General features: G+C 32.2%; 7 protein-coding genes and 1 long non-coding RNA gene across 12 annotated transcripts; 5 read left to right on the top strand and 3 right to left on the bottom strand.

Moving 5' to 3' along the window:
* The first annotated feature begins 13,234 nt into the window (after nucleotides 1–13,234).
* Nucleotides 13,235–15,628, top strand: LOC107413223 (uncharacterized). The gene has a single exon (XM_016021118.4). The coding sequence runs from the start codon at nucleotides 13,604–13,606 to the stop codon at nucleotides 15,374–15,376; it is 1,773 nt and encodes a 590-aa protein (XP_015876604.3). The 5' UTR covers nucleotides 13,235–13,603; the 3' UTR covers nucleotides 15,377–15,628.
* Nucleotides 15,629–21,138: 5,510 nt separating this feature from the next.
* On the top strand, nucleotides 21,139–30,631 carry LOC107413229 (protein RNA-directed DNA methylation 3). 2 transcript variants are annotated; one of them, XM_016021123.4, is made up of 18 exons: nucleotides 21,139–21,493; nucleotides 22,055–22,308; nucleotides 22,405–22,560; nucleotides 22,678–22,836; nucleotides 22,914–22,997; nucleotides 23,547–23,611; nucleotides 23,689–24,027; nucleotides 24,133–24,184; nucleotides 24,257–24,412; nucleotides 24,528–24,671; nucleotides 24,753–24,843; nucleotides 24,944–25,093; nucleotides 25,201–25,255; nucleotides 25,352–25,416; nucleotides 25,547–25,616; nucleotides 26,635–26,671; nucleotides 26,801–26,861; nucleotides 26,997–30,631. In XM_016021123.4, exons 1-18 carry the CDS (start codon nucleotides 21,286–21,288, stop codon nucleotides 30,344–30,346), a joined length of 5,496 nt encoding a protein of 1,831 aa, XP_015876609.3. In that variant the 5' UTR covers nucleotides 21,139–21,285; the 3' UTR covers nucleotides 30,347–30,631. The 2 variants fall into 2 exon arrangements, with proteins under 2 accessions (XP_015876609.3, XP_015876608.3); XM_016021122.4 differs by having other exon boundaries at nucleotides 24,753–24,855.
* Nucleotides 30,632–33,077: 2,446 nt separating this feature from the next.
* LOC107413231 (serine/threonine protein phosphatase 2A 57 kDa regulatory subunit B' beta isoform) lies at nucleotides 33,078–37,699 on the top strand. Its single transcript, XM_016021127.4, has 2 exons — nucleotides 33,078–34,647; nucleotides 37,132–37,699. The coding sequence occupies exons 1-2, from the start codon at nucleotides 33,490–33,492 to the stop codon at nucleotides 37,456–37,458; spliced, it is 1,485 nt and encodes a 494-aa protein (XP_015876613.2). The 5' UTR covers nucleotides 33,078–33,489; the 3' UTR covers nucleotides 37,459–37,699.
* A 1,519-nt stretch (nucleotides 37,700–39,218) lies between these two features.
* Nucleotides 39,219–44,876, bottom strand: LOC107413230 (probable pectate lyase 18). Of its 2 annotated transcripts, none has more exons than XM_016021125.3 (5): nucleotides 44,857–44,876; nucleotides 44,002–44,217; nucleotides 42,670–43,561; nucleotides 41,809–42,014; nucleotides 39,219–39,540 (listed from the first exon to the last, which is right to left on the bottom strand). In XM_016021125.3, exons 1-5 carry the CDS (start codon nucleotides 44,859–44,861, stop codon nucleotides 39,297–39,299), a joined length of 1,563 nt encoding a protein of 520 aa, XP_015876611.1. In that variant the 5' UTR covers nucleotides 44,862–44,876; the 3' UTR covers nucleotides 39,219–39,296. The 2 variants fall into 2 exon arrangements, with proteins under 2 accessions (XP_015876611.1, XP_060675594.1); XM_060819611.1 differs by lacking the exon at nucleotides 44,857–44,876 and adding an exon at nucleotides 44,494–44,799.
* Nucleotides 44,877–54,537: 9,661 nt separating this feature from the next.
* Nucleotides 54,538–56,770, top strand: LOC112491097 (uncharacterized). 3 transcript variants are annotated; one of them, XM_060819399.1, is made up of 4 exons: nucleotides 54,538–54,938; nucleotides 55,175–55,416; nucleotides 56,061–56,116; nucleotides 56,632–56,770. In XM_060819399.1, exons 1-3 carry the CDS (start codon nucleotides 54,841–54,843, stop codon nucleotides 56,069–56,071), a joined length of 351 nt encoding a protein of 116 aa, XP_060675382.1. In that variant the 5' UTR covers nucleotides 54,538–54,840; the 3' UTR covers nucleotides 56,072–56,116; nucleotides 56,632–56,770. The 3 variants fall into 3 exon arrangements, with proteins under 3 accessions (XP_060675382.1, XP_060675381.1, XP_060675380.1); XM_060819398.1 differs by having other exon boundaries at nucleotides 55,943–56,116; XM_060819397.1 differs by having other exon boundaries at nucleotides 54,555–54,938; nucleotides 55,957–56,116.
* On the top strand, nucleotides 56,636–58,518 carry LOC112491093 (probable pectin methylesterase CGR3; the record flags this gene model as incomplete). The annotated part of the gene is made up of 3 exons (XM_048471011.2): nucleotides 56,636–57,005; nucleotides 57,692–57,744; nucleotides 58,138–58,518. Coding segments are annotated over 3 exons (576 nt in total), but the record flags the coding sequence as incomplete, so codon positions are not given.
* Nucleotides 58,519–64,324: 5,806 nt separating this feature from the next.
* Nucleotides 64,325–66,870, bottom strand: LOC125421667 (uncharacterized). Its single transcript, XR_007239958.2, has 2 exons — nucleotides 66,064–66,870; nucleotides 64,325–64,811 (listed from the first exon to the last, which is right to left on the bottom strand). It is a non-coding gene; the product is annotated as an uncharacterized LOC125421667 (long non-coding RNA).
* A 1,020-nt stretch (nucleotides 66,871–67,890) lies between these two features.
* On the bottom strand, nucleotides 67,891–70,770 carry LOC107413222 (disease resistance protein RPP8-like). Its single transcript, XM_025071491.3, has one exon. The coding sequence runs from the start codon at nucleotides 70,768–70,770 to the stop codon at nucleotides 67,891–67,893; it is 2,880 nt and encodes a 959-aa protein (XP_024927259.3).
* Between the last annotated feature and the right edge of the window lie 427 nt (nucleotides 70,771–71,197).

Below are 71,197 nucleotides of genomic sequence, written 5' to 3'. Positions count from 1 at the left end.
TGGCCATATGGTTGTTGCCTTTTTAGGGACAGAACTTAAAAAAGAACATAAAGAGAAAATTAATTACCATTGAGGAATAATATATAGCCTGGTCATTGATGACCCACGTGGAGGAATCCGCAATATTAAGCAGAATACGTTGTCTCCGAGCCAATGGATAACGATGACCACACTTGGCCTTTTGTCCTTTGGAGCTTTCTGTGAAGTTGAACATTTTTTTTTTTCTTGTCTTTTTTGGTAAACTTCCGTGAAGTTGAACGTTTTGTATTTTTGGTAAACTTCTGTGTAGTTGAACATTTACATATGTAAACTGCTGGCATTGCATATAAAAGCAGCGGCAGTTAGGAAGGGACAGTAGCATTCCAAATTCAACACGTGCTTTAGTCAAAGGACACAACTATATCTTACAATATACTAACATCATAAAAGTACCAAAGTATATGTCAGTTCAAGTGGGAATTCATTTTACCCTCCGCTTGGAACAAAGATCCAGAACTAAACGATGCTCACAACGACAAAATCCAATTAGATACCTCAAAGAACTTGATTAAAAATTGATGTAGAATACTAAAAGATCCTTAAATATTCCTCAAGCTGAGCTGAGGTGTAAGGGACATAATAAAAGGCTTTACAATTAATATTGTAGCTAACTAGGGTTAATTTTGGGACGTAAGAATATTTTAAATGATTGTACGGTCCTCCATAGGTCCAGAATTAAACGACACTCACAACGACAAAATCCAATTAGACACCTAAAAGAGATTCATTAAAAAATTGATATAGAATCCTAAAAGATCCTTAAGTATTCCTCAAGCAGAGCTGAGTTGCAGGTGACATGGTAAAAGGCTTTAGAAATATTATTGTAGCTATCTAGGCTTAATTTTGGAACATAAGAATATTTTAAATGATTGTACAGTCCTCCACAGATCCAGAATTAAACGACACTCACAACGACAAAATCCAGTAAGACACCTACAAGAAATTGATTAAAAAATTGATGTAGAATCCTGAAAAATCCTTAAATATTCCTCAAGCAGAGCTGAGGTGTAAGTGACATATTAAAAGGCTTAGAATTAATATTGTAACCAGCTAGGTTTAATTTTGGGACATAAGAATATTTTAAATGATTGTACAATCCATGGATTTTGTATGCATATCCGGGTTATAATTATTCCTATGTTTTTCATTATAGCGCTGGTAAAAGAAGGATCAAGCCACCGTTGCAAGACCTGGTAAAATTATACAAGATAGGACAATATAATTCAATCCCTCACGACATTATCATTAATTAAGTTTTTTTTTTTTTCCTTGTGAAAAATATATAATTTTTTTTGTTACTAATGATTAATTAAGTATAATTTTGTATTGATTAATATTTATTTAAATATTTTTATTAAAATATATATATATATATATATATATATATATTTATAATTGACATGTTGGTCAATTGTGTTCAATTTCTGTTTTTTTTATTTGTTTTTTTGTTTATTTACGATTAAATTGCTTATAGTTTGCTTACTTAAGATATTTACTAACGGTAGTTGTTAAACATATCAATTGACTATAAATGTGGGGAAAACAAAAAACTAAAACTAAAACTAAAAACCAAAAAACAATTTCAAATTGCTTTTCATTTAGTGTTTATATTTTTTTTAATCATTAAATGTGTTGTTAATTGAAATATATGACAAACAAACTCTTACTATTGTACTACTAACTAATACTAATAAACAATTGAAATAAACAAATTACGCATAATTTAGTAGGAAAAAACCAAAAATAAAAAACAAAAACTTAATATGTTAACAAAAGTCATCCTTAATATATGGGTTTTGGTTTACATATTCTAACACAAGAGCTTAATTGGTCTTTGATAAACAAATATTAACACAAATACATAATACAATACCTTCACAAGTCTAAAAATTGCAATGTAGCTTTCAGCATATTAACAAGATCATTGAGGAAGCAAATGTGTTTGATTAAGCTAGCTTTGATTGCTAGGCATATAACATGAATATGAAATTGTTACTGGTAAAAAAAAAATGGTAGCATTAGTTTTCCAGTTGCAATGTTAATCACCTATACATGTATAGATAGTTATTTAATGAAGAAACCAGTATTAGTATTTTCGCTATTTAATTACAAATAAAATTTGAGCGAGGATTTTTCTTTTGCAATCAATATTGTTGCTTGGACCTCAACACAGAAGAATGCCTCTATATATACTAAAAGAAATCTATGTTTGACCATTTGGTTTTAAAATAGTTTTATATTCTATAAAATAGAAAACTGTTTTCAAAACAAAAATAAATCTCGTTTAGCCATAATTTTCAAAAACAGTTTTTGAAAATAAATAAAAAAATTAGAATATATTAAAATGATGTTTCTGTTTTTAGTTTTGAAAACTATTTTCAAATACCACTGGTCAAATACTCTTTGTTTTCATGAACCAAATAAAAATAATTTTTTATTTTTTATTTTTAAAATAATATTTTGAAAATTAAAAACAGAAAACATGGTGGTTTCTTTTTTCTTTTCTTTTTTTTTTTTGCAGCGAAGAATTAGGTTTAAATGTTTCATAAAAACAAAGGGTGGTGTTTGAAAATAGTTTTCAAAACTAAAAAATAAAAAACAAAAAACATGGCCAAACAAGATTTGTAGTTTCTTTTTTTTTTTTTTTTCCCCTCCTGCCGCAAAGAATTAGGTCTCTTTTTTTAAAAAAAAAAAAAAAAAATTGGACGAAACACAAATACTTGTGGTACTAAAAATAAAATTTATCAACCCCATTCAACATTAACTTCCATATGTGGATTGATGAATGACTGTAGTGGACAAGATACAATATAAGACTCTGAGTGTGTCGGTTTGATAATGATTTTTGGAGCTATAGTAAATATTGTCAAAAGAAAACAACGAATAGGAAGTATTTTTTTGAGTAGTTCTAGTTGCATTACTATTTTGACTCTATCTAGTTTTATTATTAATTTATATTTTTATTTTCATTTAAAATTACTATTAAAGACATTTGTTAACTAAATCTATTTAAATAATTTTTTTATATAATCCCATTCTTCCCCTCAAATAATACGTTAAATATATACATCTAATTTATACTATATTAAAAATTAGGATTTCATATACAATAATTATTAAAAAATAATGGAAGTTCAAAAATATGAAGCACTAAGATGAATTTAGCTGTTTCTTTCTTTATTTTTTTTATATTGTGATGTTTGGTTTAGTTTGGATTTTTTTTTCTGTCGCTTACCAACGACTAGGTTGGAACAACACTTTTATACGTAATTTTGGTATATCAAAAAAAAAATTTTATTTGAAAGTTTAAAATTGAACATTTTTTAATTGTTCAGAAGCATTCATCCGAATATTATTAAAATGCTTAGAATTCGTCTTTTAACAAAGTTTAAAACTGAATATTTTTTAATTGTTGAAAAGCATTCATTCGAACATTATTAAGATATTTAGCTTTTATCTATTAAACATTGTATGTATATACAGATATTAAATACCTTATTATGAAATATGCCCCTTTTTTTTTAATCATTAATAATTTATATGCAGTTGAATGTAAAAAAATATACAGGATGAAAAAGATATAAATAATGAAATTATCTTAAAAATGAGATGGAAAAATAATAATAAAACTTTTTGTTCTTGAAAAGAGCAATTATCTTGAAAAATGAGATGCTCACGTCAATTCCAATATCCAGTCTCCTGCATTGTTCGTTGGTTTTTTTGCTTTCAAATAAATAACCTTTTATGTCATTAAAAAAAGAGAAAAAAAAAAGATAAATACTAATTTAAAACGAGAAATAACAAAGAAGAGAATAGCAATATTTTAGCGAAATTAAATTTCATGGGAATGTATATAATTATTTTAGAATTGTAAAAGAATTTTTATTTGTAAGAGATATATAATTTTGAAATGGTATAAATTAAGGATATTTCAGGAATAAATAATATTGTATTAAGTAATTTTATATTTTTTATATATTTGAATAGTAATGTATAGAGAATAGAACTGTAAAGAATCATTTTAAAATTGTAAAAAAAACCATTTATTTTTTTTTCTAGTGGTCCTTCGATTTTTAACATGTTTTGCACACTTAATCCTTTTTTTTTTTTGGGGGGGGCATTTTTGACCTATAAGTTCAGATTTCTTTGTACCGTTAGTTCTTTTTCTATTTTTAATCCAAAATTACGTTAAATAAAAGGGATCAAAATGTAAATTTGACATGCAACAACTAATTTTTGAAGATAATTTATTTTCATTTAATAATTATTTAAAAATATAATAAATTTTATATCTTTTTAAATAATTATTAAATGAAAATAAATTATCTTCAAAAATTAGTTGTTACATGTCAAATTTATTAATATATTTTATATATTTTCAAATAATTATTAAATGAAAATAAATTATCTTAAAAAAATATTTGTTACATGTCAAATTTATTTATTTATTTATAAAATTAAAAAATATAAAATCATTAAAAAATGTTGAAAGATTGTTTTTCCAAAGATAATTTAAAATTTTTAAGATCTTACAACTTATGAAATTTAAAACAATTACATCTTTTCATACATAACTATATTTAAAAAAATTATTTTTTGGACAGAATATTAAAAATTTTGAAATTTATTGGTGAGAGTATAAATTAGGACACTAGATATAAAAATGATATAATTTTTATTGTCGTTTTGAAAAATAATATTTTACAATAAATAAAAAAGAAGTAAAGAGAAAATCAATTATATTTTTCATAAAAACCATGTTTTAAATTTTGAATTGGGTATTAAAGCTTTGAAATTATTTTAAGAGAATATAAATTAAAAAAACCAAATTTAAAATTTCAAAAATATTATAATCTTTTGTTGAAATAAAAAATAAGTCTTGTTATAATAAAATAAACGAAGGAAATTCAAAAAAAAAAATGATTAGGTGATAAATGGTTTTAAGGATAAAATTTTTAGAATTTTGTTTATATATATTCTTAAAAACTTTTATCTCTCTTTTTAGTTTTAAAAAAAAATTCAAAAATTTTAGGAATTATTAAACTTTTTTTGCATACTTTTCTATAAAATAATATAATTTATCATACTTTCACATAGTCATTAGTTTTGAAGAATAATTTCTCTTTGAAAATATTTTTTTCTTTTTTTTTTAATGCTTTTTGCATTTTATGCCAAATTTGCACTTTGCTCTCTCTCTTATAAAATTTTGGATGAAAGATGAGAAAAGGACTAGTGGTGCAAAACAAATCGAATTTATGGAATAAAAATTTCACCAAAAAAATGTCTAAATATTTGTGCAAAGCATGCTAAAGATAGAGTCTTCTTATTTACCATTGGTGATAAGATTACTATTTTATGAAGTAAATTTTTAAATAGAGCATACAATTCTATTATTTTTCTTTTAAAATTCTAAAATTAAATATTTTAATAGTAATAATTTAAATTATTATCATAGAGATAATAAATAACATTTTTCATAAAAATAAAATATCATCAATGCAAAAAATCATCTTTTAAAAAATAAAGTACTCTGTTAAGTGTCTCGAAACCCTTAGTCAACTGGTATTATAATGTAAAAAGAACTAGAAAAATAGTGCCTGCCAGGAATGAAGCAAAGATACCTAATAAAAATAAATAAAATTAAACATAAAAGGACTTTTCTTATGATCTAGAACAATGGAAATTAATTTCACTGATGAATTGATTTAAGAGAACTGAACATATGTTTTTTGGGTTCTTATGGATGTTACAACTGGTTGGAGGGAATTTTGTTGGGTTCTTCTATAATACTGTGGAATGTGGCTAACTCCTTTTGGAATATGGTTGTTAAAGTCATTGCATTACTTAAAAAAAAAAATAAATAAATAAATGCGAAGGAAACCAATTATCAAAAATTTGTTCAAATTTCGACGAAGAAGAGTGTGAACTTGTTCATATTACCCAAAAACACAAAAAAAAAAAAAAAAAAAAAAGTCACGTGCTTAAATGTAGTGTGATGTATGTAAAATTAGCATGTAATGGGGAAAAAAAAAATTTGATATTTGTGTCATAACAAAAGTATTGTTAGTTTCTTAACACTATAACCAACATACAATTTAGTTATTAATAAATTGGGAAACAATGTTTTGCACTATTTTACAATTTCAATCTTCATTCTATACACATTGATTTAATTTTTCATTTTTCTTTTAAACCTTTATGAACAATTCGCTATTTGTGAATAATTTGACAGCTGTCAAGTGCCAAACTACTGGATAGACATGCACCGAGGCTGCATCGGAATTAGGAAACTAGCCAATATTCCAAGCCGACGCAGAAGCCAAGGAGCCCCATCGTTTAGGAGCTCGGGAGTGAGTCGAGTCGGCCTTTGAACCTGAAAAGCCCAAGAAGATTTTTCCCTTGAACTTAAGGCCCATATTTGAACTGACCCAGCTTTAGCCAAGGATTTTTTCAATAAATAGCCACTTTACTCTATTTTAGAAAAATAGCAAAAAAAAATTTTTTTAAAAAAAAACTAGCCATCTTGGGACAAAAATACCCTTGATAAAATTGAAAATTACGCAAAAGGTTTTTTTTTTACCCTTTCTTTTCTTCCTCTACACAGCCGTTCGTGGGGTTTCTACACAGCCGTTCGTGGGGTTTCTCTAAGATCACTCTTTGCATCTCATCGCCTTTCACTCTCATTTTTTTGTATTTTCTCATATCTCAAACTAAACTCAGGTAAAAATTTTATCTTTTTTCTTATTAGATGAAAGTAAGGAAATATGTGTTTTTTTTGTTTTTTCTTTTTCTCTTTTTTCTTGTATTTTTTATTAGTTTAGGATTTTTTAAGCTTTTTTATTTAATATGGGTATGCAAGAAATTAATTTATGAGCTGTTATATGTGATTTTAAAGATACTTAGGTGGCATATGGTTTGAAAATGGGAAAAATTTTGTGTAAAACTGAAAAATTGCGAAAAACAGTAAAAACGGAGGAAATTTGGCGAAAAAGATGAACTTCCGCCAATTTCCTCCAGTTTGTCAGTTTTCGCAAAATTTCCGCCAATTTTTCGCCAATTTTCCTCCATTTTCCGCCAATTTTCTGCCAATTTTCCGCCAGTTTTCTGCCAATTTTTCGCCATTTTTCTTCTTCGGCAAACTAACTGACGAAAATGTGGACCTTCTATAGAAATTTGCAAGCTAATTTTGATTTTCCAGAAACTTGTCTCTCTGCTCAAAGATGAAAATCAAACAACATCGCATCGCATGGGCATGGGGAGGGAGAACAATTTTCCAAAAACTGGTTCTTCTATGACAGCGGCGAATGGGAGAACAATTTTGCTTGAAGTGAAAATGGCGCTGGTGTGTTTCTAAAGGGAAAGGGAAAGCTTAGCTTTGTTTTTATGCGCTAGTTCTGTTTCGAAAGGAAAAGGGAATGGAGGAAAAAAAAAAAAAAAACCAAAAACAACAAACTAAAAAAAAGTTGCATTTCGGTAGAGAAAATAGATCCCAAAAAAAAAAATACAAAGGGTATTTTGGTCCTGTTGTACTAAAAGTTGGCTATTTTAAAAAAAAAAAAAAATTTGCTATTTTTCTAAAATGGAGTTGTAATGTGGTTATTTTTCGAAAAAACCCTTTAGCCAACCTTTAAGCCTAGTCCGCCATTGAAATTATTCTAATGACAGCTTGGAGGGACAAAAAAAAAAAAAAGGAGCTTTTTTTGTTGGAAAAATAAATAATAAACAAAGTTCTTTCTTTAGAAAATAAATGATAAACATTTTTTTTCTTTTTTAATAAATACTAAGATACAAAGTTGAATAAATACTCCACGTCAAAAAATAAGCATGCATAAATCTATGACTCTTTCTTTTAGTGTAAATCAATGTTCTAAAAAATAAGAAAAGATGCCATCTAGGTGAGCCTAGATGTGATGGTTTTAGATAATGTTTCGCATAATAGAAAGATTTAGAAAAAAATGGTCAACACTATATTGATCGTCTAATGCGCACCTAGGCGCTAACAAGCGCGAGGCTTTTTTTTCAAATTTTTTTTTTCCTAAGATTATTTTTTTAAAAAATATTAAAGAACAATTTATTAGAAATTAAAAAATAAAAATAAAAAAATAAAAAAAATATTGTTAAAAAATGGAAACTTTTTTAAGATTAAGTTTTTTTTCTTAAACTAAAAAAAATGAAAACATAATGTATAAGGATTAAGGAATTAGAGTGAAAATTTAACAAGAAAAGGAAAAAATGAAATTTAAAAAAAAAAAAAAGGAATTAGAGACTCTACTAGTAAGTGATGCTAGTAATGCACAATCATGTATTGTCAAAGGTTGTGATGATGATAAAAATGGTGATGAGATGGAGAATGATATGTTACCACCTTAAAAAAGTGCTAGAAATGCTCAAGTTGAAATTAGAGAGTCCGAAAAAAATGATTTTGTATCGGATGGCACAAAATGAGTTGGTAATAATTAAAATATGTATTAATTTAAAAATTATTAGGTACTTGTAGGCTTTTAATATATATATTTTAAAACTAATCGGTTGTTAAAAATTTGGAAAATATTAATTTCTATAAATTTATTATGATCAATTATATGTTAATTCATATTTATTGCATATACAAAGATAATATAAACTTATATATATTTTGACATTTAAAATATGAATTATTTTATTTATTTAGTAGTCTTATAATAATTAAAATAATAATATAATTGTAAAACGTCTTTCTCACGTCTAGGCTCATAAGACTTGACTTTACTAACTTGCGATGCCTTACATTTTTTAGAACACTGGTCTAAATAACCCTAGGCGAATAGATTCATAGCAGAATCCTGTTTAGGGATTCAGAATAATGTAATGCATGGTAATTACCCAGACCTTCCCATTTTGATTGGAAGGGATAAAATTAAAGTTTTTCAAAGTTTGAAAGGTAGAGTTTGGGCCAACTTAGTACGATGGAAAAGTAAGTTTCTTCCAAGGGCAGGGAAAGAATTTCTTAGCACAATCAATTCCAACCTATGCGATGGGGTGTTTTGGGTTACTTAAGAAGCTTATTAATCATTTGCATTCTTTAATGGCTTGGTTTTGATGGAGTGGTGGAGTGGTGGAGGTGACCATAGGGGCATTCACTAGAAGAAATGGAAGTTTATTTGTCAACCTAAAGAATCTGGAGGGTCGGGTTTTCGCTCTTTAGAAGAATTCAATAGAGCTTTAGTTGCTAAACAATGTTGGTAATTGATTCAATCTCCTTCTAGTTTCGCTTATAGGGTTCTTAAAGCTAAATATTTCCTGAATTGTTCGTTGATGGAAGCTGGTTTGGGTAGTAAATTATGCTATCTGTGGCGTAGTCTTCAATGGGGCAGAGGTGTATTGGAAAGTGAAAGAATATGGAGAATAGATGATGGAAGTTTAGTTCAAATTTAATGGTGATAATTGGTTGGATGGTTTAAACTCAAGGAAGGTTCTTTCTCCACGGGTCCCAGATGGTGATGCTCGGGTTAGCACTCTTGTTACTTAATCTGGAGGTTGGAATGAGGCTGGCTCTTGTTCACTACAATTCTTTTGATAAAGAAGAGGCTGATTGCATTCTCAATTTACAGATTGGTAAATTAAGTAGAGATGATCGTTTTGCATGATTTCATACAAAGTCTGGTGTATATGCAGTTAAATCTAGTTATTGGGAGGGTTGGAAATTGGGCAAAGGAAATTTGGTCGGAAATTCAAGTGAAAATATGGTACGGCACTGGTAGAAAGTTTTACAGGGTTTAAAAATTCCTAGTAAAGTTAAGATGTTCATATGGAGGGCTTGTATGAAGGTCTTTATATGCTTTATTTAAAAAGAAGCTCAAGCTACATCCACCTGTGAGGTATGTTAAAATGGTTGAAACTATTTCTCATGCTCTTTGGCCTTTGTTCTAATGTCAAAACTATCTCCTTTTTCTTCTTTTAAGGGTTTGTGCTTTAAATGTGTTTATTCCTTCTTTAGCTTCCTTTCATCATCAACGTTTTGTTTTTCTAACACGGCCATATGGAACAGAGGCAATATGTTTTTCTAGCTAGTAGAAACACAAATAGAGTAGATCATGAGCTTGCTTAATATGCTTTTAAGTTTAAATTCTTTTGTTGCTTGGATGAAGAAGGAACCAATTTGGCTTTCTCCTTTCATTAAAGCTGACTTATGTATTACTTCTGCTTCTTAATCAAGTCTTTTTCCTTTAAAATTAATAATAATAATAATAATAATGCAAAGTTGAAAGAGTGAAAATAGAATGTACTCTTACAGCAATATATATATATATATATATACTCGTAATATATTCTCGTAGAGAATTATATAATTGTTTGTACAAGTATGTATCACATGAAAATCAAGATAACTTCCTTTTTCTTTTGAAAAAAAAAAAAACACAAAATAAAACTTTAAGACGTAAACTTTTTGCAGTTCATAGGGTGGTCCATTTGCTGCCGACATATGACAAAATTCCAGTATTTACTGACTTTATGTATCCCGCTAAGGAAAAAGTCAAAACAAACACATATGCTTGAGAGTGGATTAATCATATATTTATTAAAGTGATTCAGTCAAAAAAAAAAAAAAAAAAAGAGTTTATTAAAGTGGGGCCCTTTGCCACCCACACAATACACGAGGAGATATTTTGTCCAAAAAAAAAAAAAAAAAAAAAAAAAAAAAAAAAAAAGCTGCAAGAGGAGATATTTTAATGAAATGGAACGGACATTCTAAGTGCTGTTTGGTAATATATTGGCCTTTTTTTTTTATCATTTTTCTATTTAATTGTTTATAATTTGTTTTACTCAAAAGTTTATTTATATTATTAATTATAGTTAGAATTTATTAGATATTTTAATTAATTAAAAATTTAGAAGATAAAAAACTAAACAAATATAATTTAAAATTGTATTCAATTTGGCATTTATTTTTTTCTTTAATTTTAATAGTTAATTATAATGCATAACAAGATATTTGAAAAAAATAATTACATATAATTAGATATATATATATATATATATATAGATAGATAGGTAGATATATATAATCAACCAAAGGACACATGAACAAAAGAGTTACTCTGGTGTCTGGTGGCTTGTTCAAATATTATACCATCATTGTCTTGGCAGTTCGATATTACACTAAAATTCAATCATAATTATCATAAAAGATTTCATTTTTAAAATATAGGTCCAGCTAAATTAAACAAACTAACCCACTAAAATTTAATTAAAGACCTCAGTATGATATAATATGGATAAAAGACATATATTTTATGGTATTAGCTAGTTGCAATTAGCACCTCATCTTTACAAATAACTTCATTAAACTATATAAAAATCCTTGTATCCTTAGACTTGACCTAATAGTAAAACTAAAGAAAATACACCTCCAAGCAAAACAATGGCAAATTGCTAAGTTTTAATTAACAATAATATAGAATAACCATATTTTCCTTACTCATAAATATGTTAAATATCTTTAAAAGGTAAAACATAAATATTATATGCAATATAAAATAACCATATTAGCCTTACTAATAAATATGTAAAATATTTTGTAAAAAGTAAATCATAAATATAATATGCATTTGCTAGGGTTTCACTTAAAAAATTAATAATAAAATGAAAGAGTTATTATTTGAAAATATATAATTTTGACTTTGTTAATTACTTGTTTGCCAACTCCTGTAATATTTAAATTATTTTAATTCATAATAATTAATATTTTTCTCAACGTGCTTACACAATTTAGAACTATATAATAAACTTTTGTAACGTTTATTTATAAGCTTAATCATATATTATAGTTTAACTAAATCAATCACATCATGTTTTTCATTAATTTCAATTAAACTATTTTTTATTACTTAATTAAATTATTACGACATACCAAAGATAATAAACACTTATTCTTGTCATACGGTAGTATATTATATAGCGGTTATTTGTTAGAGGGTTTTAATTTTTAATCTAATTTTTAATAGTTTCTGGATTTGTAGTATATTTATTGCAAAAAAAAAAAAAGGATTAAAAATCAAGCAATTCTATAATATTTTACTTGGTGTATCAAAAGTCTTACAAATGCTAAAAATAGATTAAAAAAAATTAAAAATAAAAACCAAAAAACCCAACAAATTAAAATTTAGAGACAAAGTGCAAAATATATATATAGATGTTATATACATATATATATATATATATATATATTTGTTTTTTTTACAAACTAATATGGTAATTAATTCTTTGTTATTGACCTAATTTTGGTGTTTTCTTCTTAAATTCTTCTAAGAGCAGCAACCTTTTTCCTGTTCTCCTCTTTGCCTAACTTTTCATCTTTTACCACGTGTTTTTATCTTTTTGAGATAATAACATTTGTCTTTGGGTTGTTTTGTATCTTTGCACTTGTTTTTCTTAGTCCATACACGCGGTATCCAGTTTAGACATTTTGTATTACGCATGTTGTCAAAGGGCAACGAGTTCACACATAGATTTGGGGCCCAAAGGTGGTCCATAATTACCGTGTAATAGTTCAATTGAATTTTTTGAATTTTTTCTTCTTTTTTTTTTTTTTTTTTTTTTTTGCAATTATATGTTTTATTACGTTATAACATTTTTAATAAAAATTGTTGATAATTAATTCATATAGCAGTATGTAAATGGTTATAACCTTTTTGAATTTTTTGTTATAAAAAATGTTATATTATCAATTATATATATATATATATTTGCTGAATAAAAAATATATTATAGTTCTGTGCCACGTTTCATTACAGACAATCCGAAATAATAATAGAACATTTCAATTTTCAAATCTTAATTTTCAAACTCACAAATGTAAAAATTGAAAAAAAAATTTTATTTTTTTTGTTAAGCTATCATCCTTAATGATGTTGAAAATTAACAATTGAAATTAAATAACAAGCACAATCAAAGATGAAAAAAAACAAATAGGGAATCTTAATTCAATCTTTTTTTTTTTAAGACAATTGATGCATAAAGCAATATGTAAATAGTTGATAAATTAATACAATAAAATAAGATGAATAAATAAAGCAATAAAAACTGACTCATCAAACAATATCTAAAATAAAATTTGATACTTATACGCATCAAACAATATCTAAATATATATATATATATATATATTTGATACTCATATAAATTAATGGCCAAAATAATTACCCACAATGTGCTTACGCCTCCCAAAAAAAATAATAATAATAAATAAACTAATTGCCCACCATATGTTTATTTCTCTTTCCTCTCCATTTTCTTTTTAAAAATAATTTTTGTTTTCCTTTCTTTCTTGTCATTATTGAACATATCACTTTTTCCTTTATATTTTTGGAATGAATCGTACACCACCGTTTTGTTTCTATAAAAAAGGCTTAAGGTTCTTCCTAGTTCTCTAAGTAATAATATTATTATTCTCATATCTAAAGCAAGTTTAATCTCTTTCTGCTCCTTCAGGTGCACAAAGTGCAATTTGCAAGAAAGAAACAAAAGAACTCAAAAAAACTCTTTCATCTCATCCTCTTCTATCAAAATCTTCAAAGCTAACGACATGAAGGGGCTTGTCGTTCAGGTCCTCACGGGGCGATGGCTGATGGTATTCGCATCATTTCTCCTCATGGTCACAGCCGGAGCAAGCTATATGTTCGGAATCTACTCAAACGACATCAAGTTCGTCCTCGGATACGACCAAACGACACTCAACCTCATAAGCTTTTCCAAAGACTTAGGAGCCAACATCGGCATACTTTCCGGCCTGATAAACGAGGTCACACCACCGTGGGTCGTCTTGTCGGTGGGAGCGGTCCTGAATTTCTTCGGACACTTCATGATCTGGCTGGCCGTGGCGGAGAAGATCAAGAAGCCTCAGGTATGGCAGATGTGCCTGTACCTCGGAATCGGAGCCAATTCCCACACATTCACCAACACCGGAGCTCTCGTCACCTGCGTCAAGAATTTCCCCGAGAGCCGAGGCGTCGTTTTGGGACTTGTGAAGGGCTACACGGGTCTCAGTGCTGCGGTGATCACTCAGCTGTACCGCGCTTTCTATGGTGAAGAAACCAAGTCTTTCCTTCTCTTCGTCTCCTGGCTTCCTACTGCTCTTTCCTTCGCTTTCATACGAACGATTCGTGTCATAAAAACCAATAACCGTTCCGGAAAAGATGTGAAGGTTTTCTTCAAGTTCCTTTACATCTCGCTCGTACTTGCCGGATTTTTGTTGGTGATCATCATTGTTGAGAAGAAGTTCACCTTCTCGCAGAGCCAGTACGCCGGAAGCGCTGCCGCGGTGCTCTTCTTGCTCTTCCTTCCGCTGATCGTAGTGGTCGCGGAAGAATATAAAGTCTGGAAAACGAATAGTTCGTTGGCCTATCAAACTTCTTCCTCTCCTGCGAAAATAGTAACCAAAATCCAAAACCCTCCTATCCAAAACAAAGTAGAAGAGGAAGATGGGGTTTCTTGTTGGAAAACCGCGTTTAATCCGCCGGAGATAGGAGAGGACTTCACGATTTTGCAAGCGCTTTTCAGCGGCGAGATGATAACTTTATTATCTGCCACTGTATGTGGGTTAGGAGGAACAATGACAATGATGGACAACTTGGGTCAAATTGGTACATCATTGGGATACTCATTGAATAGGATAAGCACTTTTGTTTCCCTAGCAAGCATTTGGAACTATTGTGGGCAAATAACCATTGGGATAGGCTCGGAAATGTTCATCACCAAGTACAAATTGCCACGTCCGCTATTCTTAACTCTAATCCTTTTGTTATCCTGTGTTGGTCACCTTCTCGTGGCTTTCAATGTCCCAAATGGTCTCTACGTGGCTTCGGTAGTAATTGGTTTCTGTTTTGGTGCGTTTTGGCCGTTGATTTTCACCTTGATTTCAGAGCTATTTGGGCTGAAATATTACTCGACTTTGTACAACTTTGGTGGGGTCGCTAGCCCAATTGGGTTGTATTTGCTGAATGTTAGGGTGGCTGGGCACTTCTATGATAAAGAAGCTAAAAGGCAAATGGCAGCTTTGGGTTTGAAAAGAAAACCGGGACAGGCATTGAATTGTATTGGTGGGGACTGCTTTAAGTTGTCGTTTATAATTATTACGGGGGTAACCTTTTTCGGTGCGCTTGTTTCGGTGGTTTTGGTTTGCAGGACCAGGAAATTTTATAAGGGAGATATTTATAAAAGATTTAGAAGGACGATGACTACTACCACTGAGAGTGTTGAAAAGGAATTGTGTGAGTCTAATGGATGTGGACCAATACCAGCACTAGAGAAAAATGGGTCTGAAAAGGAATTTAAGAGGAAAGAAGTTGATCATGTTTAGTTATTTTTTCTATATATATATATATATATATATATATATTTTTTAGCTAGATATGAAATATAGCTTAGTTTTATGTATATTTAAAACACATCAAAATGTGTAATGTATCCTTTTTGGAGATAGTAAGTGGCAAATTATAAAGTTTCTCCCTCAAGGCTAAAAAAGAAATGAAAATGTGATCTGAAAAATATGCTTTTCATTATAAATAAAAATTCAAGTGAGTTTTTTATTTATCAATTAAGAAATGAATAATCATTTGTATCTTGTATACTGTAGCCCCTTATAGGTTTACAAAATATCAATTAGACTCCTGAAATTGCCTGCCGAACATGCTTTCTATAACAATTTTTAAAAAAATTTATATTAATTTTGTCAAAAAAAGAAGATATAAAACTTTTTAAAAGAAAAATATTTTCTATATACAAATATTAAGTATGGGATTTTTTTTGTTCGACTTGAAAAGTATAAAATGTCATCCGGGTACCATATCTGTCGGTGCTAATGACCTTAAATTAAATATGTTAATCGCGATGGGAAATGAAATGGCACGAGACTTGACTTTTAAATGACATGGTGATTTTTTTTGAATTTGTTTTTTGGAAATTAATGACATGGTGATTTTGACAAGGAGGGGACGCGGTAGGAGATGGAAGATTTGGACTTAAAAGCTCAAGTGATGGCTTTCATAAGGGATTGAAATGAACAAAATAGACCCTCTAAAAGAAGATGAACTTTTTGTAAAAGTTGGGATTTTATAACTATTTTCCCGGGATTTTATTTGTTAAATGTGGCAGTTTTTGGCAATCAATTAATTATTCATCGGTTACTTTCCTCTGTTTTTTCCTTTTTGGTATAATAAGGTTACCCTCCAACTGCAATATTTTATACCCACTTTATACCCAAAAGGCCAATATAAATAAATAAAGAAAACTTGTCACTGAACCAATTTTTATTTTATATATCTCAAAACCTAACCCTTTGACACCTAGGGAGGTAGATTAGTAGTAGGAAATCAATTTAATCTATTGCACTTGTTTGTAAAAATTGTGGATTTGAATTTTGACAAGTTCTATTTAAATTTTGATATGAATTTTACCTACTGAATACCGTAAAAGAGGACGATAGAGACACTTATACGGTAAGGGTTGGATAGCTTGTAAACCCTTGTATGGTTACAAAACTATAATTGCTAATGGTTCACAGTTATTTATATATATATATATATATATGTTGTGGTTTAAATAATATGTAAAGAAGTTTCTCACCCAATTACAAGCTCATAGGAACTAACTATATGATTTTTTAAGAGGATTGAAATTGATATAACAAAAAAAAAAAAAAATCTTGTTAGTGTTACAAAATCATATATATTTGATTTCACCCAAAAAAAAAAATTGAAAATCAAAAACAAAGAATTTAGATACCATCAAAAATCAAAACCATTTTTCTGTAATTATAAGTCAGGAATTGTTTTGTCACAACATAGAAAAGATCACAAGACGGATCTCTGTGAGATTTTTCATTTACTGATTTCTACTGGGAAGAGAAGCGGGGTCAGCCAGTGGTGGGTCTACCCATTCTTCATCATAATCATTCATACACCATTATTTTCAACGCCAACCCCGGTTGAATCTCCTGTTTTGAAATGGTGTAAGCCAAGCTCAATATTAGCCACACCATTATGGAAGGAAGTGTTTGTGGTTTTGGAGCATATTTGGTTGATCACTTGGCTTGTTATCTTTCCAGTACTTGGCCTTACATTTGCATACCAATTCAGATCAGCACTACATGATAACACTACTAGAAACAGAGGAAACAGCGAAAAATACTGGACCATTTTTGCTCTTTCGTTTTTTAACTCTTACATTTTTTATTTTTTGTTTTTGGCTGCTTTTGCTATGAATTATTACAATTTCATCCAAAGAAAAAGGGTTATATAAAAGGGAAAATTTTAAAATGTTTAGAAAGGAAAAAATAGTTTTGAGATTGAGACTTTTTATTTTTCTTTCTTTCTTTATTTTTTTTTTTCAGATTTATTCGTTTATATTTTGATTTATGAATGAGATTTGTTTTGTTTTATGTAAGAAATTGGGTGCTTTTATTTTTCCTCTTCTTTAATCGGTGCTTTCCGTAAGCAGGGGTTTGATTATCATGGACTTGAATTAAAGCTTTAAACGAAGAGTTAATTTTTTTTAAAATATAGTTAATTATATATAAAACATGTCATTAATTAGAAAATTTTATTTTAAGAAGGCCAAGTACAGTTTTTCTTGTTATTTTTTTTAAATAAAAAATATTATTGAAAACTAAGAAACAGTACAACCATCAAAACTTGAGAACATTATCAAGCCACTCAGGAGCTTCTTCAAACCAGGACTCAAAACCAGAAGATAAAACAGCATGACAGAATCACCGTTAAGTAAGAAATATAAAAGTATTTAATGTCATCCTTTCAAACCATATTTGTGGGCGTGACAGAATGACCATTGCATATGATTGGAGTATTGCAAAAAAAAATGACCATTGCATATGATTGGGTATTGCAAAAAAATATGAGTTTTAAGAGTTTTGAGACGGGAAATTAAATGTACGAGATTGACTTTTAAATAATTTGGCAATTGACAATTTGAGATAAAAGATTTGGACTTACCAGATAAGGGATTGAAAAAAGAACAAAACATAAAGAGAGGCTGAAAAGGAAGATGAACTTTTTGTAATAATTTGGGATATTATAACCATTTTACCCGGATTCTATTTGTAAAGTATGACGTTTCTACTTTTTGTCAACCAATTAATTACTCATCAATTAACTGTCTCTTTTATTTTTCTTTAAATTTTTTCTTTTATTTATTTATTTATTTTTGTCGGTTATATAGTTACCTTCCACTGAAATGTTCTATTTTGTTACAACTACAAGAGTTCAACTCCGCCACTTCATGCCCCAAAAAAAAAAAAAGAAAAAAAAAGAAAACTTGTCACTTAATTTATTTGTATAATATTCATAGATGGTATTCATAAAATCTAACCATTTGTATGGCAGTTTTCAAATTAATATATATTTGATTTCTCAAATAAAAAAAAAGAAAATCAAAAAGCATAAATGCTACCAAACTATCTCTAAGAATTTCCATCCCGTCAAAACCAAAATCTTTTTTTTTTTTTTTTTTTTTAATCATCCCTACACTCTAAGACATGGTTTGTCACAACATATCAGATAACATAACACTAAATATAAAGTTTTTTACTGGAGAGTTGAGAAGGTTCTTTAGCTCTTTTCTTTTCTTTTTTGCTGCTGCTTCTATGAATTTACATTATTGTAACTGCACGCAAAGAGAGAAGGGTTATATATAGTGGCTGAGAGGGGAAGACTGTTTATAAAGGAAATCATGGATTTGAAATTGAGACTTTTTTTTTTTGGGGGCAGATTTAGTCGTTTACATTTTGATATATGAATGAGATTTGTATTGTGTTTTTTTTTTTGTTTTTTTTGACTGTCCCCTAGACCCACCCCACCCAAATGACTCGAACCCGCGCACCAGAGGCGCGGGCAGCGGCTCTCGACCACGCGAGCTAGCACGCTTCGTCCATTGTTTTATAAAAGAAAATTGGATTTAAAAGGAAATATTTGAAAGGATACAAGTAGCAAAGAAGAAAACGAGATCGATAACATGATCATGGTGAGGACAAGGAATAACAGTATTGGATTACATATTCCAATGTTTTACAATACTTTACAAAAAGTATATAATAATAATAATAATAATAACCCTACTCATTTAGAGGTATGTTTGGCCAGTTTTTATTTGCCAAAAAAATAAAAAAATGTTTGGCCAGTTTTTATTTTATTTTGTTTTCAAAAATTATTTTCAAAGTTGAATACACAAAACATTTTTTAATAGTTTGTGAAAATAATAAAGATTGTCTCGATAAATTATTGAGTTCCATGGCAAAATTAGCATGGGCCTTTCATATAAATATTGTTAATAAATTTTTAAATATCTTCTATTTGAATTTTAATTTTCTTGCATTTTCATGTGGAACAATTACAAATTAAATTTTTGATTCGGATTAGACATAGATCTAATTAATTTTATTCTTTAATGCAAAGCTTCTATAACATCAGAGAATTACTACAATTAGTAATATAAGAAAGAGTGTATTGCATATATATATATATATATATATATTTCAGCAAAATATATATATATATATTTATTTATTTATTTAAGAAATAAAGACGTGTAATCATTGATTATAGATCTTTACCAAAAACGATAGTTGGTTGAAGAAAATCGACACAAGGGATTAATTAAACTTAATGCAAACAAACTAGTGAGAAAGCCAAAAGTCATATGTTCCAAAAGAAAATTAATTTGTTTTATTTAATTAAAAGTTGTATTTTTATAATTTTAAACACATGTACCCTAATATATTTAAAACATTTTATGAAAATAAAAATGACAAAATTGTGTTCGTTAAATGTTAAATATGGTATATATCATACTAAATGTTTATTATTATAAATGATAAAGATTATCTTTATGATATATGTTAACTATGGCTATCTTTATATAAAACAAAATTTCTTTATTCAATTTAAAATGATAAGCATTATTTATATCTTTTATATTTTTGTTTTTAGAAAATGTTTTCAACTTTTCTCAAATTGCATATTTCAAATATAGCTATGGAATGCATTTTTTATTTTTGTATCTGTAAAATCAAAACACTTTTGCAAAAAAGGAATAGGATAACTAGGTATCATAAAACTCTTGTAAAAAATTACATAAAACTGCATTTTATCCTCCTTAAATATATTAACTTTTTGCACATTGCCCCTTTCACTGTAAAACTCCTCGTATTGTTCCTGAGCTATCAATTGTATATTAGCTAAGTTCAATTGTGTATTTTTTACAAATGAATTTGATCAAATTAAAACTACGTAGTTTACGTAATTCTTTTTTTAAAATTATTTTATTATATATATTTTTTATTTGTTTGGATATTTATGCATAATTAAATTTTGCCAAAGTTATTAGAAAAAAATTCATGATTGATAAAGTAGCAGAAAAAATAATACAATAGGAGAGCAATGTGAGGAGTGTTACTAGTTTTTGAAGGTAAAATATAATTATAATTAAATGATATATTTAATTTAAAATTTAATGGATTTAAATGAATTATAAATTTTAAAAAATTTAATGGATTGCTATACAATTTTATAAAAAATTTAAATAAATCTAACGAAATTTTTAAGATTAAAATTGGATTTCATATTTATAATTTTATTTTTGAAATTTTTTTCAAATATATTAAAATCTATTATTTTTTAAAAATATTTTAAAATTAATAAATTTTTGAATATCTATAAAGTTTAAAAAAATTATATAAAATTTTAATTGAATACATTTTAATTTTTATAGATTTTTATAAAATTTATTAAAATTTGAATTAAATATTATTAAATTATATTTTAATAGATTTTTTTAAAATATAAATCAAATATTTTAAAAATTTTTTAAATTCCAAATTAAATATATATTTTTAATTTAAAATTAGGAAGATAAATGTAATTTGCCCCAAATGATTACATTTTCAAACTGATAAAGATAACTAATTATAGACAGCGTTGGAAAAAATAATTGCATTATTTTAAAAAAAAAAGGAGTGGGGGGGGGGGGGGGGGAAGGGGGGGGAATGAGAGGGATAGTGTTGTAAATTCCAGCTATGCATGTCAACTAGTGCAGAGTGCCACTGCCACTGCCACCTGTCACATTTCCGCAAAATCACACCAAAAGCCGCTTCTTTCCTTGTTTGCTCAATCTGAGAGAGATTGAGGGAGTGTGTTTGTTTTGATTCATGCTTCTGCTGTGGCCTCGTTGCTCTCTCAAACCCTCGCTTTTCTCATCATGGCATTGAAGGGCAAACAGGTCGCCGGAAAAGGCTCCTTCGACGCCAAGGACAAAGGCAAGCGGAAGCGCGACTACTCGGGTGAGAAGGAGAAATCCGCTGCCGCTGCTCGGAAAAGGAAGAACCCCGGCGTCCTCAAGTTCTTCGACGACGTCGCTGCCGACACCAACGAAAGCGATGACAGCGATGAGTTTGACTTCCCCAATCGTATGAGATTGAAACCCTAGTTTTTGTTCATTTCCCACATTCTTGTTTTTCAATTTGCTAGGGTTTTCGGATAATTTCAGTGTTTTGTTTGCATTGTTTTGACGTCTGTGTTAGGTAGTTTGAATGTTTTGGGGGCAATGTGGTTGGTTTTGCTTAAAGGTATGCATGATTTAGTTTAAAGGATTGGAGTTCTCCGAAAGAGGTCGAGTTTTTTATGTAATGTCTGCATATATCTGTGTTTGTGTGTGTAACGTTGTTTTATTTATAGGGACTTTAATGTTTTTGCATGCTATGCTCCAAATTAAGGGTTACTTGACTTGAAGGCTTTTCTAATAGTTTCATTGCTCTAGTATTGCGTAGCCGATCCACTTGCATGCCGTTTCATATCTATTTGCTGCATTCGCTGAATATGCTTTCTTTTACTAGGATTATATATATATATATATATATATCTCATCGGAGGACATTCATCTGATCTAATAGATACATTAGCTGTGCAACATCAGCATGATGATAAGTTAAATGTATTTTGACATTTTTTATTGATATTATTTTGAACAGATTTTATGGATGAAGAATTTGAAACAGAAGCAGAAGTTCGGGAAGAGCCTGGAAAGACCAATAACTTTCCATTTATTCCTAAAGAAGAAGAGATGGATGAGGAAGAATTCGATAGAATGATGGAAGAACGATACAAGAATGGTTCTACATTTGTAACATTTGCCGGAGATGATTATGAGAACAAAAGATGGGCTGACAGAGATTCATCAGTGCATTTGGACAATGATCCAATTATTTGGAAAGTCAAATGCGCGGTATGATGCTGGGCTGTTAGTTGCAATAATTTCCTGCTTTCAAATTTTGAGTAGCTTCTTACAACATAATTTCCCTTTCGACCATTTTGACTGTAGGTTGGACGTGAAAGGTTTTCGGCTTTCTGTCTTATGCAGAAGTTTGTTGATTTGAAACCGCTAGGAACCAAACTGCAGATAATTTCTGCATTTGCCGTTGACCATGTCAAGGGATTTATTTTCATAGAATCTGATAAACAATCTGATGTCAATGAGGTATCTATATTTTGAACACTGGAGAAAGTTGGTTATATTGTTATTATCTGAAGTGAAAGCTTTTGTACAGCCACAATAATTTTTGCTGACAAGTATATTTTTTATTCTTCATTTTAGGCATGTCATGGGCTTTGTAGTATTTATTCTTCTCGAATAATGCCACTTCCAAAGAATGAAGTTTCTCATCTGCTATCTGCCCGGAGCAAGCGCAATGAACTTTTGGAAGGCACTTGGGTCCGTGTAAAGAATGGTGTGTACAAGGGTGACCTGGCACAGGTAGTTGTTCACTTTGTTAAGCTGAATTATTAGCTAATTTTGATGCTTATTTCTTTATCTGAATTTTACTTTTGTAGGTTGTGCATGTGGACAATGCACGTAAAAGAGCAACAGTGAAGCTGATTCCAAGAATTGACCTACAAGCAATGGCTGAAAAATTTGTAATCAGACTTATATATAACATGTTTTCCTCTTTTTTAGTGAAGGATTTTGTTTTGAAATGTCATGATTTGAAATGATACTGGTCTTGTATATTAATGGGGATCTATGTTTAGACATTCTATAGGCAGGATATTGATTCAAATTTTATCGATGATAAATAATGAGTCTCTGTGCTTTAAGAAGAGAGTTTCAAAGTTAAGGTGGTTTCTTGTATGTAGAGTATATATCAGACTTGAGCTGTTGGGGTTGTGTATTTTCCCTTGTATGTTGTCATTGTATAAAATTACAAACCACTAGTGTCAACTCTGAAGATGTAATCACTATTCTATCACATCTAAGTCTTTACCCTTAAGCAGTTGATTTCGAGGATTATACCAGTTATTGTATAATATACTAATATCTGCCAGTGCAACTGTGCAAGTTAAATAAAAGTTACTTATTGAGAGTTTCTGATGCAGCATTGCTATTTGTATATTTCAAGTGTTAATATTATTTCTTTGGACAGTTTTTGTAAATGATTCCTTTTTTTTATTTTTTTATTTTTACAGGGTGGAGTTAAAGCCAAGAAAACAACTCCTCCAGCACCGAGATTGATCAGTTCAAGCGAACTTGAGTAGTTTACATGATCTCTTGTTTTGTAGTTCATGTCAGCTTCCAATATAATTATTGTTATTCATCTCACCTGTGCAGGGAGTTCCGCCCACTCATTCAGTATAGGCAGGATCGTGATTCTGGCATTCTTTTTGAAATCATTGATGGTCTAATGCTCAAGGATGGATTTCTATACAAAAAGATATCTATAGATTCATTAAATTGCTGGGGTGTCGTGCCATTAGAAGCGGAGCTACTAAAATTTGTGTCTTCTGAGAAAAATGAATCTAATGATGTTGAATGGCTTTCACGGCTTTATGGTGAGAAGAGGAAAAAGAAACAGATCCCTAAAAGTGGTAAAGGGGGTGGGAAAGGAGAGAGCACATCAAGCTCCTGTACAGGGAATAGCTTTGAATTGCATGATCTTGTGTGTTTTGGGTGAGTTGCATCCTAGGTGAATATGTGTTACTAGAAGTTCTCTGTGAAATTCTCGTGCCCACCACCCATTCAACTATTTATTTCTTATTTTTATGGCTATTGCAGTCGAGATTTTGGGGTTATCATAGGCGGCATGGAAAAAGATAATAGTTACAAGGTATGTAATTTCATTAGTGTGCCCATAGTCATCCCTTTGTTATGGTTGCTTACCTTCTATTTAACATTCTAGATCTTGAAAGAGGGAAGCGAAGGACCTACTGTGGTTACAGTTCAGGAGCATGAGTTAAAGAATGGGCTGTCTGATGTGAAATTTACCACATTAGATCAACACAAGAAGACCATATGTGTTAATGATACAATCAGGGTTATGGAAGGACCATCTGAGGTTTGATGTCTATAAATAGATTATATAACAATGACAAAACTACAAATGTATTTTACATGTAAGATGAGAATACAAAAGGCTGGAGTTTTTACATCCTTTTGATCTCACTTTGCAGGGTAAGCAGGGTATTGTTAAGCTAATCTACAGAGGGATCATTTTCTTGTATGATGAGAATGAAACGGAGAATGGTGGTTATTTTTGCTGTAAATCTAAAATTTGTGAGAAAATCAAGCAATCTATTGATGCTTTTTGTGAAAAGGTGGGAAGTCTTTTGACACCTTTATTATATCATGCATAACATTATTTTTAACATTTGTGATAATTCTCTTTCATATTCCAGGGCGGGGGTGGAGAATCAGGTGTATTTATTGAAGATTTCCCATCATCCCCTAAGTCCCCACTATCTCCTAAAAAGCCATGGGAAAGGAATGGTAACCGTGATTGTATGTGCATCTGTGCTGTGATTTTTACATTGTTGAGTTGTAGATATTATGGTTCTGCATCTCTGCTGATTAATTGTTTTCAATGCAGTCAATCAGGGAGATAATGGTAATTTGTTCTCTGTTGGACAAACTCTGAGAATACGAGTAGGGCCATTAAAGGGATACCTTTGCCGTGTCTTAGCCGTACGTCGTTCAGATGTTACAGTGAAACTAGATTCTAAACAGCAAGTTTTGACAGGTCCATCAGTTCTAGTGTATAATCTCTTAATTGTACTCTGGTTAATAAATAGATCTACTAGAATATCATTTATTGTCGTAACATTCCATATGGTAATATTCCTGCAGTTAAATGCGAGCATCTTTCTGAGGTTCATGGAATGGGCTCTGCCATGTCAAGGAGGTATTATACTATTGAAACATAGTGTCAGCCTTCTTATTGTTGTCCTATGCAATAACTGTTCTGACTTCTGATATGCATATTTGTTTCTTTTAAAAGTGAGGATCCTGGGTCCGGTTCTTTAAAACCATTTGAGCTGCTTGGAGGTGAAGGATGCTCTGGAGGTGAGGTTCTGCTGGAATGGCTTTTTAACTGTTTATACTTTGCAGTTTGATTTAAGACTTTATCATCCCTGTTTTGGACCTTTGCAAGAGTATTACTTATCAGAATTTAACATGTTAATTATATTTGAAGGTTGGATGGATGGAGCAGGAACATCAGTAGTGGGAGATGGGTGGAATGCAGGAGGGGTATCTGGTGGAAGGTAAAATTTGGTTTTGTCATTTATGTTCTGATTATCCTTGGTCAGCATTTACTTGAAACATATTTTGTCTCATCCTAATAAATTATACCGAGGCTAAAGTTATATAACTCTGAACTTGCAGAACATTTAATGTTTAGAATTAAAATTTTGAAATTTAATTCTCATTTTCCACATTGTTCGAAATTTGTATTGGTTGTGTATGATATGTCATGTTTTGGACTGAATTGGTTTATATTAAGTTACTGATATTTTGGTGGCAAGTGTTATATTTTAAAACTCTGAAAATGGGAATTCATTCAATTTTACTTTCATGTTTAGAAGTGGGTCCAACTTTATCGAGATAACACAATCATGCACTTAAAGCTTCTCTCATGCAAGCTTGTCCAATAACTAGAGAAATGGGCATCACATGTAAAGAACAGAAATATGATTCAAACACGAGACTAACAACAAGAAGAGCTCTTAGGCCATGTTAAGTAAACTATCAATCCCAAATATTTAAGATGTTAAGAAGTAGGTTTGTCCATGCATTAAGCTTAGACACACAGTTAATGTATGAAAGTGGCTGATTCAATAATCTTTCAAAGTTATGATGTAATTTATTTTGTTATACATACCTTTATAATTCTAAGAACATAGCTTTTAGATGTTTAGACGTATTTGTCACCGGGAATTACCAGAAAATTTAACTCTAATGTTGATGTAATCAATGTATACTGTACGTAGTCAAACATGTGCAACTGGAGTTTTGGTCGTTTTGTTTTACTGCTTTGAATTTGTGGTTGTCACATCTAATATTCATTGGTTAAGTATTTCTGGTTATTACATGGAATATTCATTGTTTATTTATTTCTGGGATTGTCATAACACATCTATTATGCCATTAATATGCTTGACCTAATTTCTCTATCACTCATCCTGCTTGACTAATATTTTTTAGTTTATTTATTTTTTGTTATTTTATCTGTTTTTTTAATGTGCCTTTATCTAATTTGATGATGGTGAGACATATTTTTAGGAGCTCCTGGTCTAGCTTGCCTGCCAACAGCTTTCCGGTTGGTTCTGAACTTGCACTTTATTCTTTCAGCCTCTCTCTCTGGCAATCTCCGCCAGCACGACTCTATACATGAATATTTAACGGTCTTACATTTTTTTTTTTTTAATTTTGTTTTTTAACGTTGCAGCTTCAACCTGAATCGGACTCTGCAAATCCTTTCAGTTCTGAGGGTAATGATGCCAAGAAAGGTATCCACATTTCCAAAGAAATAAGCATTTTATGTTGAAGTTATTACTATGTACCCACATTTCCAAAGAAATAAGCATTTTATGTTGAAGTTATTACTATGTACAGCTGCTTCATTGTTCTATTTTTAAGTTTAGATGTGGAAGATACCGCTTGGGACAGTGCAGTGGCTACAAAAAATAATTCATCATGGGGTGCTTCAACAGCTAACAATGATCAAGTTGCTGGCTCAGGAAAAAGTGTTGAAACTTGGGAAAAAGCAGCTGCTGGAAGTGGGGGATTTGACAGCTGTGCATCTGGTTCTTGGGGTAGAGCAACTGAACCAAATGGAGCTGGTGGAGGCCACTGGGGAAAGAACGTTAATGTAAATGATGACCAATTATGTCAGAAAACATCTGAGGAACCTTGGAATAAAGGAAAGAATGTTATTGGAAATGCAACTGGCAGTTGGGGTGATGGAACTGCTGAGAAGAATCAACTGAATTCTTGGGGTAAAGGTAAAAGTATAGTTGGAGGATCATGGACAAAAAATAATAGTGGTTCTAGTGCCTGTGAGGAGGGCTTGAACAATGTCAGTTCTGGGTGGAGTCAACAAAATCCTTCGGATAACAGAAATGGTAGAATTGGGAGTGATGCATCTGCTTGGGGCACTAGTGGAGAAATTAAGAATGATTCCTGGGGCAAAGCCACAGGGAACTGGGGCAGTAAAGATGGAATGGATGGGGTTGAGTCAGGTTGTAAAAGTTCAACTCCGGAGACCGAGAATCAGACTAGGGGCTGGGGTAATGCTGGTGCTGGATGGACTCGATCAGAAGTTGGAAATAAAGATGAAGCAGGTGGTTGGACAAAAGCCAAAGTTGTTGGAAGTCAAACTGCAACATGGGGCAACGCAAAAAATTCCAGCGAAGCTGAAAGAGGTTGGAGTAAAGACAAATCAAATAAGCAGGATGAGACTGATGGAGGGTCTTCTTGGGGTCAAGAAGGTGGAGGCTCTGCATGGAACAAGCCAGCTGGAGGATCTTCATGGAGTAAAGAAACCGGTGCAAATTCGAAAGATGAGTCAGGTGGGATGATGGATCAAGATGATGGTTGGAACAAAACAAAAGGTTTTGCTGGAGATAAAGGGTTGGGTAATTGGAACAAAGGTTTAGGAAACCAGGATTCTAGTTCGGGCATGAAAAGCAATTGGAACTCTGGATCTGGTGGTTTCGATCTGAACCAGGATTCTGTTTTGGGCAAGGAAAGCAGTTGGAAATCCAACACTGGTGGCAATCGAGATTTTAATTGGGGAAAGAAAAGCAACGAGGACAATTCTGAATCTGGTGGATTGGATGGGAACCGGGATTCTAGTTGGGGGATGAAAAACAGTTGGAATGCTGGTTCTACTGTTGCTGAGGGCAATCAGGATTCTGCTTGGGAAAAGAAAAGCAGTTCGAATGCTGGTTCTAGTGTAGCTGATGGCAGTCAGGATTCTGATTGGGGAAAGAAAAGCAGTTGGAATGCTGGTTCTGGTGCTACTGATGGCAACCAGGATTCTGCCTGGGGAACGAAAAGCAGTTCGAATGCTGGTTCTAGTGTTGCCGATGCCGATCAGAATTCTGCTTGGGGAAAGAAGAGCAGTTGGAAAGCTGGTTCTAGTATAGCTGATGGCAGTCAGGATACTGCTTGGGGAAAGAAAAGCAGTTGGAATATTGGTTCTGGTGCTACTGATGGCAACCAGGATTCTGCTTGGGGAAAGAGAAGCAGTTCAAATGCTGGTTCTAGTGTCGCCGATGGCAATCAGAATTCTGCTTGGGGAAAGAAAAGCAGTTGGAATGCTGGTTCTAGCGTCGCCGATGGCAGTCAGGACTCCACTTGGGGAAAGAAAAGCAGTTGGAATGCTGGTTCTAGTGTTGCCTATGGCAACCAGGATTCTGCTTGGGGAAAGAAAAGAAATTCAAATCCTGAAAGTGGTGATGCAGACCGGAATTCTAGTTGGTGCAGGAAAAGTAATTGGAACTCAGCAAGTTCCTTCAGTAGCAATCAGTCAGAAGAAGGTGCTGGAAATGAAAACCAAACTGAGGGTTTCAGTACCAGGCCAAGTGGGGGGAATTGGAGAGGGGGTTTCAGAGGTAGAGAAAATTCAGAAAGAGGTGGCTTTAGAGGTCGAGGGGGTTTTGGTGGTAGAGGTGGAGATAGAGGGGGTTATGGTGGTAGAGGTAGATCAGACAGAGAAGGGTATGGAGGCAGGGGTCGTGGAAGGTATCAGAGTGGTGGTTGGAACAACACAAATTCTAGTGAGGATGAGCCGGGAGGAAGTTGGAAGCAAGAAAGTAGATCTGACAGAGGAGGATATGGTGGTAGTCGGGGTCGTGGAGGGGATCAAATTGGTGGTGGGAACAACACGAATTCTGGTGGGAATGAGTCCTCCTCATGGAGCAAAGGGGCAGAAGGATGGAAAAATAATGATGGAGGAGGAAGTTGGAAACAAGAAGGTAGATCAGACAGAGAAGGGTATGGAAGTGGGGGTCATGGAAGGGATCAAAGTGGTGGTTGGAACAACACAAATTCTAGTGGGGATGAACCCTCCTCATGGAGCAAAGGGGCAGAAAGATGGAAGAATAATGATGGAGGAAGTTGGAAGCAAGAAGGTAGATCGGATGAAGGAGGGTTTGGAGGTAGGGATCGTGGCAGGGATCAAAGTGGTGGTTGGAACAACAAAAATTCTGGTGGGGATAAGCCCTCCTCATGGAGTAAAGGAGCAGAAGGATGGAAAAATAATGGAGGAAGTTGGAAGCAAGAAGGTGGTGATAAGTATCAGGGGAAGGGTGAGGATTCAGGAAATGCTGATACTAGCAATGAAACTGGTTGGAACAGCCAAGGGTCAGGTTTGAACCGGGGTGGATCAGACAGAGGATGGTATGGAGGTAGAGGTAGGGGTCGTGGAAGGAGGGATTGGAACCAAGACGGGTCTGATAGAGGAGGGTATGGGGGTAGAGGTAGAGGAAGGAGGGATCAAACTGGTGGTTGGAATAGCTCAAATTCTGATGGGAATGAGCCCTCTTCCTATAACAAAGGGGGGGCAGAGGGATGGAAAAGTAATGATGGTGCAGGAAGTTGGAAGCAAGAAGGTGATGGTGATAAGAAGCAGTGGCAGGGCAGGGATTCAGGAGTTGCAGAAACTAGCAACAGAACTGGTTGGAACAGCCAGGGATCGGGTTGGAACCAACCAGTGGCAGACAAAGAAACTGGTGGTTGGGGCAAAGGATCAAATAATGAAAATGGTCAAAGCCAGAAAAACAACTGGAAATTGCAAGATGATTCTGGTGGGGGACAAGGGTCAAGCTGGAACAAAGGGCCAAATTCAAGCGGTGCAGATTGGGGTCAATCATCTGGCTGGAATCAATCAAGTAATGCAAAAGAAAGAGGTGATGGAGGTGGAGAACCATCTGATTCATGGGGTAAAGCAGCAGCAAGCTCTTGGGGTAAGGCAGACAACAAGTGGTAATGACTTGCAGGTTATGCTCTCTGGGTGCTTACCAGTTCTGTATATAAAGTTTTATTTACTTTTTACCCAGTTAGGAAGTATCTAGTCTGTCTCTTGGACCCTTAATTGCAAATTTTTAATGTATGTAAGCTCTCTTTAAGAACCTGTGTTTGGGTATAGGCAGTGGATTAAACTTTTGGGGAACTTTCTCTTCTGATCATGGAAGAGATGATATATTCCTGCAAGTGGTACTTAGTAAATGAAAGTGGACTCTGTTAATCGTATGATATTACCTTTAGTTTTTAAGATTGCTGTGCATTATACATTTTCCTTGTCGAAGTCATTCTATACCTTCTGTTTTGAGTAAGGTAGCAATGCAAATTTCTGACGTATGAAATTTCCTGCTTCCTGATGAAGAAGCTCCTCGTGGAGCTTATTATATTTACTGAAATTGTCTTATTATTATTATTATTATTAAGGAAATTAGCATAATAATATTGATCAAAGAAATTGTCAATTCAAACTATAATAATATTGATAAAAAATAAAAAACTTAAACATTGCCCCTCGTTATAAAAATAATATATTTTTTAGGGAAATAAACATTATAATAGTCAGAGTTATGGATCGTTCGAAGATTTCAAGCTTATCAGACTCTATTGTAGTCGCGGTGACTATAATTTACGTGCTATTACATATACACGGATCATAGTAGTTTGTGTTTTTATATGGATATCATACTTCCCGAAAGCAAAGATGGGACTCCAGGATGTGCTAAACAAGTTCAATTCCAATCGAAAACTTGTAGTGAAAGACTTTGGACCTAAAAGATATGGAGATTACTGACTATGGATTCCAAAGTGGAAGCTTTCGTATTGTTTGGACAGTGTTGACCTCATGAAAACCCTTTCCATTTCTCGGATGCTGATTTTGCAAAGATATGATGATGATGGATGTTTCCAATCTGAATGGCCTCGACAACAACCTTTTTATTGCGAAAGCGCTTCAGAAATCATGTAATTGAAGTTAATGAGAAAGGGAAGGAAGCAGTCTCTGCTTTGTTTTGTGGCTTCGGGATGTTCAGTGCATGGCCCTCCCAAGGCACAATTTGTTGCTTACCATCCTTCCATGTTCATTATCGGAGAACTAGTTTCTGGAGCTGTGATTTTCACCGAAGCTATTGAAAATTTATAATCTATCAAATTTATGATTATTGATTGAAATATAAATATTTTACCGTTAATATATGTACATATATATTTTTGCTAGATTTAATTTACTGTTAATATGCGAGATACTATTTCATGCATAATACCTATTATGTTTTGTTTATATATATATATATATATATATTATTAGTCAATGGTGTTAACAACTGTTATTAATTTACTGTTATTTGTACTTGGTTTGCAATCCCTTTGTCTCATTGAGAGTGAATTCTTAGAAAATTCTGCAAGTTCCCCAAAAAAAAAAAAAATAAAAAATAAAAAATAAAAATCAAATTAGATTTCAATCAAAAAAATATTACATCAATAAAGCTTCAATAAAATTCAATAGAGCTTTAATTCTATATGTTTTTATAGTATATAATAGATTTGTAAGACATTTTTCGTTTTTATACATTTTTATTGAAACTTTTTATGATGAAAACAAACATATACCCATATAGTTGTTATAGAAAATAAATAAATAAATAAATAAAAATAAACTTGTGATTGATTTTCTTCAAAAAATTTTCATAAACAGCAAAACCACTAGTCACCATAAAAAAAATAAATAAATAAAGAGAAACCACCAACCAAAATTAATCCAAATATGTTTATGCGTCATGACTACACATGCGCTAAGAGGACACAATACACAATTGGATAAAATCTAATGCGGTCTACTATAATAAGGTTTGTAGGGTTTAATTCACTCTTCCAAAATATATACACTCTTTTTCTTTTCTTTTTTCTCTCTTTTATTTTTTATTTTTTATTTTTTTTTTAAATAAATTTGGTGGGTCGTGTATCAAACTAATGCTTCCCAATAATCTAACAACATAACAGAAAACCTAAGTACCTATATAATCAGTCTAACAACCTTAGGATCTTCCTCAAAAATATCAATTAATTTGATGAGAAACCAACTCTTTTTCTCTTGCATTATTCTCGTCATTCACTTGTTCAATTACTTTATTTTCCTTTTATACAACACCAAACTATCTTCCTTTTTCTTTTACCCAAAAAAATTATAAAAAAAAACTATCTTAAAAAAAAAAAAAAAACTATCTTCCTTTTAAGATACTATTAATTAATTTACCTCCATTGCTCATCTAGCACCATTTTAACCCACTACCCTCTAAATTTATATTTTTCCAAACCCAAATTTCCTTTTTACTTTATCCTCATTAATATTTAATTGGGTTAAAAAAAAATACAAAAAATAATTTAGAGCAGTATATATGTATAGCAGAGGTAAAAGTGAAACAAAGAAGAAAAATAAATAATATAAAAATAAGGCTAAGCATTTTGTCTTTTTTATTTTCAAATTTTTGGTTTTTTCAACCTATAAGGCTATAAATTCCAAGCTTTTTTAGGAAAATGTTATATATAAAATGTACTTGACATTTGATGGCCACCTAGAAAAACAAAATAAAAAATAAAAAATAGAAAGAAAAAAAAAGTAAAAAAGAAACAAATAATAATAATAACCAAAGAGAAGAGGTTAATAACAGAAAAATCAAAAAAGCTTCCCATTGTTTGTTCATTATTTTTTGCGCCAAAATTATCCCCACATTGTTTTTGCAGAAGCAATTAGGCCAAAATAAATAAAATAAAATAAAAAATTAAGTTTTCCCATCCTTTTTCTCCGAATTTTCTCTACTGCCAAACACCCTATTTTCCCGTCACCACCTCTTCACTTTCTCGTGGGTTCCCAATGATATCTGCTCTCCGATCTCTAGGCTTCCAATTCTCTTCCCGTTTCCACCCAGAGCAACTCCGTTTCCGTTTCCGATTCCGCATTCCAATTCTTAGCTTTCCATAGAAAAATTAAAAAAAATAAAAAAGCTTTTCTTCCTTTTCATTTACCTTTTTCACTTTCCTTTTCCCTTTCATTTTTCATTGGGTTTAGAATAGCCATTTTCGATTCTCGCCCTCAAAATAACAAAAACAAAAACAATGTTCAACAAAATCATAAAACGAGGCCACAAAAAAACTTCCAAATCCGAATCCAACGACCAGTCCGGGTTCGGTAACGGACCCTCCTCCAATGTGACCGTTAACCACGCTTCTCGGACCGCCATCAACTCCTCGTCGGCGTCCTCTTCCAATTCCGATTCACAGGCCGTGACGTCGTCGACCGGACCCAATTCCGGCGTCATCGAAGTCCTACCCTTGTTGCGCGACGTCGTCGTTTCGGACCGGCCGGTTCTCTTCCTCCGTAAACTCAAGGTCTGTTGCTTCCAATGCGATTTCTCAGACACTCTCAAAGGTGTCCGAGAGAAAGAAATCAAGCGCCAAACCCTCTTGGAACTCGTGGATTTTATTCAATCGGGTTCGTGTAAATTGAACGAGACTATGCAAGAGGAGCTCATCAGAATGGTCTCCGTCAACGTCTTCCGGTGCTTGCCTCCGGCTTCTCATGAAAACATGGGCTTGGATGGTGCAGACCCAGAAGAAGATGAGCCATGGTTAGAGCCCTCTTGGATCCATATGCAACTTGTATATGAGCTCTTGCTGAGGTACATTGTTTCCTCTGAAACCGATACTAAGATCGCCAAGCGATATATTGACCATGTCTTCGTGTTGAAATTGCTTGAACTGTTTGATTCCGAGGACCCAAGAGAGCGAGAGTATTTGAAAACCATTCTTCATCGTATATATGGGAAATTCATGGTTCACCGACCCTTTATTAGGAAAGCCATTAATAATATATTCTATAGGTTTATATTTGAGATTGAAAGACATTCTGGGGTTGCTGAGTTGTTGGAGATCCTTGGGAGTATAATTAATGGTTTTGCTTTGCCAATGAAAGAGGAGCATAAGTTGTTTCTTGTACGAGCTCTTATACCATTGCATAAGCCCAAGAGCATACCTGTATATCACCAGCAGTTGTCTTATTGCATTGTTCAGTTTGTTGAGAAGGATTACAAGTTGGCCGATACTGTGATTCGAGGGTTGTTGAAGTACTGGCCTGTTACTAATTGCCAGAAGGAGGTTCTGTTTCTGGGGGAGCTTGAGGAGGTTTTGGAGGCTACTCAAGCTGCAGAGTTTCAGAGATGCATGGTTCCTCTTTTCAGACAGATTGGAAGATGCCTCAATAGCCCTCATTTCCAGGTTCATGAACTGAGTTTTAGATGTTTTGGTTGTTTTTATATATTTTGTTATTGCCATTCATATGTTTAACATTATGAAGCAACTTTTTTGGCATGTTAAATGAATATTGGGGAAATAAATAAAGACATATTTTCTTTTCGCCTTTGCCTAGAAAATGATATCCATGATTGAGTTTTAGATGTCAGATTACCAGATTCAATTCAATTCAGTGTGTGCTATTTAAAGTTATTGTAGTCCGTTCTAGTCATCATGTTTAATATTATCATGCTCTTAAAGCATTTTTGCATTTTAGACCCCTTTGCTTGCCTTTTTAAACATTCACTTTATAGTGCATTATTATAGCGTCCAGCTTTATGGACTGTTAATTGGCATGAAGTCCTTTAGGGGAATGTACCAGTAATACCCTGTTTCCTGACATTATCAGTTACATTTTAATTGTTACTGCCAGCTATGTGTTATAAGTGGTTTAGATTGTATGTGCCATTGGTGTAATGGTATTACGTAGTGTCATAACAATGCTTAGCCTAGTGTCTCGCTTTGTAGGTTAGAAGCCCACGGACTAGGATATAGAAAAATCTATCAGCACCAGCTTATCAGATCCCTTTCTTCCACAGTGGAGGAATTTAACACTGCCATCTTATGTTGTTCTTCAAACTTCCAAGTGATACTGCAGTTATACGAATGAAATTAGTTTAGGCAATATATACCATCACAAAGAAAACATTCCAACTCCAAATTAAGATAAGTTTAAAGTTATTTGAGTGTATTTTAAAATAAAAATTGTTTGTATTTGAATATAACTCTATTTTGGGCCCAAAAAATAAAAGAACTATCACGCAATTAAATGGAAGAATAAGCAACCTATGATTATGGATGATGGTAAATTGTCTTACCAAGTACCAGTGATTAATGAACTAAGGAAACAAGCTGAATGTAAGGAAATAGTGTCTTTATGTCGAATCTAAAGATTTTTAGCTAGCAATAATTTGTGAATGCGGGGAAGCACTGTAATTGTATTTTGGTTATATGAGAGTTGGACTAGGTGAATGATACACTTGCTGAGATATAACCGTAGGTCCTGCAATATTTTTCTTTGGCAGGAGAAAGAACCTTCTATTTGTTTTTATTGAACTGCAATAAAGCATAGTTCGGTTTTGAAAAGAAACTTCTTGTCTGGTGCTTGGCTTAATACTGGTAATTTTTGTGTTCTTTTATGGAATAACCATAAGAATGATGATTGCCTGATTTTCTGTTACTGTTGAAGGGCTATTATGATGCATATTTGAATAATCATTGTTCTTTCCATTGCTGATCGTGTACAAATAAACTACTTTCTTAGCTAACTATTATGCAATTTGATGAGATGGGCACCATTGACATCCGCCTGTTCCTTTACAGGAAAGTGACATGTTGCAAGGTATGCAGTGTTGATGTGTGTTTTTTCTGCATGTATGTGGGACATGCATCTAGTCTCCCTTTTATAAAATAAAAACCAGTATTTTGCTCTGTAGGATCTTTTCAGAAGTATCTTATAGATTGGTTTCTTGTCATCCTTGATGCTTGTTTAGATTTACTGAATTTTGTAATCATATGGTTTGCTGTCCACCATCCTGAACTTTTTTGAATTTCCAGTAGAGTTAACAGGGGCAATATGTCCAGTCTGTGTGTGCTTCCATGAGATGCAGAGCAAATGTAAAGTAATGAAAATGGGCTTACTCAAAGGTTTCTTATTGGGTGCAAAGTGCTTGCTGTCTGTCAAATGCAGTGATTCCAAAACCCTTAGTAGGTGGTATCTAGTGTGTACATGGCCTTGTGTTTCAGTTTGTACTATTACTCATAATAACTAAATTCCTAAGTGCCAAACTAGTGGAAGCAACTGATATTATAGAGAAGTGGCATGGTAGTAGATACAATATGGTTGTACACAGCGCTCCTTTTTGTGGTTGTAGATACTTGGAAAATGTGTAAGGGACATCCGTGGGATACATCTATCCAATATGATTTTAGTTTTGAGGTTTATGTTAAATGTTATGTTTTTCACCTCATTGGAGTCAATGAAAACCTCATAGGTTATACGACCTGCATTTTAGTAATTTACATAAATCATTTCTTCTTGCTAAACATCTTAAAGAAGTTTTCATGTGAATGAATTTCTGCATCTTGTATTAACCTGTTGCTTATCGATTTATTTTCAAAATAAGATCTTTCTCTTTGTTGTTTCCTCAATTATATTTTGGAGCTTTTTGTTATGAAGATTATGAATTACAGACTATAAGATTATATAGAGAAGGTGAAATAAGAGAGCCACTATTTTAGCTGACTGGTTGAAAACGAAAACTACTGTTATTATTTTTTGCTCGTGATTGATGTTTAATTATTGTATTCGTGTGTAGCAAAAAGGACTACATGATGATTTGAGAAAGTATATTATAATTGAATGGTTTTTTCCTCTTGGAAGTGTTTCTAATAGAAGATGCCTGGCAGGTTGCAGAACGAGCCCTTTACTTGTGGAACAATGAACACATTGTAAGCTTAATTGCTCAGAATCGAAATATGATACTCTCATTGATCTTTGAACCATTGGAGAAAAACATTCAAGGTCACTGGAACCAGGCTGTCCATGGTCTGACGGCAAACGTGCGTCGGATGTTCCAAGAGATGGATGCCGAATTGTTCGAAGAGTGTGAAAGAAAGTACTTGGAGAAAGAAGCCAGATCCAGAGATTTGGAACAGCAACGAGAATTGACATGGAAGAGACTGGAGGCCGAGGCGGCACGAGCACGGGGAGATGATATGGTTTTGGTTAATTGATTCAAGTAGGTCAGAAATAGTTAACTTCATTTCCATTTTTTTTGTGGCTATTCTTTTTCCAAGGTTGTTTTTGATATTGAGGTCTTACTAAGGCTATGGTAAATTTAGAAAGGATGAATATAGTATAAATATATAATATATATAATTTATAATACGTGTAATTTTTGTATTTGTAACAAGGAGTATGATGTGCCCTTTGCTGATTATGAATACTTTGCCAGGAGTTATTCTTTTGTGTTTTTCTCCATTTCTTAAACTTTTACTAGAATCTTTTTATCAAAAAAAAAAAAAAAAAAAAGGAACTTTTACTCAAATCTTGTAAGAGAAAATTGAAGAAAAATGATTTAATAGTTGGACAAATTTTCATCTTCGCATGAGATCGGTATAAATAAGTTGTTACCAATAAGCTTGAAATTTAATAAATTAACTTATTAATAAACTACAAACCCATAGGAGACCTGAATTTTTCAAAAGTAACCAACGAAGTTTTCTCTAGACCAATTATGTATTTAGCAATGGTTTTATGTTTCTAAAACTCGGAATTATCTCAACTATTTATATTTTCCTTTTTAGGCCAAATAGTCTTTTTTCTCATTATTATTATTATTATTATTATTTTGGTAAATAAACTAAAGAGTCTTTTATATAACAAAAAGCTTTAAGCTACCTTATGTGAATGGTTGTCTATTCTCTATCACCTGTTTTCATTCATATTTTTCTAAAACTAATGAATTATTGACCAATAAATTGTATAAACTTACAAAACAACAAGCATCTCATAAAGCACACATAAAATGAAGAAAAATACTCGTGCACAATGTCTAAGTCATTAAAAGTAAGTTAATGTTTTTTTATCAAATTTTTAGTAGCATTTCATCAAACATTTTTGGCAAGGCATTCTTGTTTCTTAATTTTGATTACCGAACGATTTGATATTGTTTTATTTGGTGGTTCAAAATTTTAATTAACTATATATTTTAGTTAATATTAATTTTTCATTCATTCGTGCATTTAAAATGAATGTCCCACAGCAATTTCAAAAATATGGATTATTGGTTCAACGATCCATTCACAATCGCACACTAAATAACTATTTTGTCAACCATTCACAATCACAAACTAAATAATTATTCTGTCATTGTATGTTGTTACATTACTCGTAATTATTTTATTAGCCATTATGTCCATAATGTTGTATAACCTTGTTGTATGCAATAATATATATCTATATATTTTTTTTTTGCTGGTAGATTCTAGCTAACATCGAACAATGTAAAATACATGGCCAGCACGTGCTCACTTGCACAAGGAGCGTGTTACAACATCTAGTTAGAAGGTTTGAAAATTTTCTCCGACATAAAAGCATGCCATGTTAAATCACATCATTCCTCAAAGAAAAAGAAAAAAAGGCATTCAAATCCAAACGCAAAAAAAAATTAATAATAATAATAAAGATTGATATAGAAGATTCACAGTGAAAAATACAGGAAGAGGCTCTGAATTTAACGTGCTTTTTAAAGCCTGTTTGTGATAAAGACCATGAAACTTTATATCATATTCACCAACCAATTAAACAGCTCAAATCATCTAACATGTTAGTTAGTGCTAAAGGACCCCACAGAGGATCCTAAAGGGTATTCGAGACGACCCCTACCAAAAAAATTAACCATGTTCTTGAGTACCTTTTACCAATATAGCAAAATTCCATGTAGGATATGGGGGATTAGGCATGGGGACCAACCAAGAGAAAAATACTCAGCTTGTTGAGAATTTTTTTCTTTTTTTTTGTTTTTTTGTTTTTTTATATCTGATTTGAAATTTTTCTTTTTTGAAAATTTCTATAGGGATAACAATTGAAAGGATAATAAAGCACCATGATTGGTGGTAATACACAAAATTAAAATAATTAAAATAGACAACAAGATTGGGTTTGAATATGAGGAACTTGATGATGCACCATTCCCAAATATCATTCCAAAGAAGTCCCCATCACCGCCATTGGACCCGCCGTTGTTGCTGTTGGCCCCGGTGGTGGTCCCTCCATCGTTGAATCCTGAAGATGATCTACTCTCAGTGTTGTCCCTACAATAATTTATAACAACAAAAATACATCAATATTATTGCTACTACACAATCCATAAATAATGTCATCCAATAATTCAGCACAAGAAACCAGCTCCCCATGCATTAATTTCTAATCAAATGTAAGTAGTTAGAAGGTTAGGATTCCCCTATAATTCATTAATTTGTCTTGGATTTTAAAACATGAATTTCTCTTCTTTAAAAACAAAAATAAAAATAAAAAATTCTATGTATATGAAATTCCCCTTCCCTAAGTATGGAGCTGCATAGACAGCATCTAATCAGCAATACAAAAACCAAACCAACCCATCATGCATTTTGTCCAAACATATCAAAAGAATCAATTTTGACAATGAAAATAGAGATAAGTGGGACCTGTAGAGCTAGCTTTCCCTGTTCTGGATAAATAAATAATTTGGGAAAGTTCATTGCTAACAGCTTATAAAACACAAACCAAAATATGTTTAGCTGGACGTGGAAAAACCTTATACAAAACACCTACTGAATATTTATTCATAATGAGTACTGAAGATGCTGTAGAAAATTTGATGTTCCACAAGTCCACATTTTCTTCACATGGCAATCATATCAGACGCATTTTCCATTCAATTATTGTGCGATGAAAATGGCTTTTATAATCTCAAATTTTAGTATTAAGGAGACGTAAAAAACGCCAAAGGTTATATATTTTGATTTTAAAAAATAATAAAAAAATTCAAGGCATTTTCCTATTAAAGACTTCAGTAAAAGCATCATCTAGTTGAAAACAAAAAAGGTTCACTTTTTTCCCACCTTTTCTTTAGACTTTTATCTCTTTGTCCACAAGAGCATTTTTGCTAAAATACAGAGAAAACCCTATACAACCCCATCCAATTCGCAACCTACCAGAATCCAGAGAAGACATTACCTAGACAACCCCAAGTGGTAGCACTGGTAGAAGTAGTCAAGCATTAAATGGTAATAGAGAAAAACGACTCTTTTTTCGGTGAATGTAAGAAAGAAAATAATATCGTAAGGAATAGTGTAAACAGGAAATGAGGTTTCGGCTGGATGTAAAGGCTCACATCTCCTTCCCTATTCTACAGGCTAGTTGTCTATTGTCAAAATTTATATCTAATCAGAAGTGGGATCGCAAATTTTTGTGACTGAAATAAAAAGTGGGTCCCACAAGCCATGGCTGGAAAGCAGAAGAAGAGAATATAACTGCGTCACTACCCTTATTACAGACACACCGAACCCCTGACCTGGGTGTGGGGTCTACTTCAACCATATTATCCCCAAAATCAGAACCCCACTTGCACCTTTTTATACACTTTTCTCTATACACACACATGCTCTCCTTGTTCATTCATTGGCTTCTGACTAGGATTCAAAGACTTTTTTCTCTCTCACAGAGTGAAAAGACTACTCTCCCATTGTCAAATGAAAAAGACCAAACCACCCCTCTTCTATTATTTCGTACCCCATTGTCATGCAACTTGACCTATATTTGACTGTCAGGATCAAAACTAGAGTGTGATTTAGGGGCTGTAAAAACTTAAGCATTTGGGTGTGGGACAACATTTCCAAAGGGACTACAACAAGCCAAAGGTTTTACAAAAATACAAATATCTATGGTGGTCTCTTGGGCATTGGGAAAAAGTCAAATGCATTCCAGACCGTAAGAATGGATCCAACGGCTAGAATCAAGGTTGCATATACTCTAATACTGATCCCAATGCTCATTGAAAGAAAAATCATTTTCTAGCAAAAAAGCAAGAAAAAGTGCACAGAAAAGAAAAAATAAAATGGCATTGTCCATGCATAAATGGAAAGACAAAGCTAAGAGAGAGAGAGAGAGAGAGAGAGCAAGACAAGTGAACTGTAAGACTGCTGCTTTGGTCAGATAGATTCCCAATATAATAGCCCGCACGATCACGTGCACCCAAAAGTAAAAAAAGGCTCTCTCGCACCTATTATTTTATATTGCCATTCCCACCCTCCAAAGTTTCATATTTTATCGTTTTTGTCATTGAAAAATTTTGCTGGCCGAGGTTCCACAAGTCCAATCAAACAAACAAAAACCACAAAGGAAAAACAAGAAAACCATACTTCAACTGTAAACCATCTTTTATAGTTTTTAAGATTTATTATTCCAGCTCGGAGTTATTTATATCCAGAATAAGATATATTTTATTTATGAATGGAAAGACATTACTGCCCCTCATTTGACAGTTAAAGTGACAGGTAATTGATATAGGTTTAGGGAGAGAAAAAGAATCGAGTTACCTGGGGTCACCAAAAACGCCAGCGTTTAAAGTGAGCTGGTCGATGAGAGCGGCGGATTTGGGGTCGACGCTGGAGGCCTTGGCGTACTGGGTGCTCAGCCCCACTCCTGACGGTACGAAGAACGCTCCATTTACCATTACGTCCCCCTCCGTCCTCCAGTTCCACCCTGCCCACTCTCCTTCGTCTGTATCCACGCGCTTCGTCACCTGCATCAATTTTGTTTATATGTCTACTACTACATCTCCTCAATCCAACCAAAAAAAAAATATATATATATATATTAAAAATAAATCTATCACGCGCGTACGCGGCTAGAAGCCTATTGTATATATATATATATACATGCTGAAAAGCCTGTCCCTCAGTTATATTTGATGGCTGGCAGGCACTACGGTCGCCTTCACGCGTTTTCCCAATTAAATTTCCTCATAATAACTTCTTTACAAACAGCCAATTTCCAGTCAATTTTTTATCGAAAATCTGGAAAATTTTAAAAACGTTCCCTTTTTTGTTTCTAAATTTTATTTATTTTTAGATAGAAAAAGAAACTTCTAATTATATAACCCGCTCCAATTATCTCAAAAACTAGCGGCGCGTGAGTTAACATGTACACGCGCCACCGTTGCAAGTGGGACAGTGACCGTTACTTGAATCCAATCTTTTAACGTTCAAAGTTTTTCAAACAATCGCAAAATATCATGAAACAATCATTCCCCCTTTTCAGTTCAAAATCCAATTTTAAAATGGACAATTATTATATATAGAAATATATATATATATATATATATTTTCCGGTGAAATGAATAAATATATAAAAATAACAAAGAAATTACGAAATTAATTTAAGAAAAATTAAAAAACCTCCTTGGCGTTGTTATCGGCGGGTGCAGTATAGCGATTCCCTTGGCTATTAATGGTGGGGTTAGCGCTACCGCCGATAGCATACATCTCCCACTGCGTGAAATCGTTATTCACCACGTGTATGTACCCGCGTCTACACCGAGGCATACGCTGCACCAGCGCCACACCGAAATGGTTGAACGCTATCGTCACCTGCATACCCGAATCCGGTAAATACCCATCGCTGTGACCCAGAAGCATGACCTCATCGTGGTGGGAGAAATGGTTGTTGGAAATCGTGATCCCCGTGGACCCCATTATAGCATCGATCAATCCGTCCGTACAGTAAGACAGCGTGCAATGGTCGATCCAGATTTTGCGGGAGCCGAAGATGGAGATTCCGTCACCGTCGGATTTCCCTCTCCAGCCGACGTGGGTTGGGCTCGAAGCAATGTCAGCGTTGCCGCTGGGCTTGCAATGGTGGACATGGACGTTGTGGATGATTACGTTGGAGACGTATTGGAGGGTTATGCAGCCGTTTCCGACTATGTGGACGTTGGTTCCCCTGCCGTCGATGGTCTTGAAGCTGTTGACGATGAGCTCGTGTTTGAGCTTGATGGTCATGTCGGCTGAGAAGACGATCCAGAGAGGCTCCGTTTGGATCACGGCGTGACGGAGAGTGCCCGGGATTGGGTTCGCAGCGTCTCGGTCGGAGGAATCGGTGACCACGTAGATCTGACCTCCTTTGCCTCCCATGGCGTCCCCGCCAAACCCTATTCCACAGTCGGCGAGCTTCTGGCGGTCGTTTTGCCAGTTCGGGTCGCAATGCCAGCAATCGTCGATTGGGTTGCCGGTGAGGCATTGGTTTTGGAGGGACATCATTTGTCTTCGAGATACTGATACATTGACACTCCTGAAAAAGGAAAAAAAGAAAAACAGAATGGCTCTGTTTTGTTACTGAGAAAATGCAAGAAAATGCAAAATGGGTGAAATGCAGAGAGAATGAACCGAACCCAGAAAGCAATTTATGCTCATTACAAACAAAAATGGGTGGAAAAGAAAAAGAGAGAGAATCAAAAACTAGAAAACCCAGTAGGAGTCTTGTTTATTTCTTTGAAAAAGAAAACAGAGTGGCCCAAAGCATTAAACACTAAACTGGAAAGTTCCAGGTGGAGATTTGTGATGTTCTAACAACAAATCTCGGAAAATGGGGTTTAAGCCAGATTGTAAAACCATAAAACCCAAAATGGGTTTCTTTTTTTCTTTCTTGTGTATTTTTCATTTAGGTGAAAGAAAGGAGAACAGTTCGGGGGTTTAGAAATAAAAACAGTTGGGGCTTTTACAACGTCTTACCTCTGGACTTGTTGAGCAACAGCTTCAGGGTCAGGATGTTGATGAGGGAGGGTAAGATTGAAGCCAAATGAAGAAAAAGCTTGAATGAGGGGAGAGAAAAAGCTCATGAAGAGGCATATTAAGAGAATGCAGGTGGTGGTGGGAAGCATCCTTGGAAGAACAATAATAATGGAAGGTGGGAAGTATTTGTTCTTGTTGTCCTTCCTCTGCTTCTTTCTGTGGAATGAACCCAAGAAAAAAAAAAAATTAAAAAGAAACAAAAATCCAAACTTGAGGATGTCTTGCTCTTGAATGCTCTCAATAACTGCAATTTTTTGGGAAAATGTGACAGTGTTTTTATAATAAAACAAGATTATAATAATGATAAATGGTAAAAAAGTTTAAATGAGAAAAAAAATTTGGTTTTACTTTGTTGGTAGGGTTTTTGGGGTTTTGTTTATATCACAAGTAGAAGAAAAGAAGAAGAATTTGGTGGCTATGATGTAGACACACCCATGGAGATGAAGAGAAAGGAGAGAGAATGGCTCTCTCTCTTCTCCTATTCTTTCTCTCGCCTCCTCTTCAATTCTCCTTTGCACTCAAAATACTTTCATTCCTACCTTGCATTATAATCATTCTAATAGATAAGAAGAAAATCCTTCTAAAAAGTTTAAAAATTTAGAGAAATTAAAAGGAACTTCTTATCCAAAATGCCAAGCCCCCCTTTCTTTTTCTCTTGTGTCTTCTTCTCTAAAACTAAGATTTTTTTTTTTTTTTCGTTTCTTTATTTTATTTTTTCTTTTTCTGTTTGGCTGCGGATTAAAGATTCTTTGCGGCAAGAGAGAAAGTAGTCTGAGTATAGACAAAGTTGTTTACCTCATTTGGTTTGGTTTTAGAAAAAATATTCAAGTTTAAGATGGTAATTACTATCAATCAAGATTTCAGCTTTTGAGATATTTTTCATTTTTCTTCTTCTTTTTCTTTTTTTTTTTTGGGGGGGAGAGGAATTGGAGGCTTCCATATTTTTAAAAGTGTGCTTTTTGTAGAAGAAAAGAAGCAACCAAAATTGAGAGAGTGAAAACAAGGACTACTAACCAAAAAGAAAACTCTGTTTTTGCAATGTTTTCGAGGAGAGAAAATTTTTAATAGAAAAAGAAACTTGAGATTAACAACCTTAATAAGAGAGATTCGTGGTCTACCTAAAGGGCTAAAATATTGGCAAAAAGTAACTAAGGTAACTGAGTTAAAAGTATGACTGAGTGTGAATAAAAAGTTGATAGAAATAAAATTGGTCTGATGGTGGCCAACAATAAACACAAAAGCAGTGAAGAAATTCCAAAATCGAAAACTTTTTAAAAAGAAAAAAAAATGAAAGGATATGTTTAACAGGAAAATTCCGTTTAAAGGTTCAAAAAACTGGTCATTTGTTGTACAACTATTCAGTAGAAAGAAATTTGGAGTTGCGACTGCCACTTACTTTGATCCAAAACTCTGTTTGGTTAATGCAAATTTTGTTCTGATGCTTTCTTTCTTGTTTTCTTTTTTCTTTTTTCTTTTTCTTTTTTTATAATCGTTCAAATGTTTTGATGAGTTTTTTTTTTTTTTTCTTCTCTCTCTCTCTCTGATATGTTTTCATAGATGTTTTCAAAGAGTTGAACATGGTACATTTCCAAATTTATTTGGACGTGATGGTAAATATGCTATTGATATTAATTACATTACAATAATGATCTTTGATTGAAAATTGTAAATTACCTTATTAGACGTGAAGGTAAATATACTATTGGTAATAAGTATGTTTTATCACAGTAAAAAACAAATCAATATTCCAAAGAAAGTTAATAAAGTTTTTTTCTTTATAAATCACTAATAAAACATTCCAAAATTTTTTAATAAAATTTTATACAATTTTTTTAATACCTAAATTATTAACATACATTTAAACTTTGGTCTAAAACATTTCATTCTCTTTCTCTAATCAAGTTAAAAGCCAAAACTACACCACTTGTCAAGTTGCACAAGAAGAAAAGTCAGTGAAACAAAAACAATGGGATAGAAAACCAATTGGAAGCTACAATTCTCATCATTTAATTTGCAATGTCAAGCTCCAGTCCATCGACAGCATTAGCATCAGCTGTCGCATCACCACAGTTACTTGCAACTATTCCAATAACATTCTTGCACGTCTTGGTGAAAAAAAAAAAAAAAAAAAAAAAAAAAGGAGTAACGATTTTTTTTACTACCAAACATCTTCAATTATATATTTTTGAAAATATCTAATCCATTTTTTTTTTTTGGCTAAGATTTGAAATATTTAATCTTACAATTATTTTTAGAATTGCTATTTTAGTATGTTTAAAGGATGTAGTTTTTAAATTTGTTCAATTATAAATTTTTAAATATTTTTAAAAAAATATGTAGTTAAATATTTATAAATATTTTTAATGTTGTTTAATTATATATAAAAACAAAAATGTAAATATATAAAGGAATTATATGAAATTCCTTTTGGTGTGCAAATAGAAATTCTTTTTAATATGGTGTCAAAATTTTATTATTTTATTTTTATTTTATATATTATTAGTATTTTATTTGGTTTGATTTGATTTTCTAACTAGTTTTTGTTTTCTTTTTTGTAACTTGGTTTTTTTTTTTTCAACCAATCAGCCATACAACGCTAATAAATACAATTACATCATCCTTGTCTTTCTCTCTGCTTTCAATCACTTCCTTTGAAGAAAATAGAACAATTAGAAGAAAAAAAAAATTGCGGCTCATCAATTTTACCAATTTATCATCCCATGTCAAAATCAAAGCAAAAAAATTAAATTAATTGACATCCCAAGTCAAATTTAAACAAATTAGGGAAAATGTTTATATAAATAGGTGCAAACCCTGTTTTTTCTATTACCATGATGTATAATTTGTATTTTCTTATTTTTTTCTTTTACATTGAATTTGTATAAGTTTCTTCTTATCCATTTGTTTTTTTTTTTTTTTTTTTTTTTTTTTTTTTGATCCACAGCTAATTCGGTTGCATGTATTAACATTTCTCATATACTTGACAAAAATTATCACTTTTTATTAAAAAAAAAAAAGAAGAAGAAGAAGTGAGAGAAGGGTGTGGCGGTCGGGGAATCACTTGAGAAGACTCAACATCATGTGCAATGTGCTTTCTTCCATACTTTTTAGATTTTCTTCTTTCCAACATAATTAATGAAAGTGACAATTAAATTCTAATGAAATATGCCCCCCCAAAACAAAAAAAAAAAAAAAAAAGAAAAAACTTTTATCTATCTATTTTTCTCACCCCTATACGAAAGAAGAAAATATATTATATATTTTATTATATATATACCCTTTTTTTTTTTTTTTGGCCCTTTTATATGAATATAAGATAACAATAGGACTTCCCAAGTCCCTGCAGATGCTGGTCAAACGACCAAAATAAGCTGCAAAGGATAAACCTACGAACTTGTAATAACGCGAGTGTGAAGTTTACATAAAATACAATACATATTTTTTAATAGCTGTGTTTATCAATTAATTTATTATGACAATAATATAATATTGTCCTATTTATTTATTTTTGTAGGTCGGTACATCGTTCCAAAAAATATAAAAAGTAATTAAATGAATCAAAAAAATGTCGGCATGTACATAATGTATCATTATTGTATAGGACCGACCTTGTTTATGTTTCTATTTAATTATATTATTATTATTATTATTGGTGCTCTCTTTGCAATTGCACTACTCTTTTTTTTTTTTTTTTTGAAAAATTGCACTACTCTTGCAGATATTCATGCAAGTCGCATGTTTAATTAGTTAAAAATTTATACCAATTAAATTATTTTTCATTGTCTTTGGAAAAATAAAGAAAGTAATAAATAAATACTGTGTCTTTGATCTTCACTGGTCTTTACAGGGCAGACATAGCTCATTAGCACTGTCAAAGCCATTCATTTTGCATGTGGGGGGCTTCCAGCTAAGTTCATTCATGAAAACAGTGTTTCGCAATACATGATTATAGCTCATAAGGATTGTTAATTTTTGGGTTTTAAAGAAAAAAATTAAAAGTTAATTTTTCTTCCTTCTTTTTTTTTTTTTTTTTCTTTGTTTTTTTGGGTTATCGATTTACTTTTTGATTTGCTTTGAATCAACCCATGTGTGTTTTTGTTTTTTGAAGCATCAATAAACATGATGAACTCAAAGCCCATACTCGTTGGGATCTGAGTTTTTTGATAAATACTCGTTTGGATCCGAGTCTCCTACTTTTCGACCTTTTTTTTTAATTAAATTAAACAACATTAATAGAAATATATATATATATATATATATATTTTTGATAAATAACCCTAAAACATATTCGATGGCAATATATAACATATATATATAAAGGGTGTAACAATGAAATAAAATAACATTTTAAATTCATCTAATTTGTAGTGGCTGTACCCACCATGAGATGCCAATTTAATTTATATAATAGTACTCATATATATATATATATATATATATATATATATTGTTCATTTGATTGTTTCGGCATCAAGTCTATAATCAATCTTTCAAAGATCGAGACCTTAATAATGACATAATGTGGCATATAACTCCAAAAAGTTTTACTTCTTCTTCTTCCTTTTTTTTTTTTTTAATTTATTTTATTTGATATTAGGAACTCTAAAAGGTAACGGTGGCAGCGAGTTGGGGGGGAAGAACAAGGCCAAGGAAGGCATTATATCAGTTCCCATTTCCATCTCATTTCCAAAAGGGTCAGAGAAATGGGGAAAACATATTCTCCATTCATACCCTTGTTTTCTACTATTTTATATTTTTATTTTTAAATTTAAATGTTGTGTGTGTTAGTTTTATATCCACATGTTTTGGAAATTTTTTCTATTTTTTATTTCAACTAAATATCTTTAGTTTTAAAATGACAATTTACACTTCTACTGGGTGTATATGAATGATAGAGAATGCAAGAGAAAATAATAACTTCAATTTTATTTATTTATTATGATATAAATAAAATAATACTTTTATAAAAATGTATTTTATGAGTATAATATATTTAGAATATAAAGACATATAACTATAGATCCAAATAAAATATTGCATTGGGGCTCTCAAATTTAAAATATTTTACATAACGCACACAATTTATAATTTATTTCAGATTAATTTACTATTTAAATTTGACTAGCAACAACTTTAGAAATAAAAAAACTAATTATTTTTTCCAAATAAGACGTGAAAAAAATTTTATTAATAAGAAAGCTGGTTAATTTTTTAATATCAATTTTGAAAATTAAATTCAGATTAATTTTGAAAATTAAATTAAATTATAAATTGAGAGTTTAATACGAAACATTTTCAATTTAACTAAAATATAAAATATTAAAACACAATTAAGTTTAAAAATAATTATACATGGAGAGTTCTCTGGAATATGATTTCTATTCCACCATGAGTTTGAACCTTTTTTTTTTTTTTTTGGGTCCCCCTATTCCATTCCGAAATTCAGCAATTATATATTAAAAAAAATAGTTAAAATTTATATGCATGCAAGCAACACTTGCATGGAAAAAAAAAAAATTATACTTTTTTATGTCATATTTTCTTTTGTAAAAAATGCTAATTTTTAATATAAAATTTACAATTAAATAATCCTAGTGGGACAATATTTGCCTCCTTACAATTGGGAATACTCTCTTCCTTATTTATGGAATGTTATTATTATTCCTCCAAATATTTCTTATAGAGTATTGATATTTTTTTTATTATTGGTAATGCTTACTAAATATGTAGTATCGACATCTGATTATTAATTAATTGATTTGGCTTAAAATTAGTGGCTTAAACTTATAAGTTCATAAGGAAAAGTAAACCCACAGCATCTATAAATTGAGAGAAAAAACGGCATCTACAAATTCAATCACCATATGAGCAGCTGTTGGACCCGTTAGTGATCAAAATCATTTGAGATTCTTTTTTTTTTTGGCTAGTTTGGCATTGCCCCCACGCACCCCGCACACAGCGTGGGTTGTCGCGTGCCCAGCCACTTGAGCTGCCACTTATTATAATAGTTCTTTGCTATTTGATAATTAAAAATATCAGATTTTATAATTAATTTGGTTATTACTTTTCGTCCTTTTATTTCTCTCTCTCTCTCTCTCTCTTTGTTTTGGGGGGTTGTTCGCCCCCATTTTTCTGCAAATCAATTTGTCAGTCCAATGTCAACCTAATAAATGTATTTTGACTCTTAATTCGGGGAAAAAAAAAATTGTTACTACTCCTAGATATTCAATCAATGATAATTATATTCCACTTAGTTGAGGTTGTTAAGCAATTGCAAACAAAAATTTTGAAAAAAGAATTGAGGTTGTTAAGAACAATAATTTGCATAAAGAATGTCTCGTATACCTTTTAAACTGTAGGGGTAACCTCAACTAAGTGGGTTTATAAATATCGCGGCAAAGAATTCAAAAAAAAAAAAGAAAAAACCAACTGTGATCAGTCAAAAGTACCTCGAAGTCTTGAAGTTGAACACCGATTAGGACTGGCCGCGCGCAGCCTCAAAGGTTTGATACATGCATGTATGTTGTTTCGTAAATCACTAAAAAATGAATTGAGAGAATAACAAATCAAAATTGTTCCTTTTTTATTTTTCTTTTGAACATTAATTTGACTAATGGAACCAATCAGATTAACAATCACAAAGGAAAAAAGAATTGTAATCTTAGTTCAAAAATCCCAGCAAAGAAAATAATGAATTATAATTAATTAATAAATGACAAACTAAGTTTTTAATTATGTAAAGTGAGTAGAATATGGTTAATACAACATTGATTGGTCAAATAAATTAGGCCTTCTGTCAGTATCATGCAAAGCCAATTGGCTCAAAAAGAAAGTGATAAGGAAACAAGTAGAAAAAAAATTTTAAAAAATACATTACATGTATATTGAGAAAATTCGCGGGGCATAAGTGCTTTTCTTGAGTTGTAGGGAGTAACAGCATTCTTTCGAAAGGGGAACAACATGTTTTTCATGCAAATCATCTTCAACCAAATTTCTTTCCAATATTACAAGATTATCATATATTTGTGGTAATAAAATGCATTCACTCTATTCCCTGGACAATCTAGTGAAAAAACTTCGATACTTCATAACATCAAAAAAAGAAAAAAAAAAGAAAGAAAAAAGGTATTAAATATTCTTTTTAAATTAAAATTATATTTACACTATATATACATTTAATGATTTTTTAATTTGAAGTATCAACTACAACATAAAACCAAAAGAAGAAGAAAAAAAAAAAAGTAGGGCATCATTAAAGACAATAAATTAACATATCTTATTTTGAAATTTGTCAAAAACCAATAGATTAAGTAACCTTTAAAAAAACTGGGTAAAAAAGAAAAATGATAACTATAAATGATAAGTATTCTTTTCAGCGTAATCGAAGCTTTTATCTGTTATTTTCTGGACATCAACAAAATATTATCTTTGCCTCCACTATAAAAGTGAAAAAGAAGAGTATGATGCCAATAGGCTTTATTGCTCAATCTGGTTCAATAAACCATCAATTTTTGGGCAAAAAGAATCGAGTTTTAATTACGATATATATATATATATATATATATATGTCTTAAGATTCAAACAACCATAATTTCTGATGAACCTGGACCCTCCACTCTTAGCATATGCAATACCGCACTTAAGAATATAACAATATATAAATTTTAGTGCCAAAAAAGAATGTATTTATAAATTTTTGGTTTCATTGGCCAACTGTGTAATTAACTTTCCTCCATTAATGCCCATCCTTCCAATAATATTCTTGTGAATATATTGAGTAATTAACTAAAGGTAGTTTAATTAAAAAATCTGAAAAATAATTTTCCACAATACAGAATGGAAATGTACAATTTGCAAAATCATAATAATGTAAGTCGTTAAGTTCTTTAAAATGTTTTGAACACATTGAGTTAGAGAATGTACATTTTTCCACTAGACCATAACGCTTCATGCTGAAGGTTAATGTAATCCTTGATTTTTAGAAAGATTAGGTTGAAAATTCAACAAGTTAGGGCGCTAATACCATCTTGTTTTCAGAATCAATATTGAGCAATGAACTTCGAATATTCACGGTCCCAGTAGATATATAGACTTTGGAGGATCCTGCATGGTCATCCGTAAGGAGCTGTGTCAGCCAATAAAATAAATCTAGCAAATAGACTATAAATTTTACTCTTTAGGCTAAATAGTATTTTTCCTTGAGTTTTAAAATACGAAAGAAAAACTGTAAGTTCTGATGGCAAGTAAGCATTCTTATGTATTTTCGAAATAATTATAATATTCATATACAAAATGAAAATATATAGTTGTACATACTTATATATGCTTTCTTTTTCACCTTTTTAATTTTTCTCATTCACCTCTTTTACAATGCAAATCCCACGAGAATTATAGGGACTGAAAGCAATAGATATTGGATATGCTAAAGATATATATATATATATATATATATATATATATATATATATATATGTATGTATGAATGCTTTAGTTAGCCTGAAATTAATACGTATGAATGCAAAATGAGATTATCCCCAAAAGGAGGAAAACAAATTCGGTTTTGTGATAAGGACTTTGGAACTTGTAATGGTTGATCTACGTGCATATTTTTTGTCTTGGTAGGAAGAAGAAGCTTTATGATGCATTAATTGCCTCAAAAGAAGGAGAAAGTTGAGAAGATCTATAGCGTCAGAACATGCATGGTATATGCAAAAATCAAAAATTCAAGTGGCTCACGAAAAAGTCTGATGTTAGAAAGGGAGAACAAAATGCTTTTCCAACACAAGTTGGATAAGGAAATACGAATTAAGTTTAGAAAAGAAAAGAAGCTCGAGGCATGTTAAGTTACGTATTAAGGAGAACAAAATATATAATATTTTTTGATCAGTAAAGAGAGCGAAATATTAATTAAGAAAAAGGAGAGAATAAAAACAAATTGATGAAAATGTGGAATGTCGACCTTCTTTGATCCTTTTTTGACTTTTTGAAATAGAAAAGATTCTAAACCATCGTTCAAAGAAATGTTTTGCCAATTGGTCCCACAATAGAAAATTAACTTATGATGCATTTATTATATGAGATGATATAGTGATTCATAATTCAACATCCAATAATTATTTTGTGAGATTTATATAGAATTTAAATATTTTATTTTGATCTGTTATAAAATTATAAATTATTTAATTCACGTTAGATATATAACATGACAAGTCATTCATAATTAAACATTTTAATTATTTTATATAACTTATATAAAATGTAAATGCTTTATTTTTGACTTTGCATAAAATCAAAAATTGTTTAATTTGTATGTAAATGCTTTATTTTTTTTTTTTACTTCAAATAAAATCATAAGTTGTTTAATTTGTGATAATGTGGCGTATCCATGGCGTAAAAATTGTTCCCCACGCAGACCATTACTGTCACACTTTTCATGATACAAGTAAAAAGTCACAAAAGGTCAAACACTGGATTGCATTGTGTGGACGGTGATGCCCAAGTAAAAAAATAGGTTATGGATTGTTTTAGATATGTACCTCCCCAAGATAATAACGATGCGTAGCACAGTGTCGGTTGAAGATGTTGGGACGAAGTGGAAGTATTGAAGAAAGGATTTCTCTGGATTGGGCCACCGGCCACACTAGTGGATGGCATATTAAAGAAGGGATATATGCCCAACCGTAAATGTGTATAAAATTTGATGCTTGAAAGTGAATATATTTATACATGTCTATGTACATCCAACTCCTTTTTATTTATATTTTTTATTTTTTTATTTTTTTGTTTTAAGCTAATTACACTTTACCACCCCTTATTTGTAAGGTTATGCAATTTAGATATTCTATTTGAAATTTATCATATTAAAACTTCAATTTTAAATTTTTTGCATATTGGTGGAACTTGGTTGGTAAGTGCTAGATTTGGAAATTTATATGAATCAAACCAATGTGTAAGAATCTAAAATTGAAGGTCTAATATGTTGGATTTTAACTGAGGATCTAAATTGCACAATTTTAAAATAAAAAAAAATATTAAAATTGCAATTAGTATTATTTTAATTCTAATACCTAAATTATAGTTTCCCATCTCTCTTGTCTACTCTACCAGTTTATATGGTGTTCCCAAACTCCATTTCTTCTGAGGGTCTTACAGAAACTTTAAACATTGACCTATATTAATGCATTTCCACAATAAGGAAACCTAAATCAAAACTGTTAACAATCCAAAATTTATCAAACACAAAAATTAAGAATTAGAACCTAAAAACCCAAAATCAAAATGTAACAATCTGAAATCAGTTTAATAACAGTCTAAAGTTTTGTTTGAGATAATTTTTTATTTTGTTTCTTTTATAATTTATGGTTTATTCCCCCCCCCCCCCAAAAAAAAAAAAAAAAAAAAAAGAGCTTCTCTTCAAGAAGCTACAGTTCATTTATTTTGATTTTAGGGGAATTTGGCCCAATGTCGTCGTAGAAATGAGCTTAATGATTTTTACCCTTTTATTTGGTATATTTTTTTTTATACCCTTATATCCAAATTAAATATTTTTATTTTTTTAATTTTTTTTCCGTTTTTTCTTTCTTTTCTTCACTCGACTTTTCTCTTCTCCTCCATCACCCTTCCGCCAAAGCTGGCTAATCTCCTCTCATTTATCAAGCTTTCTTCACTTAGTTGCCCTTTTGCCAAACAACCTCGTTTCATCTCCCTGGTCGTCAAATTTTCATACAAAAAAATTGATGGTTTGGAATTCGAAATTAAGGTATTGTGAAGAAGGAGGACATGGATTTGTATACGAAGCTCAAGGGTGGTGCTTCATGGCGGAAGCAAATGCCCAAGCTTGCTGTTTTGCTTGGCCTCTCTGATAAAATGCCTGCTCTGTTTGTTAAATTTTTCCTTTGATTTTTCGATTTGATTGGTTTTTGGTTTTTTTTTTTTAAAACATTTGTGGGTTTTTTTTTTTTGTGGATTAATTTCGGGATAAGTTGAAATCAAAATTAGGGTTATGTTTTTTTTTTTTTTCTTTATGGATACTCTAGATATTTAATTATTTTCTTTGAAACTTGTATGCTAAATATTTTAACTAACTGCACATATTTCCTTTGATTTCATCCAGGTATCAAATCGGTCTCCGTTATACTGGAGGTGCCTGTATGCTTTTAATGCTGTCACTAAAGTTTGGCATTATACCAACTGTGATGCCGATTGGTGTTCGAGATTTTGACATTGATGGGGGACTTTGGGTCAAATTGAGATTGATACCAACAGAGCCTTTTGTAGGAGCTGTTTCATGGGCTTTCATTGCACTTCCAAAAATCAAATTCGTGTTGGCACCATTCCGCTTGTTCAATTTAATGGGTATGTCATAAATTCTGAGCCTTTTTTATGCCATATTTGACAGCACAACTGTCATAAAATATACTGTCTTAAGATACTGATTCGTAGCTTAGTATGGTTGTTTTTACCTTGTTACTATCCATGTTAACTTATCACACGTACGTGTAAGCAAAACACACATAAAGAGCTGATTTTGATAATGGCATCTTATAATTCCGCACTTTAGGAATATGAACTTCTCTGGGAATGATTGTCTGATCGTGTATTTCCTAGTTTTTGTTATAGACCACCACAAATTTTCATTATCTAAACCCTGTAATCATATCACAAAATTTATGATCAATTTGTTATTGTCTGTAAGAATTTAGAAATAACATACATGTTGGTTTAATAAAGAATGGGTTTTATCATTTTCCTTTTGTCGCCTTAGTAACTGGCTATACTATACGTGATAGAATTCTTACAATTTGTTTATCAATCACGTTTTGGCTGAGAACTACTTTGCGGGATATTTTTGTTATACTCGCTATGCTTGACTGCAATTCAGCTTTAATATGACAGGTGGATTTGTCAACATTAGGGAGACTGTTTATCAATCACGTTTTGGCTGAGAACTACTTTGCGGGATATTTTTGTTTTACTCGCTATGCTTGACTGCAATTCAGCTTTAATATGACAGGTGGATTTGTCAACATTAGGGAGGCTGTTGGCAAGGTTGAAGGTAAATATATTTTTTTTTTTGGGTCTTTTTTCTTGTTTGTTTAACATTTTTGTTTTCAATCTGTCTGAAGATTGCCAGTGATTCGTATGTTGGTTGCTGCATATTTTGTGTTACTTGGAATTTATTCATGAATTTTGGATTTTGAAATCAAAGATGGAGTGATTATGGATGCATAACTATGTATTTGATGATTTAGTCTCGGATGATATTTCTTTTCCCCAGAGCTTTCCTTTAGCTATTCCTGTGTAGTAAGGCTTCGACCATGCTTAAACCATATTTTCCATGAACAATGTAGCCTATGATCAATCAATTCATAATGTACTTCACTGTTGAGTAACTAACTTTAAAATGCATATTTGCTGCTCGCTTGTTTGAACATTGTAGAAATGTCAACCCAATTGCAGAGTTATATAAAAGTTCATGGTAGATTAAGTTGAAATTGTTCCTTCTGAAAAAGAGCTTAACTTTCCATGGTGTCACCTCTCTTGAGGATTTTAACTTCCTTTTATTTCCAGGTGATTTTTATGCAGGGTGGAGGTCCAACGAGCAATTCCCATTCTAGCAAAAGCATATGGTGACAGCATGCACAAAATTCTACATGTTGGCCCTGATACTTGTTCAGTGGTTTCTAAATTGCTAAAGGAGAAAGAAACTGAAGCCTCGGGTGTGGAACCATATGACATAGAGGATGCTGATAGAAACTGCAAAGCTCTTGTGAAGAAAGGCATTGTGCCTGTTGCCGACATCAAGTTTCCACTTCCATACAGGCCAAAATCATTTTCTCTTGTAATTGTTTCAGATGCATTGGAATATTTGTCTCCTAGGTACCTTAACAAGACCCTCCCAGATCTGGCAAGGGTATCTATTGATGGGCTTGTGATCTTTACAGGTGAAAAGATCGTACAATTGTTAAATAGATTTTGTGAAAGTACAGAGGCTTTACCCTGTATTTTGTTTGTTAATTGCATTTCTATGTGGTTATCTGTTGCTGCTCTTTATGCTCTCTTTATTCTGAGTCTTTAGTAACTGTTTTTTTTGCTTTAATTGGCAATCTGTGCTTCCTGAACATAAGATATATGGATAATTGGCACATAAGTATCTTTTAGCGAAGACCATGAAAACCAAATTTATATGAGATTATGATGTTATCTTCCAATCTTGGTGCATTTTTCTCAATCCCAAGTTTCACAATTATTAAATTAGAATGCTTTAAGATTTTTTCCTTAATGCCTTCCCACATACCAACGAAAGCAAAAGGTGGTAGGATGTTTTTAAAATTTTCTTATAAATTATGTTGTAATATTATGAGATGCTTTAAACATTTAATAAATTAAAAGAAGGTTCTCTGATATTCAAATTTCTATTTGACAGCAAATTTTGATTTTCCTTGTTGTGTTTGAATGTACTGGACAGTCATAGTATTTTAATGATATCAGTTCTTTGAGAAAACTGCTCTTTTATGATGTTCAAACTTCAAAGTAATCTTTGCTTGATACTTATGGTAGTAAAACTTCTATATTGGGATGAAAAATATATGATTGTTTTCTAGTGACATCTTTTGAAATGTCCATTCAGGCTCTCCTGGTCATCGGAAAGCTAAAGTTTCAGAATCCAAATATGGAAGGGTGGTAAGAATATCTGCATTTGAAACTTATTTTTCATATGCTTTTCTTTTATTTCAAAAGTTGTTTAATTCATTGTGTAAGCTATTACATTAACTGCTGACATTTTGTTATTGATCATTTTCATGATATTCTTCCTTTGCTTGAGATGGTGAGATTGGATGGAGAGGTTTAGGAATCAAAGAAGCTTACCGAAGAAAAAAAACAACCTTTTTTGCTTTAGGAATGAAAGGTTTTCATTTGAAAGGCTGGTTTATCTTAATATTTCAGCTCATATTGTTGTGCTGCCGATATTCCTGTGTCTCGTGGCTGCTTTAGTCTGAATATCATCTTATAAACAATTTAATTTTCTAAATAACGGACACACTGGCATTTTTATTTTTATTTTCCTTTTTGAAGGCTAAGATGAGGAGTTCATCCTGGTGGGTCAAGTATTTTGTTCAGACTAGCTTGGAGGAGAATGAAGTTACTATCAAGAAGTTTGAGCATGCAGCGACAAAGATGTCATATGTCTCAAAATGCCAAATTTTTTACCTTATGCCATTCCATTAACATTTTGAATTTTTTTTTAAAATTTTTTTAAATTTTATTTTTTAAATTTTTTATTCTTGAAGCACTTGGAGGTGCTATTTTTGATAATTCATCTCAGACGATTTTTTCTGTAGGAGACTATCAATCTTTCCCCTCAGTTGTATTGTTCACAAGAATATGAATTGTATTATTTTATTTAAGTTATTATTTTGAAGTTAAAGCAAGAATGAGTGTGGTATGTTTTCAGAAGGGTCCTATATTGTTATGCTCATTGTTATATAAACAAATACTTTGGTACTCTCAGTATCCGCTTGGTTTCTCAAGTTGTGAAACAATTTAATATTGCATCCATTCTTAATCTGAAAGGGGAGAGAGGATATAGAGACACTAGAAGGAAATAAAAACCAGCTGTTAAATTTTTGCTTTTTTTGGAAGGGACTATATCTTAAGTGAATGAAGAAGTGTTAATATATAGGTTAGAAGGTACTTGAAGAGGTAATTTTTCTAAACCTGTGAGATTGCAGAGAGGGGGAAAAAAATGCGAACCATACAAGAATGTATATATATTATACATGTTGGTAAGTACTCTTTTACTTATTTTGTTCTTTTCTATTATGGAACAAAAAGAATGAAAATGAAAATTAGTGTCTTTCAATCGTTATATCTCTATGATGCTTGTTTTTATCATCTTCATTCTTTAGCCTTTCCAAAACAAAATAATTTTAATTTGATACAAGGACTTTTGCTTAGTTGTGGCATAGAACAGAAATGGTTCTTTGTCCCCCAACATCTAATTAATTAAGGTGGGACCTTTGTTCTTTGCCTTTTTTTTTTTTTTTTTTTGGGCATTACTAAATTTCTATGAAGATCTAAACGAGCTCTGCTTCTTGTGTAGACAGTCATTCTCCTTCAACGTAACAAAATCCAATTGTCATTTGTTGTAGGGGCCAGTTGGAGATAATTTATTGGGCCTGGATGACAAGGGCAGGTTTGTCTAGTAGCGTACTTATGTTCATAATTATCTGCTATATTTGTTCCTACCCTTCATTTGAACAAGCCACTTTTACCACCAGTGCAGCAGAAAAAAGCCGATTCAACTCTGCTGTGTTTTGATTTACCATTTTATCATCTCGTAAGGTCCTATACTTCTGTAATGGCCATGTGGCATATGGGACCATTGATATAGTGCCTATAGTACTAATAGTATCTAGCAGGAGATATCTTCTTAATTCATCATTAAAAAAAAAAAAAAAAAGGCACTTTTAATGCTTAAATGGACCCCATCCGTATAACCATATGCCGTTATGATATAAAATCTCAAAGCCCCAAACTTAATCATATAGATGAAAGATTAAAATTCCTGGGACCATTTGAACTTGTTTTAATGGTATGCATTCAAATTTAGTTAGTTTTAAATTGGAGAATATTTCCAGCTTGAAAGCTTCTTTCAATCTCTTTTAGATTTGCATTTCTCCTTTTTATAAGTCATCTATTATATTGTGTTAGTAAAATATCATTCTGTGTTCAGTATTTTGTAAGTTTCTTACTATTACAAGGATGCTATTAATGCCCAACGGTAAGTACTGATGCATCGTCGGTAATTGACATTTGTCCACTGTCACAAAAGAATCACCACAATTCCATCCGACAACTTCAATAGTGTGTGTTTCCACCAAGAACGTGTTAAATCTAGCTTTATTAATGATAACCATTGACAAAATTAAAGAAAAAAAGACATTAAGAAGTAAAAACATTTAAATATGTTTATCCGAAACCAAATAAGAGAGAAACAGAACTTAAGAAGTAAAAATATTTTTAAAAAAAATCAATACGGATGGTGCATCAGTAATTACTGATGCTAACGGTTTCATCGGTAATTATCGAAGGCCTTTCGGTAATTACAGTTGACAAATTTTTTGACTCCCACAAGTCCCCTAATGTGTGTTTTGTGCAACAACATGCAAAATATACATTCATCAATGATCCTAAACAGCAAAATCTCTATAAAGTTCGAAAAAAGTTCTAAAATTGCCAAAACATTTTGATTACCGTAGGATCTTCGGTAATTACCAATGAAACCATCGGTAATCAAATTGCCCTTGCTAGAAAAATTACCGAAGGTCCTTTGGTTATTACAGTTGACAAATTTTTTGACTCCCACAAGTCCCCTAATGTCTGTTTTGTGCAACAACATGAAAAATATACATTCATCAATGACTCTAAACAACAAAATCCCCATAAAGTTCAGAAAAAGTTATAAAATTGCCAAAAAAATTTGATTACCGTAGGGCCTTCAGTAATTACCGATGAAACAATCGGTAATCAAATTGTCCTTGCTAGAAAAATTACTGAAGGTTTCATCTGTAATTACCAAAGGCCCTTCGGTTATTACAGTTGATAAATTTTTTACTCCCACAAATCCCTTAATGTGTGTTTCGTGCAACAACATGTAAAATATACATTCATCAATGATCCTAAACAGCAAAATCCCCATAAAGTTCGGGAAAAAGTTCTAAAATTGCCAAAAAAAATTTATTACCATAAGGCCTTCGGTAATTACCGATAAAATCATCGGTAATCAAATTGCCCTTGCTGGAAAAATTACCGAAGGTTTAATCGGTAATTACCAAAGGCCCTTCGGTAATTACAGTTGACAAATTTTTTGACTCCCACAAGTCCCCTAATGTGTGTTTCGTGCAACAACATGCAAAATATACATTCATCAATGATCCTAAACAGAAAAATTCCCATAAAGTTTGGAAAAAGTTTTAAAATTGCAAAAAAATTTGATTACTGTAGGACTTTCGGTAATTACCGATGAAACCATCGGTAATCAAATTACCGTTGCTGGAAAAATTACCGAAGATTTTATTGGTAATTACCGAAGGCCCTTCGGTAATTACAGTTGACAATTTCTTTGATTCCCACAAGTCTCCTAATGTGTGTTTTGTGCCACAACATGCAAAATATACATTCATCAATGATCCTAAACAGCAAAATCCCCATAAAGTTAAGAAAACGTTCTAAAATTGCCAAAAAAAATTTGATTACCATAGAACCTTTGGTAATTATCGATGAAACCATCGGTAATCAAATTGCCTTTGCTGGAAAAATTACCGAAGGTTTCATCGGTAATCATCGAAGGACTTTTGGTAATTACAGTTGATAAATGTTTTGACTCCCATAAGTCCCCTAATGTGTGTTTCGTTCAACATATGAAAAAAATAAAGGGTTTTCCACTTTTAAATGAACTTTGACATGAATATGTTAATTCATACTTTATCAACCACTTTTAAATGTTCTTCTTAAAAAGTGATATAGTTGAAAATGTTGGGGTACCATTCCTCAAAACAGTTTTATGTTTGTTTCTTATCTTATGGACCAAATAATGATAATTTTGATAGATTTTCTAGTTAGCATAGCATGGGTCTAATAAAAAATCCTTGGAAAAGTGAAGCTAATTTAATTATACATTACATGTCAGGGCTTTGCTTTAATTAGCAACTGAAATTTGAATTATGTAATACACTAGAGAAATATGTTTTTCTTACAAAATTTGTCATGATAGAGATATTCTTTTCTGTTATATCTGTAGCATTTTAGAGGCTTAAGTTTTCCTACTATTTCGTTGGTTGGTCCAAATGCTGCAATCATCCATTATGCGTCACAAGTAGAAACTTGTGCTGAGTTTAATCCATATAGCATATATCTTTTTGACTCAGGAGCGAAGGCTTGTTAGCTATAATTAACTATTATATGTACTTGACTAGTAACAATTATGTAAAAATTACAAACTACATTCATGCACTTATTTTTATTAAATATTTTAGCTAGATAGACTATGTTTTCTATTAATACATTTTTAACTTATAAGTGGTTATCTTTATGGGCATTTATTCAGTATTTACATCGAACAACTGATATAAGAAGGACAGTTCATTTTGGAAAACCATCAGAACATGAGAAACCATGCTATACTGCAGTAAGTGCTAATCTATTTTGTTTTTCCTTTTTATTATCATTATTATTATTATATTTTTTTTCAAGTATTGCAAAGTAATTTTGTTTGCTTCATTTTGCAGGTCCTCAAGGGTCATATTGCACTTGGCAATGCTCGATTTCCTAATGGAACCAATGGTATTTTATTTTCTTTTTCAAATAATGTATTTCATTTTAGGTGAAATGTATTGACCATATTCTTGTAAGTTTGTGATAGGAAGGTACATGTTCATTTTCCTATAAGGAATGCCCTAGACATTCTTGCTCGAGTTCCACTATGGAAAAATGGTCTTGATTATCGGCATGGTATAGGCCCAAATGGAATTGGGTCTTACCTTAATGTTCATGAAGGCAAGTGTGTTTTACTACTTCTTTCCTCTATTATTTGTATTTTGATTTCAAGGCTATAGTAAGTTTTCCTTCTTCTTCTTTTCCCCTGTTTAATTCATTTTACACATTGAACAGGACCCCATTTAATTAGTTTCAAACTACATGCTCAAAATGTACCACTACAAATTGTGGACTTCAAATTTCTTGTTTCATTGGAGCTCTAATTGTGGACTTCAAATTTCTTGTTTCAGAACCTCGTTACTATGAGGACAGGAGTTTTGGTATAAGGTTGGAGAATGTCCTTATAAGGTTGGAGCTCTAATTGTGGACTTCCATTTTATTTTATCCAATAAATTTTATTCTACATCTTCATAGATCGAGTATGATACAAATAGAAACCGAATAACATTACTACTAGGGTCAGTCTTAAACGACATCGTTTTGGCCTTCGAAGACAAAGAAAAATCACAGTTATTATGTCTTCCATTCAATTTGTTCAAAGATATGCCATAACACATAATCAGCTCTTAACATGTTATTTTTTCTTCCCATTTAATTTGTACTTAAGTCTCTCATCTGCTATGACAATCTGCAACTCCCTTCATAGAGAACCCTTAAGAATAATGCAACGGAAAGAATAGCTTAACAATCATTCTAATTGCATACTACATAGATTGAGTATGATACAAAATTGTATTAGAATTTTGTTAATGATAACTTGTAATGTTTTTGTCATGTGTCTTTTAAATTCGAATCAATAAAAGTTTGTTATCATTATATATTTTTTTTGCCACTGTGTTGTTGGTAGTATTATTTATACCATATATACATATGTTTGTCCAAATATTTATATTTATATTTTAGCCTTTTACATATATGGTATATTTGATGGTTTGTTGTCAACAAGAAAATAATGGTATGGCAAGAATATTGTATTGGTGGCCTCAATTTATATTTGTTCAATTTTTTCAAAACAAATCATCATAATTCAATCCGACAACCTTTGATAATGTGTGTTTCTACCAAGAGCATGCTAAATATAATTTTATTAATGATTTTGACAAAAGAATCCACAAAAGATTTGGAAAAAGTGAGAAAATTACAAACAAAGTGAATTACCGAGGGTAATTTTTCCAGCAATTACAAATTGATTACCGTAAGTTTCATCGGTAATTACCGAAGGCCCTACGATAATCAAATTTTTGTGCCAATTTGAGAACTTTTTTAGAACTTTTAGAGTTTTTTCTTCTTAGAATCATTGAAAAAAGTATTTTTGCATGTTGTTGCATTTAACACACCTTAGGGGACTTGTGGGGGCAAAACAATTGATAAAATATGATTACCATAAGAGTTTCGGTAATTACCGATGAAACCTACAGTAATTTTTCAAGCAAGGACAAATTGATTACCATAGGTTTCATTGGTAATTACCGAAGACCCTACGATAATCAAATTTTTATGCCAATTTGAGAACTTTTTCATAACTTTGTCTTAGTCTCACCCACTTTGAATCCCTTATATGTTTGACTCATGCAACCTTGCCTCATTCCTCCGTCACCATGCAATTTTCCAAAGACTCATATACTAATGTAACATGCAAGGTCAGAAAACTATCAAATGACATATTTAACAATCAAAGAATTAAAGAGTGGGCGATTGAATGACATATTTACCAGGGAAAAAAAAAAATCAAAGAGTTGTGCAAATTTATGGTTCAAATTATGAATATATTAAATACTCTAAATTATGAGGATTGTAGAGTTTCATTAATGATGTTTAACTCTCAATATCTGGTTGACATTGAAAATGAAAAGATCGGTCGTGTTTTGATACTTGATTCCCTTAAAAATGGTGATCTATGGAAGGAAGGACCTAAGTAACCGTATGATCATTTTTATAAACTAAACATACCAGAACAAGCATGACAATTATGAGGAATGCATAAAAAGTTGATTCCAAGTATCTGAAAGTCCAGCAATACACCAATGGTTACAGTCCATGGCCTAAAGCCATTATAAAATCCAGGATGTGCATCTTTTCTGAGTTGTGATAAAGTTGTTATGTCCAGCAGATGAACATGTTTTCTCATTCCAGTTAATACATCTTTCACCACATATAATTCCTTGGGCAATCCACCTCGATAACTAATCCACTTAGGAGTTTTGTCTCATTTCCACAGTTTGTCACCCCTAGCTCATTCCAATCCCTTGCCACTAAATATGAAAAGGAAAAAAAAAGAAAGAAAAAAAAAAGCATCAGAGAAATTCACGAAATTAATTTTTGGTTTTCAAAAAAAAAAAAAAAAATTGGTGATGGGAAAGAAGTAAACTTAGTGGTAGTGGGTAAGAGAAATTCCTTGGAAGATGACTTTAGTTTTACTATGATTCATCATAGAATCCACCCACTTAGCCCATGTTGTCAAACCCTTATGAAAAGCAACCATACAATTCATGTCTTTGAGAGTTTGGTTACCATATTGAGAATTTAAATGCTCTCTTTCTAGTCCTCATGAACTAAAGTGAAGGCAGTTCATAGGGATGCAGATTGGACAAAACAGGAAAACAAAAGTAGCAGAGAAAAGAAGTTAATCACATGTTTATAGCAACTTCATTAAAAACTCTATGAGCAACAGAGCATTTAAATTCTTTTTTAATCATATGCTTATAGCAATTTCATTTAAAACTCTATAAGCAACAGAGCATTCAAATTCTTTTCCTCTTTTGTTTTCTATTACCTGGTATCACCTCTAACTAGACCCCATTTGTACCCAACAAGGACTGGTTCCTTAAAGCCAATATTAAATCCCTCTTGTGCTACAACTTCTTCTCTTGCTATGAGACCATCACGATATCCACTCTAGTAATACACCAATTGTTACATGAAATTCACAGAAAGGGTGTGGGGGCAACGATTATTACTTCTAGACAGGAAAAAAAAAAAAAAAAAACCCACAACTTCCATATGTTAAGGAGGGACACTACATCAACCTCATAATCAAGTGCATAAGGATAACGATATGCACCTGACCTCATTTTCAAGCACATTTTTGGAATTGTAACCAATAGTATAGGTTTCTCAATCTGTAAATATTAGTTTATCATGGAAGTCTTGAGTGCCATTAGCCTATAATACAAAACCACAAGCAAACTAATGCCACATCTCCGCAACCAACCTCAAATTCATAAAATAGGAGTAAGTATAAGACAGTTCACCTATCCTATCCCCAACTGCATATTTATAATCAACTTGAAAATTAATAATGTTCCACTAGCCAGGCCTAAGAAATTCCAACCTTGGCTGAAAACTAAACAAAAAGAAATTAAGGCAAACTAAACAACATAGATAGTATACCTCATGGTCCATATAGCAGGTATAACATCTTTTTTAAATATTAACTAATTGTAAACAAAAAAAGAAGAAGTTAACTTATATAATTCGCCATAGAACATATAACTAAAAGGATACCATAAGAATCACTTTGGTCACATTGGGCACTTGGCATAAGATCACTTTCTATTTGATGCTGCAAACTTTCCAAGTGAAACTCCTCTGCAAAACTACCGCTCACCTTCATAACCATAAACAAGAAACCAACATAAAATCAAAATGAAGTTATGTAATTAAATTATGATATCTAGCAGGATGGTGAGTGTCATATAAGCAAGAAAACAAATGATTCAACATTTGAAGCAGATTTTAACCATAACTGCTTTCTACTTATTCTTCAATTTTGTTTTTTTGGGTTTTCTTTTCTTTCAATTTCCTTTAATATTCTGTTGCAATCAGAAAATTCAACAAACACTTGTGAAGTGTTTCTGACCTTAAAGCAATATAGAAACCGACCCTAAAGCATACTCATAATATTTAATCACACCATTAAATTGTATAACCTACTACTACTACTACTTGATTTCGACTAGTTTCCTCCATTGCAATCATCGTCTTCGCCTTTCACCAATCAAGCAAAAACCCAAGCTTAAAAAAAAAAAAAAAAAAACAATCAAAATACACAGATCCTTATCTCAAACGCAATTTTTCCTTAGTCTTTCATATGTTTCCAAGAGAAGAGGTAAGAGATGCAGAGAGATGGAGCACGGATTTTTTTTTTTTTCTTAATGAGATTGTGTGTGGGTTTTCTGGGGAATGAAGAAAAATAGAAAAGCCGAGTGCAGAAACTAAAGACTGTGGGTTTCTCGGACTGAAAGAATGAAGAAAGGAAAGTAAAGTAATTTTTACTTTCATTGGAGATAAAAAAAAAACTAAAAAATAAGGGGTATATTTCATTAGAGGCCTTGAAAGAAGGGCATTGGGCCAAATTCCCTTTGATTTTAAGCTTTATGAAATGTGAAGGAAAATGAGACAACGGGACCAGGGTGGCCGAAGTCGTTTGTTAGTCAGAATTTTATTTTAATGGGCCTCAACATTTTCAAGTTTTGGGTCAAATTAAGAGTATTGGACCAAAAAACTCCATATAGACTAAAGCCCCAAAAATCTGGTTCGTATACGGGCTGGTGCATGTTCGGCCCGTCTGTATTCCTTTGGGCTTCATCCTCCAAAAATCCTTATATATCCGTTGATTAAAAAATATAGTTATATAATAAATTTAAATAAATATTACAATTAAATGAGAAATGCAAATTATGGTTAAAAGATAACGGAATTAAATAGACAATGACCAAACAGAAAAGGAAAACAAAATTGAACAAAAGACGGTTCTATTTCTCATAATGATTATGAGAACGACCTTGCTATTTTATATAATATTCCCTAAAAGCTGAAAGTCATTTGGTTGATTTGCACAAATAACGAAAAGTTTAATTTGAAGATTCTTTTTATTATTATTATTAGTTTTTAATTTTCAGACCGGCAGGTTTTTTATTTTCATGTCAAAAGTGGAAGACTTGTACTTTATAGCCATATTGCTTTTTTTAACCACTGCAACAATATCTAAATTAAAGGGGAGGGCTTAATTTGGCTCCAAAATTGGATAAGTATTATGAATAAAAATCTCCTCTTCTGACTTGATATATGCACAATACAATGTTACACATATTTACAAAAAAAAAAAAAAATACAATATTACACATTTATCAAAAAATACAATATTACATACTAATAACAATAAAAAAACAAAAACAAAGAAAACCGGCTGCCTTGTCAAAACTCAAAACAAACCAGCAGAGTTTGTGCATCACGAGACAAATAAAACTTTGAAAAAAATAAAATAAAATTCAAATGAATGTTTTAAGTTTAACCAAATGAAAAAAAATAATATAAAAAATAAAAATAAAATTAGCGAACCCTGACAAAAGAGATAGAGGGTATGTGTCGGATTTTGTAGTAATCTTGCCCTTCAATTCCGTTTTTCACTTGAAGCTTCTCGCAGAAGGAATTCTTCATGTCTTCAATTTCCAATTCTTTGAGGGAAGTCACAAATTCCAAGCCTTTTGGAATCATCTCTAATTTCTGAATATGTTCAATGGTTAATTTCTTGAGACTCGGCATCGCACCTTTCTCTACTATCCACTCTCTTAAATTGTCTAACCGCCAGAGTTGAAGAGTGTCTAAGTTTGGAAATCCATGGGCAGAGCAAACCATTTTAGAACCAACATATGCATTTAAATAAAACATAAGAAACCTTAAATTTGGTAGCTTATTCTCCAACACTGGCATTGGGTCCTGCACCATCTCAGACCGAGATAGAATCAATTTGGTAAGGCTTTGTGGAAGATGTATTAATCCTTGTTGTTGTTGGAATTTCATCTCCCCATACAAAAGTAATTTAGAGAGACTATGACATGAGGAAAGTGATTCCAGACTTGGAAATCTAGCTTCGGTGCTGCATATCCATATTTCCAAGGATGTTAGGCGGCCTGATTGAACGATTTGGGACCCCAACACCCTTCTCACATCATCGTCATTATAATTATAATGATCACGACGATAGAATATCGATATGCTTCGAAGATTAGTCAACTTGTGTAGTGCATCATATGATCTAATCAACACATAAGCTGGTATATACTCTAGAGTCTCAATGTCTTTTAGTTTATCTATTCGAAAATCATTCTGCTTATACCCAATGGAATAAGGAAGTGACAGATGTCTCAAACGTATCAATCTTGATATCATGCCTACTGATCCTATGAGATCCCAATTATCTTTGAGATCTAGAATGTGCAAATTGTGCAGATTACCTATGGAGGATGGCAGACTTATTTCATGATCAGACCGGAGACACAAATATCTCAAGCAAATTAAATTACCAATGCCTCCAGGAATTTTAGATCTAGAACGAAAATGAAGTTCCAGCACCCTCAACATTCTGAAATTGCTTGATTTTAATGTTGATAAAGAAAGAATGCCACCCAAACACAAAAGAGAACGAAGATTGGGATGTACCTGCTGTTCCACCCACTTAGACTCCACCAATGAAGAAGAAGAAGAAGACGAAGAAGATGGATTATTATTGCAAACAAGTAGCTTTCTGAAAAGGGTGCTGCATGCCCAAGGTTTTTTGAAACAAAGATCAACACCAGGATGAATGACTAGTCTTCGGGAATGACTACCATCCAAATGCTCAAATGAAGAAGCTGCAGAAACATCAGTAGACGAGTTGCTCTCATGCTGCTGCTGGATAATCTGAGCAAAGCTTTCCTCTCTTGCCTTGGATATACAAAAGTCTCGCATAAGATCATGCATGCGGCATGTTTTGACACCTATTCCTGTATGGTCCCTTTTCTCCACCTGAACCATGCATCTGTGGATCAGCTCTTCCAAGTATCCTTCTGCTACAGCTTCCAATGTTTGTTTCATCTCTTCTCTTGTCCTCGTTGTGGGTATAAATCCTTCTCCTATCCATAAACATATCAATTTTCTTTTGGATATTTCGGAATCCTCTGGGAAGTTGCCCAAATATAGAAAACAGGGTTTCAAGTAGTAAGGTAGATCATAGTAGCTCAACGCTAATATCTCATTCACTCCTTCGTATTGTTGATGTGATTGCACTTTGTTCAAGTACGATTTTACGTCTCCCAACACCCTCTCCCATTCAACCAATGAACTTTTTGTACTCAACAAGCCTCCAAGTACGATCACTGCAAGAGGTAGTCCTCCACATTTTTGAGCCATCTCCATTCCCAACTCCTTAAATTCTGGTGGACAACCTCCTCTTGGGAATGCTTTTCGTTGTAGAAGCTTCAAACTCTCTTCCGATGTCAAAAAATGAGGTTCAATTGGGGGGCTTGAAGGACCAGCAGACGTTGATACTTCCCTATTGCGAGTGGTAAAAAGAAGCTTGCTTCCGTTCTTTCCTTGTGGGAAAGCACGTTTTATAGAATCCCAAGCTGCAATCGTCCATATGTCATCAAGGACCACCAGATACCTCTTCTCTTTGAGCTCTTCCTTAAGCAATTCAATTAGATCATGCTCTTTCAAAGCATTCAATTTCTCTATTTTATCTTTTCCCAAAATCTGGGTCAAGATTTCAATGAAAACATCTTTTGGGACAAATCTTTGAGATAAAAAAACCCAAGCTGCAGTGTCAAAATGATGTTTAACATTTTTAAACACTTTCTTGGCAAGAGTGGTCTTACCCAAACCGCCCATGCCCACTACCGAGACAATGCAGAGCTGATCTTCCTCCTTAGTCAGTTCTTCTGTTAAAGCCTTGGTGCTTTCATCCAAGATTATAAGATCCTTATCTTCTTTATTTGGGGATGATCTTCGCAAACTCCGCTGCAGCTCTGCCATTGAACTACTCGTCCCGGCCTCTCCAGCAGCAACAGATGTGATCCCACAAGCCTGCATACTTGTAAAGATGACTTTGATCCTTTCCCGGACAAAGCTGATCTGGGCGCGAACACTTTTATTATGGAAAGCTTTGATGTAAGAGGAGGCAACTTCATGGATGTAATTCTCGATAACATCCTCTGCACCAGAGGCTACATCCTTGACTAGTCGTACCAACTCTCGGAGGCCCAGGTCATGCTCTTGCTTGGAGTCTGCATCTTTTACGAAGCCCTTAAGGGATCTCAATTCCTCTTGCAATAGCACCACATCATCCCTTACACTCTTCAAGGAAGCGGCTTCTTGCATGAGAAGCTCAGAAATTCTTTCTACTGTTTGGGATAAAACGGACTCCGCTAATTTTGTAAACACAAATTCTGCCATTGTTGTGAAAGGCTTTTGGTGGCTAGCTCTTTCTTTTTTTTTTTTTTTTCTTTTTTTTTTTTTTATAAATTTGTGGGAGGCTAATTAATTGTTGGAGAGGATGTAGTATGTATTAGCAGCCTTGAGGGAGAACATTTAAATAAAGTCACCAAAGCTATGTTCTTACCTTGAAGTTGCAATAGAATGCAAAGCTAACTCGAGTATATGCTTACCTTGCAACAAACTTATACTTTTATTAAACTTCGATTTGATTGTGTTGTAGTTTAAGTATTTTATTGCTTTACTTTATAATTTGACTGTGTCATGGAAAACATGGTTTGGAAAAGTTTAGTATTGTAGCATATGTTTGGTAAGAGGGTTAGACTTAAACATGATAAGAAGATGGCAAATGGAGAAGTAATGCTCAGATACCAGGTTGGTTACCATT

Source organism: Ziziphus jujuba, chromosome 8, assembly GCF_031755915.1.
Source record: "Ziziphus jujuba cultivar Dongzao chromosome 8, ASM3175591v1".
Lineage (NCBI taxonomy): Eukaryota > Viridiplantae > Streptophyta > Magnoliopsida > Rosales > Rhamnaceae > Ziziphus > Ziziphus jujuba.
Note: the sequence above shows the minus strand (reverse complement) of the source record. Positions and strands in the feature narration are given on the sequence as shown.

Excerpts from the sequence above, each read along its gene's own strand:
- LOC107413231 (XM_016021127.4), top strand. The coding sequence starts at position 33,490 with ATGTTCAACAAAATCATAAAACGAGGCCACAAAAAAACTTCCAAATCC. Across the intron at positions 34,648-37,131 it reads TCAATAGCCCTCATTTCCAG|GTTGCAGAACGAGCCCTTTA; the intron begins GTTCATGAACTG and ends GATGCCTGGCAG.
- LOC107413230 (XM_016021125.3), bottom strand. Across the intron at positions 42,015-42,669 it reads CCGATAACAACGCCAAGGAG|GTGACGAAGCGCGTGGATAC; the intron begins GTTTTTTAATTT and ends AAATTGATGCAG. Across the intron at positions 39,541-41,808 it reads GGCGTTTTTGGTGACCCCAG|GGACAACACTGAGAGTAGAT; the intron begins GTAACTCGATTC and ends AAATTATTGTAG.
- LOC107413223 (XM_016021118.4), top strand. The coding sequence starts at position 13,604 with ATGAAGGGGCTTGTCGTTCAGGTCCTCACGGGGCGATGGCTGATGGTA.
- LOC107413222 (XM_025071491.3), bottom strand. The coding sequence starts at position 70,770 with ATGGCAGAATTTGTGTTTACAAAATTAGCGGAGTCCGTTTTATCCCAA.
- LOC107413229 (XM_016021122.4), top strand. The coding sequence starts at position 21,286 with ATGGCATTGAAGGGCAAACAGGTCGCCGGAAAAGGCTCCTTCGACGCC. Across the intron at positions 22,309-22,404 it reads TTTGGAAAGTCAAATGCGCG|GTTGGACGTGAAAGGTTTTC; the intron begins GTATGATGCTGG and ends TTTTGACTGTAG. Across the intron at positions 24,413-24,527 it reads TTATGGAAGGACCATCTGAG|GGTAAGCAGGGTATTGTTAA; the intron begins GTTTGATGTCTA and ends CTCACTTTGCAG.
- LOC112491097 (XM_060819397.1), top strand. The coding sequence starts at position 54,841 with ATGGATTTGTATACGAAGCTCAAGGGTGGTGCTTCATGGCGGAAGCAA. Across the intron at positions 54,939-55,174 it reads TCTGATAAAATGCCTGCTCT|GTATCAAATCGGTCTCCGTT; the intron begins GTTTGTTAAATT and ends GATTTCATCCAG. Across the intron at positions 55,417-55,956 it reads CCGCTTGTTCAATTTAATGG|GTGGATTTGTCAACATTAGG; the intron begins GTATGTCATAAA and ends TTAATATGACAG.